The sequence below is a fragment of the Silene latifolia genome, chromosome X, assembly GCF_048544455.1.
Source record: "Silene latifolia isolate original U9 population chromosome X, ASM4854445v1, whole genome shotgun sequence".
Lineage (NCBI taxonomy): Eukaryota > Viridiplantae > Streptophyta > Magnoliopsida > Caryophyllales > Caryophyllaceae > Silene > Silene latifolia.
The window spans coordinates 280,612,598-280,684,686 of NC_133537.1; the positions used below are offsets into that span (position 1 = coordinate 280,612,598).

Sequence of the window (72,089 nt, forward strand, 5' to 3'; positions counted from 1 at the left end):
ATTAATTCAACCACGTATCCTAATACATTTTATCGAGAGAGAAATGAACAATTAAGGTTAGTTTTTGCGCAATATAAATTTAGGGTTTTTCCTACATGGTACCAATTGACGTGACCCTTAGTGCCGACTGTGTCTTTTGACTTTATTGATGTAAAAACTCTTAAATTTACCCTCATCTCATTTGCAATATCTCATATACTTTATAGTCCGTATTTGTTACCCTATATAACTTTTAAGTAGAAAATGTACACGCGATTTTAAGTTGTCATTTAGAATGGAGTATATTCGAACTTCTATATTATACTCCATAATCCCTTTGTAGTACTCCATATGTAATAGTACTTGTATGAACCTCAATTATAACGTATGATATGAGTTTTTTTTAAAGGAGTACAATATCTTTTTTTTTTATCCTTGTCAAATACATTTAGTAAATTTCATGGTGAATTTTGAATTTTTAATTGTGTTTTAAAATATTTGGAGTAATTCGGTAAAAAATGACTCTCTTGTATCACTTGAAACAGTTTCGCATAATAAAGTTGTACTCATAGTATGATATAATGGCGCATACATGAAACTAAACATTCTAATTAATTTGTCTCACAATATTATAACAGGGCTCTTATTAAAAACACTAATCTTTATAAGAGACGGTGTGACGATTAGCTAATCTTGACCCCACCTCTCACAAGTGGTAGAGTGTATGATAATGAGATTTACATCATATTAACGTTAGCTTGTTGACTACATGTAGTGCTCCACTCTCGCGTATATTTCCTTTGTCCCAGTTTACGAAGACACTCGACAATCGTCTATTACCTCCGATCGAGATTAAGCATATGGGTATGATAAGAATTGTTTTGTCAACAAAACGTTTGGTAATAACCAATACATGCGACTTTGAGCTATATATATGGATGTAACTAACCTTAACTAACCTGGATCATAACACAATCTCACATAATTTATCATTTATCGATGTATAGTATTGAGCTTCGAGTAGACTCTCGTGGTAGGCTGGTAGCATGCCCTTATAATTCATATTCATATTAGTTATAATAATTTGGTGGAGACAAAAACATAATCTATTAGTTTTTAGTTTATTTATTGGTTGTCTCTCATTAATCTACCGAAAGACGGTCTCGTAGAAGAACTGTATATATATACACCTAGTAGTGGAAGAGCTTTAATACAAAGTACAACTCTAAGTAGTATCCAGCATAACCATCAAAGAGATAGTAAGACTTAGCCTTAGGGTTAATTCCGGTACAAATAATAATAACAATGATCAAACCGTAAATACCCAACACTGTGAACACTCCCTCTATAACAACGGGTACAATCGACTTCATCATCAGCTTCGACCTTATCACTCCCATTGACGCCCTCCCTACTCCACTCTTCGCTGTCCCGTACGCCGCTCCCATACCTACACACATTCAGATTAATCATTACTGTACCTAATCAATCAAAAGTTTCAATTTCCATTACTTTCGTGTAGAGGCGAGAATATGGAGCGAAAGTGATCAAACGTAAAGGAATGACCAGCAATAATACGTCTACCGCAACCCAGAGATAGAGACAGGACGATGAATGAGAGAGCTAGGAGATAACAATTACTCCATATATGCATGATATCAATCAATGTATATGTAGCAGAGTGCTATACAGTTTTATATATAGCTTGTTGCTAATAGGGTTTATGTGGTTTTAACCGATATTCAGAGATATATCAAAGAATATAACATTTTTTTGCAAAAAAAAAAGGGAATATAACATCTTGGATTTATGTCCCTAAAAAAAGATTTGGATTTATACTAATATTAGAGTAAAAAAAATACGGAATATTATTAATGAATTATAGAGTGCATAACAAAACTTTAAACATGGACTCTTTAATTTAGCTCGAAAGTTTTTCATAGAATGGACTTTCTAATATGAGAGTTTTTCATAAATTTTTTTTAATGAGAGCACTTGATGAGACTACCGCCGAGAGGCAAGTAGAGTGCTTACTCTACAACTCTACATACATTATAGATCCACCCTTGATGCGGAAGTCATATAATCGAACAAAATTATAGATTATACATAGAGTTAATGATAATAAGATTTACATCACATTGAAACAAATAATTGGGTCAAAGGATCAAACTCATAAAAACAAATCATACTATAAACCCAATACGTATGCACGTCTATACAAATCAAACACGTTAATCACTTATCATTTACAAATTTCTCCTTTTTTAAGAAAGGCCATCCAGTCCTTCTCAATGAATTATCTTCGCGCAGTAAAAGAGACTGAACAAACCTTTAATTTGGTTTGATATTTGGTGCATGTTTATTTATCTTTATTACATATAATCCTCCATCAAGCGTACGATTTCCATGCATTGTCATTAGTGGCTTCCTATAAAAACAATGGAAAGATGATTAGCAAGGATCATGTTAGGAATCATGCTCATGAATATCGAATGCTATAAAAACAACAAATGTAATAATAATAATGATAACAATAACATAGAAAAAAAACAACAATAATAATAATGACTATATGCATGCGGAATTTGGGACGGGAACAATATAAGAAAGACTAAAAAAAGTAAATCTTAAGTTTTGAGTAAATTAATTGAACTCCCGTTGTATATATAAGCTAACAAATATATTATTATTATGTTTGTCTCTCAAATCAAATACTCTATCTGATTGCTAGTCAAATACTCTATCTAATTGGGCAGAAAAGATAGATTTTTATCTAAATTAATATATGTTTATTACTATAATAAATAGCTTTAATATTCCGTAAAAGTTGGAGACTCTGTAATCGTTCGAAAAAAGCTTCCTTTATATATATATATATATATATATATATATATATATATATATATATATATATATAGATAGAGAGAGAGAGAGAGAGAGAGAGAGAGAGAGAGAGAGAGAGAGAAGAGATCAACTAAGGCCATTATATCATATTAAGTCCATAAGTCTTAATGTGGGCTGTTGGATCAAGCAAACCAATGGCCAAGATTGCACAGAAAAGGCGCAGTAAAACCCCACTCAACTTATATTTTAGATTTACCTCTCTCCTCTGACCCACTAACCCATGCATGCTATACTGTTATGTCCATCAGTCTGTCATCATTTCCCTCCTCATTTTCCACATAATTCAAAACAACTTGCGGTTTTTTTCCCCTCTATTTCCTGTCATTTCGTCTTCCTTTTCTTTCTTCACATTGCTGATAACTCCATTTTCATCACTACCAATTAATTCCAACTCAACAGACGCCATTTTCATCACTACCAATTAATTCCAACTCAACAGACGCCATTTTCATCACTACCAATTAATTCCAACTCGCCTACAAACTCGCCTGTCTCCATTTTTTAATAAGGTATTTTTTTCATTCCTTATTTAGTGATTTGTACTTTGTTTTTTGTTAATTATTGCCTTTGTTAAACTATCATAAAAAGAGTTCATTTGCTTTTTCAATTTTCAATTATGGGTTTGCTGATGTTGATTTGTTCAATTGTTAATTATGGTTGTGCAGATCAAATACGAGTTCATTTGATAATTAACAATGGTTTTTGCCAAGAAAAATGCCAAGAAAACTTCCAAGAAATCTGAATCAAAGGTAAAAAATCTCGTCTTGTTGGTATAACTCTTATAGAATGATGTATTACTTCAATTAAATATATGCATAATTTTAATCTCAATTGTTTGTCATCTACAGATGGATGTTGTAGAAAGTATTGACAAGGGACTTGATATCCAGGTTAAAAGTTTTGACTTTTATTTATACGTTACTAGATGTATAACTCTGGTTACTAGATGTATAACTTTAGTACTCAATATGTATAACTCTGGTTACTAGATGTATAACTCTGGTTGCTAGATGTATAGCTCTTCTGATTCTGTGACCAACTCTTCTTTCATAATGTAAAACTCTAATTGTTATATGTATAACTCTACTTCTATTTAGTTTCTATGCCTAGAGGTATACAATATATGCCTAGAGTTATACATTTTATACCTGGAGTTATACAATATATACCTAGAGTTATACAGTATATGCCTAGAATTATACAATATATACTTTGGAGTTATACATTAGATGCCTGGAGTTATACCTAGAGTTATACACAGGTTATTCTGGAGTTATACATTATCGTATATGCTTACAGTTATACATTTTATGGCTAGAGTTATACATTCTATGGCTAGAGTTATACATTATATAACTTTAGTTTTCAGAATGTCTAACTTTTGTTATTATATGTATAACTGTACTGTTATTCTGTATAGCTAACTTTCCTGATTATCTCTTCTTTTGAATGGTGAAAAGAATTTTGGATTTTACGAATTTTGGTTGAAAAGAAGAGATGACAAACCATTCAAAATTCTTTTTTATATAACTCTTATTGAATTATGTATAACTTCAACTAAATATATGCATAATCTGAATCCCTATTGTTTGTCACCTACAGATGGATGATGTACCAATCTTGACAAGGAGCTTATTCCAAGGTTAAAAGTTTGACTTTTGTTATAAGCTGAGTCATTTGTTGTATAACTCGATTACATGTTGAATAACTTCTCTTTGTCATAATGTATAACTGGAGTATACAATATATGCCTAGAGTTGTACATTTTATACCTGGAGTTATACAATATATGCTTAGAGTTATACAGTATATGCCTAGAGTTATACAGTATATACTTGGAGTTATACATTTTATTAATAGAGTTATACATTCTATGGCTAGAGTTACACATTATATAACTTTAGTTTCAGATTGTCTAACTTTTGTTATTATATGTATAACTCTCGTTATTCTCGTATAACTCTCCGATTATCTCTTCTTTTGAATGGTGAAAAGAATTTTGGATTTTACGAAATTTGATTTTAGTAATTTTGGTTATACATAATCTGAATCCCTATTGTTTGTCACCTACAGATGGATGATGTACCAAGCGAGAAGGGACCGATTCCAAGGTTCAAAGTTTGACTTTTTTATAAGCTGCAGTCATTTGTTGTATAACTCGATTACATTTTGAATAACCTGTTGTCGGGAATGTATAACTCTTGATATTTTCTGACTAACTCTACTATCAGAATGTATAACTTTACTTATATTTTGTTTAACTCTGACTATTTATTGTATAACTTTAATTCACGGTATGTTTATTTCTTTGTTGCAAATATCTCTAATTGCAACTACAGTATGTCTAATTTTGTGTGTTGTCCTTGTTTTTCCCCAGATGGTTGAGGCCAAGCCAAGGGTAAAGAGGGTGCATGAAATCATGGTTTCGTGTCGACCTCAAAGGCTTGTCTCTCTCATTGAAAAGCTTAATGAGGATCGGTGTCATTTGTTAAGAAAATTGGGTTTGGTGGCCTTTTGGAGCTTAAGATTAGCATCTTCCCACTTGCACACGTTCGCCTATTCTTGGAGTGCTTCTCTGATAGGTCATATGTGTTCAGGGCTTCTCGGAAGAAGGAGTTTATGATCAGTAAGCATGACGTGCATGACTGTTTTTTGATACCTTTTGGACCCAACCGTCTCCTGTTGGTACCTACTGGTTCGCAGAAGGGGTCCAACGATCCCGAAAATAAGGAGCTGAAGGACAAATGGCGGCAAGCTTACGGGGGTGGAGAAATCAAATAGTTCAATAAGTTTAGGGAAAGTTCACAAGGAACTTATGGACTACGAGGAGGCGGACGATCATTTTTGTCGGCTATTTGTTTTGTTCTCTATGTCTTCATTCCTCGCACCTACCCCAAACAACGGGATAGATTTGAAGCTTTTAAGGGCTGTAGAAGACCCTAAAGCCATTCTGCATTTTGACTGGTGCTCTTATATTTTGGAAATTATGGTGAATGCGGAGACAGACTGTAAAAAGGGGTTAACGATGTTGGGTGGCTGTATCCCCTTCCTCATGATAAGCTACTTTCAGCGATATGATTACAAGGGTAGGTCATGCCTCCACGATCTACCTTTGATTAAGCATTGGGATGAAAATTCGCTTGTAGATAGGGTAAAATTTGAGGTGGCTCAAGGGGGATTGGGTACTTTAACTTTGTCTAAGACCAGGTATCCGAGGTGCCTTCAAGATCCCTCTTATATTAGAAGTTTGGACAGTATCAGCCTCAGCGACCCTCGTGAACCCAAACTACTGTTGCTATCAGCCCCCCCACCCCCTCTCTCCTGCTCAACTTCTGAGAAGAAGTTCATTCAGATCGAACTACCGGCGGGTGTCGAGGATGACCGGGGAATTGAAAGCTAGGTTTGTCGATGTAAGTTCAAACTATTATATATTTTGCAGATTGATTCTGTTTCAGCTGAACGTACCCATCTATTATAATATAACTAACTTACTGTACTTCTTCAATGCAGCGTACTCACGAGCTTTATCTACAGATGCAAAGGAACGCTATTGTGTTCTATTCATGGTACGCAGATGTAACCGCAAGGATCAAAGCTGTAACTAGTGATCCGACGGGCCTAAATCCTAGTCAGGCCTCTCAAGAATTCTTTGAGGGTGAAAAGATTCAAAAGTTCGTCGCTGAAGCAGAATAGATTGCAGAAAGGCTGAAGGTTTCTGTCGGTAACGCTCCTGCATTTGGAGAGGTAGTTAGTGAGTCCCCCCAAAAAAATGACGGAATCGATGCATCTACGCGTCAAATAAGTGAAGTTCTGTCTAGTCTCGCCAATGATGGGGGTGGCAGGGGTGGTAACCCTTGTGTTGAGCCGCGTGGAGAGTCGGACAAAGCTGACGCGCCAACGAAATCAGTTGCAGTTTCATGGTCAAAGATTATGGAGGAAGTTGGAGGTGATACAGTAGTTTCTAATCCGTTGTCAGATGCTAGCTCAGGGTTAGAGGATCAAGTTGTGTGCACCTCCGTCCAAACTGTCAGAGAGCTGTTGTTGGAGGCGAAGTATAACGTGGAGGAAATTTACCAAGCTTACGGACTGTCAGAGGATGCTGAAACTCGGCTCGGGGTAGGTGATGAGGTGCATGAGCAAGTTCATGGGGAGGAATTAAAAGAAAATGTTGAAAGATTGTCAGACAATCAACCGTCAGATAAGGAGATGGAAAAAACTACGGTCCCATCATTGCCAATGGATATACAAGAATTGATGGAGTGTATGTTTTCTACTGCTGAAATCAAGGAAGCTTTATGTGGACTTCCAGCGGACAGGAGTGGTCCTGGTGGCGAGGTAAGTTTGTTAATTTGCACTAAATACTTGTTATACATTCGTTTTTTTTTTTAACTGGTCGTGTATAACTCTAAGTAGATAAAGTATAACTTTGTTGAAACTTATGATGAGGCCTTGTAACTGTAGTGCCTCTTTGTATAACTTTATCTTTCAAACTGTACAACTGCGACGGCCGTTTGGTACAACTCTTAACCATATGTGTATAACTCTAACTCAAATATGTATAACTCTTGTAGCATATTTGTAATACTTCACACATGTGTATAACTCTTGCCCTTCTATGTATTACTGTAATTCATTGGTTCTGTAACTCTGTGACCTCTTTGTATCACTTTTAGAGTTATACCTGTAACTTTTTTGATACAAAAGCATGGTGTTTAATTTTATTATTTTTCATTCAGGCCACTGTACTAAAGGATGTAATTGAGAATGTTGAACAACATTCTAACAACGGGGGTGAAAACGTAGTTGTTGTCGATGGTGTGGAGGTCACCCCGGGGGATCCTTCAACGGAATGGAGTGGAAATCAAATCCCTCTGACTTTCATGAGCACGGCAGATGTGAATGAGGAATTTGCCGAGGTTGATGAGCGAACGATTAGTGCGGCCAAAGAAGGTGTGGTAGTTGAAATCGCTGGTGCTAGGGTTGAGACCACCCCCCCCCCTCCCTCCTATTTATGTGCCGCGATATGACATGATCCACCATCCTTTCTTACTGCATTTAACTGCCCCCCTTCCGTGTATGAACATTGTACCTGAGAACCTAGGTTGTTCCGAGGATTGCAGGGCACGCGAACCTGACCAGCACGTATGCTCACAGTTGCTGCAATTTAACAAGGAACGTTTCAGGACGGTGTTCAGGGTGAGGAAGGATGTAATGGATTATGTCTTTGATCAATTCCACGACCATAATAAAGAGTAAGTAAAAGATAAGCTTTACCTATATTTCAATACGACAGTGAAACAGGTCATGAATCTTTTCACTTGCTGCGTGTCTCATTTTGCTAATCCTTTGTAGGGAACAATTGGTCACATATAACACCCCAAATTGCATAACGCGTATTGATCTCCAGACGTTGATGCCCGGGTCTCGGATTATGGCCAATGTCATCATTCTTTGGTCTGTACTACTCAATCACTTACGCGCGAACACGCGGTTTGTTGCAAGTTCACTGTTTCTTTGGCCTAGGTCACGCTGTAAGTGTGCTCAAACTCTACAAGTTATTTTGTGACAAAATGTACGTAACTTGTGATATAAGCTGCCAACCCCCATCTATCATTTTTATAGGACCTAGCAATTGCAATTTGGCAAGGCAAGAAAAAAAAACTTGGTTGTTGATCATTCTGAAGGCTTTTGTGCCTCGTGGGACATGTGGCAAGAGTCGTGTTCTAGTCCATTCCAACTGGACTCTGATATGGTGAGCTCAGATATCAATATAGAGACATTTCCATACTGGAGTTATACATTATTTGCCTAGAGTTATACAGTATATGCTTAGAGTTGTACAATATATACTTTGGAGTTATACATTAGATGCCTGGAATTATACCTAGAGTTATACCTGGAGTTATACACTATACTGTATATGCTTACAGTTATACATTTTATGGCTAGAGTTATACATTATATGGCTAGAGTTATACATTATATAACTTTAGTTTTCAGAATGGCTAGAGTTATACATTCTATGGCTAGAGCTATACATTATTTGCCTAGAGTTATACAGTATATGCTTAGAGTTTTGATGAGTGACTAACTTCACTCCATAACTCTAGGCATAGAATGTATAACTCACTGCACATAATGTGCAACTGTAAGCATATGCCTAGAGTTATACAGTATATGCTTACAGTTGTACATTATGTGCAGTGAGTTATACATTCTATGGTTAGAGTTATACATTCTATGCCTAGAGTTATGGAGTGAAGTTAGCCACTCATCAAAACCCTGAGCATATACTGTACAACTCTAGGCATATAATGTATAACTCTAGAAATAGAATGTACAACTCTAGACATATAATGTATAACTCTAACCATAGAATGTATAATTCCAATTATGCACAATATGTATACCTCTAAGCTTCTAATTATGTTTTATAACTCTTAGACTTTTGGTGCATGTTTGTAGGTTTTCGTCCCGGTAAGCACTGGCGATCAAGATCACTACTCTTGCATTTGCATAAATTTCCTCTCTGAGCAGATCGAGTACCTTGATAATCGTTCTTACGAGGACGATCTTCTGAAATTACCATATGGAGGGATTGCGCGTATTACTGTAAGACTTATAAAACTGGTGACTAGATTAATTTTCAGCTCCATTGTTTTGTTAATTGGTCTTCCCCTTTTAAACGCCTTGCCTAACTTCTGCCAGGCTGATGCGATGGGAAAGTGACATTAACGTGGATAGGGAAGCTGTGTTATCTAGGGTAACAGCTTTTAAGGAGGTTAAAGACCGTAAAATGGAGGAGCTGCGTGAGGCACAGAGGTTAGCCGGCAACACAAGTGGAAGGAAGAGAGGTGTCGGAGTTGCCGGAGAGAACAGTTCTGCTAAACGCCCTTGCTCCAAAGTCAGTTCAACCTATCGGACTCCACCTTCCCAAGTAGCCCCGGGCCGGACGCCGTCTAGTAGGGCCCTCTCAGCGGTCAATAGCCGCTCCCGGGGTAAGGGCGATGGCCTTGGTTGCACCACATATTGCGGGGAACCAGACGCCGACCTTACAGTGGTCGCCAAGATGCTGAAGTTAAACAAGGCATTAATTAGGGATATCCCGGTGTATCGCAAACAAGTGGCTGATTACGTTTTCCTTGATGACTACAAATTTCCAAATGGGTAAGCTGTCTAAAATAAACAGAACCACTTGAGTACTGTTTTATGCTTTGTATAACTTGAACTATGAAATGTATAACTTTACCAACTAAAGTTATACATATCGTTAATGGAGTTACACATTCCTAATCTGCAGTTATATGTTTCATCACTGAAGTTATGAAGTCATTTTAATAACAGTTACCTTCCCATTTAGTAGACGTTATAGCCTAAATAACACCTACTGTCTGAACCACAGTGAACTACTTGTGAACTATTCCCGACACGCAACAATTAATAGGTTGCAAATGTTGTCCATACTCCCTGAGACGCCAATGGATGATTCAGTGATTGAGTGTTGGTCCTTGTTGCTTAATCGTTTAGAGGCAGAGGAGTGCGCGTTTTTTCGTTCGTCTTTCTCCGGTATCCGTCATATGGTATGGTTGTAATCAATCCTTTAATATGCTGATAGGGGTGATGTCGTCGGCTCACATCCAATCAAAACACATTTATAATACTCAACAAACAACTAGTTAGTGGTAAGTCGAGGTCGATCCATGGGACGGTGTGCTTTGGGTTCTAAGTCTATCTATCTCAATTTATGCTAGTGTCACAATTTGTTTGGGTTTGTAGTTATGTCTAGACTAATGCAAGCGATATAGTAAACCAAGCAATAAAAGAAGGACGTAAACAAATGATTAAAAATGCTAGGATATCATGGGGTCATAGGGGATTCATGGTGTTTATCATACAAACATGTTTACAATTATAAGCAAGCAATTAATGTTGTGGGGGAACCGAGTTGGTTTATGTCTTACGGTTCATAGGAAGAGTTGGGTCCCGGAGCCGAATCGATTAGATTGTACAACACCTACAAGTCGACTTACTTTCCTCCTATTCAACTTCTATGCATGGTCTAACAAGACTCGAGTTGGTTTATATCTTACAAGTCAAGTTGAGTAGATAAGAGATGGTTGTAAATGCAATGATTCATAGGCTTAGCATTTCATCAAACATAACATGTGCATAAAGTTGACATCACAACAAGCAAGCAATTTAATCATGTGAACATATTAGATTACGCATGAATCAATCCCATGTTGGTTTCCCTAATTACCCACTAATCCTAGCTAAAATACTACTCACTCATTATCATGGGAAACATGTCATTAATGGTGTCAATCATCACAACAAGTATAAACATGATAATAGAATGAAGATATGAACAATAAAGATTAAAGGATAAAGGAATTATACCAAATTTGAGATGATCCAAATAATGAAGCAAAGAATAGTAGAAGAAACTTGATTGATTGATGAAGGGTTGTCAATCCTCCAATAATAACCCAATAGTCTTCAATTACCCAATAATAAACTTGAATAATAAACTTGAACAATAATTAAGGAGAGATTAATGTGTAATTTGCGGAAAGATTAAAGAGTAATCTATTCTAATCTACTCCTAATCTAATCTAAGAGAACTTGATTTAATCTAAGAAAACTTGATTATAGTCTAATAAAACTTGATTGTTTGATTATTACAAAATGGGGTATATATAGTGGGGATTAGGTACATGAATTAGGGTTAACTAAGGGCTTAAATGACGATTAAGTCCTTATTTGAGGAATCGCCAGTCTCTTTTGGAAGACTCCGGTCTCTAGGGAGACTCCGGTCTCTAGAAAAAGATGTGCATCCTTCCTTGAAGCTTGAAGAAGACGAAATGGGTCTGCCTGGGAATCCGGGCGTCTTTAGCACGGGACGGGCGGATTTGGTGATTTCTGCCCGGGCGTCTTGGGGGTGAAGACGGGCGGATTGTTGGGAAAACGGGCGGGTTGGTCTCGGGACGCTCGGATTCTGGGCTGTGTATTTATCTTTTCTTTCTGTCTAGCAATCCGAGCGTCTTGAGGGGAAGACGGGGGGATTGTTGGGAAGACGGGCGAATTCCTTCAGGGGACGAGCGTCTTCAGTCTCGGGACGAGCGGATTGGCGAACAGCTTCTTTGTTTGAGCTCGGATTGTAAAACGGACGTCATTTTCTCATCCGGACTCCTATTGGAGTGATTCAAAAGCCTAGATCACTTGTTTTTTCGACACCGTTCCATCTAGCATATTTTCAGAGCCAAAGGAGGAACCCTTGGTTCGGTTTTCGAGCGATTTCTTCTTGTAATGCCTTCCCTCTCGTCATTCTTACTTTTAACCCTTTGATCCTTCTATATACACTTTATTCCTACATCTTTGGTCATCATTCTTGCCTCCTCTTCATACTAGTCCATCTAAAATCATCAATAAGCTTCCAAATATGCACGAAAGACGGGAATTTCCGCCTTATTATCTCCTTTTCTACAAAACATATGAAATGCGATAGAAAAGCAAATAGGAAGGTTTTGACGGATAAAATGGCCATAAAATGTTATAATAGTATGCAAAATAGGCTCAATTAGGGGACTAAATGTGCGCAAATAATGTTCACATCAAATATCCCCAAACCGAACCTTTACTCGTCCCGAGTAAAGAGGTGACAAAAACTAGACCTTTATTTAAGCTAACCTACTAATATAACCGATGTGAGACAATTAGCTGGTCTCACTCCGCCCCTTCAACTCACAACAAGACAATCATGAGGTAGGATCCCTTTTTGCAAGGCAAGGTGGGTCTTGCCAAAATGGCGACACATCCAAACATTAAAGCACACAAAACAAGTAATGGATGCATCTACAAAAGAATAGCCACTTTCCTCATCTAAGTGACGAAAATTATCTACAAGGGAAGCAATTCAAGGGTACACACTCCTTCATAGATGCAATTTCTTCAAACTATTATGCCTAGAAGGATACCAATAAATCACTTCCAAGTTGTGTCAAGCTAAGGTACTTTTGTCCTCAATCGTTAAATGCTTTTGTCGAGAATAGACTCCTTATGGTGTTAGAAACACTGGAGGATCGCGGAATTCCCCCTCTTGCCTAGACAAGAAGAAGGGTCGTCCCCTCTCTACCATGCACAAAAATGGATACGATGGATAAAGGGATCGATAGATATTTGAGTTTCACTTTGGGAGTTTGCTTTTATTTTTGTTTTTCCCCCCAATTTCTTGTGGCATATAACATTTGAGAACACTTTCTTTTGCCATTTCTTTTGATATTTGGCAATTCAATACTTGACAACTTTTCAACTTTTTGCATTTTCTTTTTGAACATTTTCAAAGTCACCCCATATGTAGTGAGGGTGGCTTATATTTGAAGCTTTAGGAGTTCTATTTTTGCTCCTCTTTTCATTTGATACATTTTTGCAAACTTTCTTTCACTTTTCATTTCATTGAACTCAAATCAATTTCTTTTTGTGCCTATTCCCTTTGATGACAAAATATGGTAGAACATGGATGAATGGTGGTTGCATGGTTTCAAGGGTCACCTTGGAATAAACGGTAGCAAAGAAGTTATCACACCACAAGGTACTCTTGACTAGGCCTTAATCCATGGGTCAAAGGATACTAGCATGACACATCCTAGGGTTTTTTACAAGTATTCTAACAAGCAAAGTCTTAAGAAGAAAAAGCATCTACTAGGGCCTATATACACTTGTCAAGTTTCCCAAGTAGACGGTTTCACAAAATTTTCTAACATGCAACTACATGCCATGATGCAACTAACATATAAACATCCTAATGCATATGATTCTACCAACTAGTATGCCGTATAAACTAAATGCAAGTCCTAAGTTCACATTGTTATACCGCATCAATCAAAATAAAGTCACATAGTCATTAACATAAAAAGGAAAAAGGAGATTGGAAAGATCATACCATGCGGTCTTCAATATCCTCATGTCTCGGATGTGGCGTAGTCGATCAATGTGAACAAGAATGAACAAACACTATATATACAAAACAATATATACAAGACTACACTAAAAAGGAAATGAACATGTTTTTGGATTTTTAGATTTTTCAAATTTTTATGATTTTTGATTTTATGAAATTAAAGAACATATTTTTGGGCTTTTTATGAAATTTTTCAATTTTTATGTATTTTGGAATATAAATTCCCATCCCCCACTTTATTTTGGACATTGTCCTCAATGTACATGTAGGATTAGGAATAAAAAGGAAATACATGTTTTTGGATTTTTGATTTTTTGAAATAAAGTACAAATGCAATGATATGGTATGAATGAATGCATGTTCTAACTAAATGCAATTCTTATATGACATATATAACAAATGAATGCAATTTAAACTATACTATATGATGCATGATTTCTAGTAAACTATGGTCACCTATGATCAAACCTCCCCAAATCGATTTAAACACTATCTCTAGTGTAGAAAAGAATAGGATTGGTCATTAGTGACTATGCATGAATTCTAGTCTATGTGCAACTATCTACATGAATCATGTGAGATATAATACAATGCAAACTATACTATATGAACTAACTAATGTAAATGCAATATAATACAAATGCAAACTAAATGTAAATGTATATAACTAAATGCAAGTGTAAACGTAATGCAAAGTTAAAGGAAAGGATATCTTACAAATGGCGGTTTGAGGGAGGACTCCACCAAACTCATTCATGTTCCATTATCCATGGAGCTCAATGCTCTCAATAGTTGATCAAAGGTTTGTGAATGGTCCTCAAGTAAGCATGAATAAGTCTTGAACCATTGCAAAATAGAGTAGGGCCAATCCATGAGGGACCTCCCTTTGAACTCATTCCCCTTCTCTTTTACTTTGTGATGATGGCCTTCCCGGCTCTTAAAACTAGCAAACTTGAGATTCTTGTCATGGGGGCTTTTTCGGTTGCTCCTATTTCTTACAAAGTTGATGACGCAAATGCTTGGACTAGTCAATTCTCCAAGGGTAGAAGGCGAACTTTCATGGCATTGATGATGGGATGTCTTAGGAGTTGGGATAGTGGATGCCAAATTTCCACATATAGACTCCTTCTTAACCTTTTCTTTGAGCTTCCCCACTAAATAATTCTTGTATGACGATTTTACTTTCGTGAGAAGGTCCATAATGTCATCTCCAACTATCATGGGCTCCATAGTGGGTGCGAAAAGGTTCTCATGAAGGCATTCCTCCTCTTCATCGAAGCAATCTTCAAACTTCTCAAGGATGGGTTCCTCAAGAAAGCTAATCCCATAACTCCATTCATCATTTGAGTCCATATCTCCCTCATCATCTTCTTCCATAGATGCATCATCATCGCTTTCTCCATATGAATAAATAGGGGCTTCACTCCTCCTCAATAATTCTTTCTCCAACACCTCAATGTTCACATCAAATGTCACACCCTCATACTCACAAAGGCTAAGAGTATTTGGCTTACTCAACCTCATGTCTTCATCATCAAATACCACACTTTCATACTCACAAGAGCTCAAGGAGATTGGCTCTTCCTACTTCACATCTTCTTCATCAAAGGTCATTGCCTCAAATTCACATTCATGTTCAATGCTCAAGTATTGGTGGGGAGTGTTTGTTTGGGTTGCTTTCATTTGGACAATTCGAATTGCCAACTCCTCACCATGGGTAACAATGCTTTGGAGAACATTGTTCCTATTTTGGCTCTCCTCTAGAATTTGTGTGAAGAAATTTTGTTGGTCTCTCATCATTTGGAGAACCATATCTTGCATGTCAAAGTTGGGCTCATCTTTTTGTTGTCGGTGGGTGTGAAAGTGCTCATATTGTGGCATTTGGAATTGGTTGTAAAGTGAGTTTTGGGTGGTTGGTTGTTGTGGGTATTGGATGTGGTGATTTTGGTGGGGAAAGTTGGGGTAGTAGTTAGGATTTTCATTGTATGAATTGTAAGGTAGGTTTGTGTTGACTTGCTCCTCAAACTCCCCATACACATAGTCATACTCAAAAGTTCTACCACATACTCCATGTACCAAGTCTTGGGTCATCATAGCTAAGACAAGGAAACAACTATATGCATGGAAACTACACAAAAATGGTAAGAACAATCCTTGAGGAATAAGTTCCTCAAGATGAAAGCAAAATCAAAATAGAGAAACAAGTAAGAAATTAATCACATAGCACCATCCCCGGCAACGGCGCCATTTTGATAGGGGTGATGTCGTCGGGTCACATCCAATCAAAACACATTTATAATACTCAACAAACAACTAGTTAGTGGTAAGTCGAGGTCGATCCATGGGACGGTGTGCTTTGGGTTCTAAGTCTATCTATCTCAATTTATGCTAGTGTCATAATTTGTTTGGGTTTGTAGTTGTGTCTAGACTAATGCAAGCGATATAGTAAACCAAGCAATAAAAGAAGGACGTAAACAAATGATTAAAAATGCTAGGATATCATGGGGTCATAGGGGATTCATGGTGTTGATCATACAAACATGTTTACAATTATAAGCAAGCAATTAATGTTGTGGGGGAACCGAGTTGGTTTATGTCTTACGGTTCATAGGAAGAGTTGGATCCCGGAGCCGAATCGATTAGATTGTACAACACCTACAAGTCGACTTACTTTCCTCCTATTCAACTTCTATGCATGGTCTAACAAGACTCGAGTTGGTTTATATCTTACAAGTCAAGTTGAGTAGATAAGAGATGGTTGTAAATGCAAGGATTCATAGGCTTAGCATTTCATCAAACATAACATGTGCATAAAGTTGACATCACAACAAGCAAGCAATTTAATCATGTGAACATATTAGATTAAGCATGAATCAATCCCATGTTGGTTTCCCCTAATTACCCACTAATCCTAGCTAAAAGACTACTCACTCATTATCATGGGAAACATGTCATTAATGGTGTCAATCATCACAACAAGTATAAACATGATAATAGAATGAAGATATGAACAATAAAGATTAAAGGGTAAAGGAATTATACCAAACTTGAGATGATCCAAATAATGAAGCAAAGAATAGTAGAAGAAACTTGATTGATTGATGAAGGGTTGTCAATCCTCCAATAATAACCCAATAGTCTTCAATTACCCAATAATAAACTTGAATAATAAACTTGAACAATAATTAAGGAGAGATTAATGTGTAATTTGCGGAAAGATTAAAAAGTAATCTATTCTAATCTACTCCTAATCTAATCTAAGAGAACTTGATTTAATCTAAAGAAACTTGATTATAGTCTAATAAAACTTGATTGTTTGATTATTACAAAATGGGGTATATATAGTGGGGATTAGGTACATGAATTAGGGTTAACTAAGGGCTTAAATGACGATTAAGTCCCTATTTGAGGAATCGCCGGTCTCTTTTGGAAGACTCCGGTCTCTAGGGAGACTCTGGTCTCTAGAAAAAGAGGTGCATCCTTCCTTGAAGCTTGAAGAAGACGAAATGGGTCTGCCTGGGAATCCGGGCGTCTTTAGCATGGGACGGGCGGATTTGGTGATTTCTGCCCGGGCGTCTTGGGGGTGAAGACGGGCGGATTGTTGGGAAGACGGGCGGGTTGGTTCCGGGACGCTCGGATTCTGGGCTGTGTATTTATCTTTTCTTTCTGTCTAGCAATCCGAGCGTCTTGAGGGGAAGACGGGCGGATTGTTGGGAAGACGGGTGGATTCCTTCAGGGGACGAGCGTCTTCAGTCTCGGGACGAGCGGATTGGCGAACAGCTTCTTTGTTTGAGCTCGGATTGTAAAACGGACGTCATTTTCTCATCCGGACTCCTATTGGAGTGATTCAAAAGCCTAGATCACTTGTTTTTTCGACGCCGTTCCATCTAGCATATTTTCAGAGCCAAAGGAGCAACCTTTGGTTCGGTTTTCGAGCGATTTCTTCTTGTAATGCCTTCCCTCTCGTCATTCTTACTTTTAACCCTTTGATCCTTCTATATACACTTTATTCCTACATCTTTGGTCATCATTCTTGCTTCCTCTTCATACTAGTCCATCTAAAATCATCAATAAGCTTCCAAATATGCACGAAAGACGGGAATTTCCGCCTTATTATCTCCTTTTCTACAAAACATATGAAATGCGATAGAAAAGCAAATAGGAAGGTTTTGACGGATAAAATGGCCATAAAATGTTATAATAGTATGCAAAATAGGCTCAATTAGGGGACTAAATGTGCGCAAATAATGTTCACATCATATGCTATAAGAGTTTCACATACCCTCTTTAGAGTTATACTTTGAGGGTATGATATTTAAAACTTTCACAGTGGAAAATAAGACTAAAGTTATACATACCCTCTATGGAGTTACACATTTTGTTTTGAGAAGTTATTAACAGCCAGTATGAACTTAGGCATACTTCAATATGCTATAAGAGTTACTGTGCAACTCCATTGCACAACCCCTATAACTCCTCTGGTATTCTCACACATATACTTCTACTTGAGCAGGAAATAATCTTGAACTTTGTACGAAACCCTGTCCAACAAACACAGAACACCGAAAGGTTGTACAATGTGTGGGACGTCTTCAGAATCGACAGTGGAAAAGATTTCAGCTTGAAGGCTGATTTAATCTTCGTACCCATTAAGATTGAAGCCCATTATGCATGTGCGTGTATCAACTTTAATTCAACGTACGATTGATCTTCTTGACAATAAGTACTACTCAAGTCCGGGCCAGTCGGAGATATGCAAAGCGTGTCACGTAATTGTAAATGGAATTAAATTGTAATTACGTTCAACTCAAAAGTGTTGTCACCGCTTTACAATTTCACTTTTTGACGTTTCCTGTTTGTGCCAGGCGAGCCTCATGAGCGACTATCTAAAGTCTAGGGACGAGGACAAGGACAGAGGGAAAGACCTACCGGAATTCCAGTTTCGTCAGATCCAGTTTGCTTGGCATAAGCAAACGATTAACGACACCGAGTCTGGCTTGTTCACCATGATGCACATGTTAATGTACGAGGGTGATAGTTTTGGTCACGTTGATCTTGAGAGGAAGGTGAACCGTCGATATTTGGTAATCCAGCTGGCAGCGACGCTTGTCTTAGCTGACATGAACATCATCGGGCAAGGAGTTCTGACCAAGGTCAACGGTTTCATTGGCGAGAAAGACCAGATCCTGAAGCAACTAGAATCCAGGCGAAAAATGGCGCGGAAAGCAGATAAAAAACCTGGGAAAAAATAGAATGTATTTCCATTCATTTTATAGTCTCTGTTTTTGCAACTCTAGTATGTTGTCAAGAAACTCCTTAACAACTTAGACAACTTTTTTGGAATAGATTGTTATTATATCATCTTGGTCTGTCATAATTAAAATCCAAGTTATACAGATAAGAATTAGAGTTATACACTCTGTGAAGTAAAGTTATACAAATTGTGTACAGGAGTTATACAACACATGACTGCAGTTATAAAAAAGGCAAAATTTATTAGACAGTTATGAGTTATACAAAAAATAACAAGAGTTATACAAATTGTGTACAAGAGTTATACAACACATGACTGCAGTTATGAAAAAGGCAAAATTTATTAGACAGTTATGAGTTATACAAAAAATAACAAGAGTTATACAAATTGTGTACAAGAGTCATACAACACATGACTTTAGTCAAGTATATCAACAATTATAGAAACAAGGGCAAAAGATACACATAATTAGAAGAGTTATACACTCTGTGAAGTACAGTTATCCATATATGGGTAAGAGTTTTACTTAAACCCATTGAAGTTGTAATTCGTTCTTTATCAAACTTTTAAATATTGGATTTTTTGCCATGAACAAAAGTCATCCAAATTGTGTAAAAGAGTTATACAACATTAGCTTGAAATTTCACACTCATATTACTGAAGTTATACGATCTGGAAGGTGAAGTTACCAAATTACATCATTTAAGTGCAAACCCCATTCAAAACAGACAAAAGCTAGCTACTGAATACCCCTTCCGTCTCACCAGATTTTTTACCTTTTAAAGAAAAAAAGATTGTAAATAATTTGTTGAGACGGAGGTATTTTTCTACTGCCTACTACTACAGCATGTTAAGTTTCTCTATTCTTCTTCGTCGTCTTCTTCTTCTTCCTCTTCTTCTTCTTCTACTCCTTCAGATGCTGGTGAAGACGGTGGATGCTCAGAAAATGGGTTAGGGCAGTTCCGTTTATCGTGGTGTGCCATTTGTTTACAGTTATTACACATGCGCTTTGGCTTACAAGCCAAGGCAATGGCTTTAGCCTTAGCTGACATCATTCTTTTTTTGCCTTTGTTTTTGGATTGTTTTGGTGGAAGTATTGTTACCTCGTCACTAGCGGGGCAACCAAGAATTTGCTCGAATTCCTGCTGCTTAGTTAAATCTTTCTTGTACGGTAAAAGTTTCTCCTTCAACTCTCTAATTAAGGAGCTTAAGTTCACAACTTCAGTCACACTCATGCCACGAAGTAAACCAATGGTCGCATGAACTTCTGACCACAACTTCACCATCTCAACTTCTTTTCCATCAGCGCTACTATTTGAATCCGTTTGTTCACCATCACATTCTGATAATCTAAATTGCAATGCATCTTTTCTCCATCTTGTAGAAACGTAATCATCTGGAATTGTCTTCTTGCCGTTAGCCGACAAAATCCATACTATATGTCGGCACAGAATTCCCATCCTTTCAAACATCATACAGTTGCACCGTGTAGCCAGTGTCCCTGTAATCAAATTAAATTATGAATTTACTGTCATCTAAATAACGTCTCCATCCATATAGTAGTCTTATACATATAATAATAAGAGTTAAACATTATCAAGGTAGAGTTATACATATGGCAACAAGAGTTATACATTCTGCAAGTAGAGTTATACATATAATAACAAGAGTTATACATTCAGAAAACTTAAGTTATTCAAAATGTAGTCAGATTTATACAGCAGATAACTGCAGTTCAGTGAACAATTGTATAACTTCTATGTTCAGACAATGTAACTTTGGCACTATATCTAGCAACTTCAGTCAACTACCACATCAAGATTATGCCAAAATGCTGTTACCTGGGTTGTACTCTACGTTGAAACTTTTCTCTCTGATTGAATCCTTAACGACAGTCACTTCAACTCCATCGACTTCAGCATAGCCCCCGGTCTTACATGTATCGATTGAGCAAATGACCTCTAGTTGGAATTCCTTGAAAACCTCACGGGTATAAACATTTGACGCATATTCCTCTATGGGTAAATGTGTCCCCCTTGCTGGTGTTGAGTGTCGGTTTTCATGGTCAAGTCTCTTCTGCGTATGCCGTTGATGGTCCATAGCGCTTTCAAAACGCATCCAAAACTCCACTAACGTACCTGACTTCTGCTCAAACTTCTTAAAAAAACTATTAATGCTCTCTGATCTCTGGGTTGTCCTCATTACACCACCCATGTTCAAGTCCCTGCAATGCGCCATCACCCATTGGCTCCTTTTATCGTACGCTTCTGTAAACCACTCTTCGTTCACAAGACCATGCGCTTCCATTATTTCTGCCCACCTAGAGTCAAAGTCGTCTGCTTCTAGGTTGTCGTCCCATATAATGTTGTTCAATTTCTGAAGGAACTCCTTATAATCCTCCCTTGTCACCCCGAACTTCGATGGCACCTTGTTCATTATATGCCACATGCAAAATCGGTGGCGTGCAGTCTTGAAGGCAAGGGGTACGGCCTTAATAATGCCCGCATCCTGATCTGTGATAATGTACTTGGGTTCCTTTCCACCCATAGCATTCAAAAACTTGTTGAAAACCCAATGGAAGGATTCATGGTATTCATGGGCAATCAATGCCCCACAGAATGTTACTGATCGCTTATGGTGATCTATGCCAGTGAATGGCGTGAAAATCATATCTTATTTGTTTGTTGAGTATGTTGGGTCGTACGACACTGCATCTCCAAAAACGGAGTAGTTCCTTCTAGCGGTTCTGTCAGCCCATATTGCCCTTCGAAGGCTATTATCCTTGTCAACTTCATAATCAAAATAAAACTCCTGCCTATTTTGTGCCATATTCTTGAACCGGTCTATGAACAATTGACCGTCCCATTTATGGATGAAGCATTTCACATCTCGGTGGAAGTTCTTAAAATCAGGTAAGGATGCACCAATGTTCTCGAACCCGTTTACGAGTTCCTTACACATGTTGTACGTCCTAGTTGCTCCTGTCCTCAACTGCAGTGGACAACAAATCATGATCAGTGCTGAGTAATAATCAAGGATTCCTCAACTATAACTCTTACACCTTTTCATATAACTTCATGAAACATATGCATAACTCCATTGATTGATTGTGCAACTTCTTATTATTTATAACTCTTACATCTGAAAGTATAACCTTCACTGCGAATATGTATAACTCTAACAACTTTCTATATAACTCTAAGGCTGTTATAAATTATTCTAGAATTTTAAAAAATATTTAGAAGTTTCACAATCAGTTACTCGAGGTTTACATAACTCTAAGATCTCGGTGTATAACTTTAGAAGTTTGCCATCAATTAGTGGAGGTTTGATTAATAGTAAACTAACCCTTGAGTTGTACATTATCAAGGACTTGTGAAAATCTTCTATGTTCCGCGACATCTTTTGAAACTGACGATCCTCACTAGATACAAGCTCATGATTATGCCCCATATGGAATCGGTCAATTACTAATACTCCATTCTTCATAAATAGCCTGACATGTGCTTTACACCCTACCCTCTTGACTGTATATTTCCTCTGTTTCGCAGTTGTTAATCCCCATTGCATTTCTTCTTCCCTAATCCCGGTCTCATTTTTTTTAATTACTGCCTCGCCTTTTGGGACATATGTGAATCCCTCTCTGTTGCAAACCAGCAACTTTGACTTGATTTCACCGTCGCGCCATTTTTTCGTCGAGTACTTCCGAACATCAAACCCGGACGCCAATGCATAAATTTTATAGAATGTCACTGCCTCGTCGATTTCAAAAAATTGTTGTCCTACACAAGGTGTAAACTCCGCTGCCAAATGCTTACAATACTCAGTTGCCGCTTCCTTACGACCATCTGAGTAGAATCAAACATCCATGAAATGATTAAGAAATATATAACTCCAAGCTACTTAGCATTTACCATGTAACTCCAAGCATAGAATGTATAACTCTAGGCACAGACTTTATAACTCTAGGCATATACTGTATAACTCTAGACGCAGACTGTATAACTCTAGGCATATACTGTATAACTCTAAACACAGACTGTATAACTCTAGGCATATAATGTATAACTCTGTGTCTAGAGTTATACATTTGTTTATATATTTTCATGATATGCTAAAAGTTATACATTATATGCCTAGAGTTATACATTGTAGACTGTATTACTTTAGTTTTCAGAATGTATAATTCTAGTCATACAATGTATAACTCTAGGCATAGACTGTATAAATCTAGGCATATAATGTATAACTCTTAGCATATAATGTATAACTCTAGACACAGTCTGTATAACTCTAGTCATATAATATATAAATCTAGACACAGACTGTATAACTCTAGGCATATAATGTATAGCTCTTAGCATATAATGTATAACTCTAGACATAGTCTGTATATGCTAAGAGTTATACATTATATGCCTAGAATTATACATTGTAGACTGTATTACTTTAGTTTTCAGAATGTATAACTCTAGGCACAGACTGTATAACTCTAGGCATATAATGTATAACTCTTAGCATATAATGTATAACTCTAGACCACAGTCTGTATAACTCTAGTCATACAATGTATAACTCTAGGCACAGACTGTATAACTCTAGGCATATAATGTATAACTCTTAGCATATAATGTATAACTCTAGACACAGTCTGTATAACTCTAGGCACAGACTGTATAACTCTAGGCATATAATGTATACCTCTGTCTAGAGTTATACATTATATGCTTATATATATTCATTATATGCTAAGAGTTATACATTGTATGCCTAGAGTTATACATTGTAGCCTGTATTACTTTAGTTTTCAGAATGTATAACTCCAGTCATACAATGTATAACTCTTAGCATATAATGAAAACTCTACAAAATATAATGTACAACTCTATACACAGACTGTATAACTCTAATCATATAATGTACAACTCTAAGTAGAGAATGTATAACCCTCCACATCCTATAACTTCACTTAATGAATGTATAACTTAAGCTATAACATGAATAACTATATCAAAATTGGTTGTTTAGTAATATGTTTTATGCAAAATTTAGGGTTAGAATTACTCTGTTACCTGAAGCTGCAGGAAATTGTCAAAGAGTTATACAAAAAACCAGTGGAGTTATACCACGATGAATATAAGAACTCCATGAGTACACAAACTGTATTATTGAAGTTATACATATACGGATAAGAGTTTTACTTAAACCCACTGAAGTTATAATTCGTTCTTTATCAAGCTTTTAAATTTCCATCATTTTTTGCCATGAACAATAAGCTACCAAAATGAAAGAACAAATCTGATGAACACCATGAAAGTACAACACCATTAAGAATAATGAACACAAATGAAATAACAACAAGCTACAACAAGCTACAATAATGAACATCAATCCAAAATTACATATAGCACTTTATTCTTGAACATCAAGCTACAACAATAACCAAGACACAAATAAGAAAGCAAATAACTCACCATCGACGGCAACTTCAATCTGCATATGATCCATTTCACAAACACTGACTGTCATTTTGAGCGTCTTTCTCTGATGAACAATGACAATTTATTTATCTTCAACAAAGCGAATGAAATTTAACGGCAACATGAAGTAGTTTTACAGTTGGAATGAAATTTCTCTTATTTTTTTGATGATTTATATTGGATTTTACAGGATTTAGGATCGTTTGTATGGTGATTTTTATGGGTTTTGCTTGTTGAGAGGTTTTGAATGGTGAATGAAGAGGGAAAGCATGCAAAATGAATTATTTGTGTTTGTTTAATCCTTTTGTCCGCGGGATTGTACTGGAAGAAGTACACAAAAAGTGACATGTGGACCCTCTCTCATACAACAAGCATTTCCTTTTTTTTTTTTGCTCTAAAAAAGGCCCCCTCTCTCCTTATCTCATCCATTCAATCACTTCATCCAAGGGTTCTTATAAAGGCTTAGGGCCTTATATGATATAATGGCCTTATAAGAACCCTCTCTCTCTCTCTCTCTCTCTCTCTCTCTCTCTCTCTCTCTCTCTCTCTCTCTCTCTCTCTCTCTCTCTCTATATATATATATATATATATATTGATCCGTTGTCTTTCTTCAGTGCAAAGTCGCCATAGTGAATTACGACTTTAACACTTTAGAATCTTTAAAGTGACAGCAACTTTAACTCTTTTAACCTCGTCAAATTACAGTTTTACAGGGACCAAGAATAATAAATATTTCAAATCATAACCCAATTTGACAATAAATATCATAACCCAATTTGACAATAAATATTTCGGAACGTAACCTCCCACGTTTGAAACCCTCCACCCTCGATATTGTATTACCCTTATGTAGAAGTGGCAATCGGATCACTCGGGTCGGGTCAAAGTGGGTCGGGTCGTTTCGGATTCGGGTTGTGTTAGGTCAACCTGTTCTTCGGATCGAGTTGGATCGCTATCGGGTCGGGTCAACAGTAAGCTTGGATCAGGTCGGGTCGGGTCGGGTCGAGTTGTGTCGGGTCATTATACGGGTCAGGTCATGCCGGGTCAAAGTATTTAATCGGGTCGAGATCGGTTCGATTTGGGTTTTTGTGGGTCGGGTCGTGTCGGGTCAAAGTATTTAATCGGGTCGAGTTATGTTCAGTTCGGGTTTTTTTGCGGGTTAGGCAAAAAATTTAATCGGGTCGATTTTGGGTTGGTCGTGTGTCGCCGTGTCTGGTCAGAACGCCTGATTCAGTTGTGAGTCGGATCGGTAGTGACTTTTGACTTTGAGAGTTAGGCCGGGTTGTTAGTCTTTGTAAGACTTAAATTTATACAAATAACTTACCTGAGATATACATTTGATATAATTTTGTGTAATACTTTTTAGTAAATATGTCATGTGTGTTAAAAATAACAATTACGTAAATCATATGTTCGTTTGAATAACTAAATCAATCACCGATCGGTGGCACCAGACTTGGTTTATTAACTTTAACTAGCACCACAAGTCCACAATATTACACTTAAAGTTGACAAAAGCTGACCAGACCCGAGAAACCCCACCCGGACCTTAAAGTCATTTTAGATAAGACAAATTGAAATGAAGGTGGTCTAATACTCTAATTTACCACCTTAAGTCATATTATTACTAAATGTACCATCATAAGTCAAATAAGACGACATAATTGAAATGAAGATGGTCTAATATAAAGTGTACAATATTTCTCGAGATTATGAGTACGTGGGCTAAACCCAAATATAATCTTGACAAATCTCGTACACTTTAAATTAGACCACCTTCACTTCAATTATGCCGTCTTATTTGACTTAAGGTGAACGATTTTGACAAATCATGTATAGTGATAATATAACGCCACTAACCTTTAAGAAGGGTTTAACTAAAATGAAACAATGAGATATTTAATTATAGGATCTAGATTGACCATGATTAAGCCAAACCTCGAGTATTAGTATGATGAAATATCAGGACTACAATAATCATTACCATACAAGTTATAATACGAGTATTAGATAAATCTTATGATTTTTTGATACATATTACATTTGATATTAACATTTAAACAGTATTAATGTATATGATAACACAATCAAGCAAATATAACGAGTCACTGATGAGTAAACATTACTATGGAAATGTAACATATGTTAATGTGGCCAGTGTTTATCTCATATACCGATTTATAAAAGGTAAAGTAATAACTCTATTAATTAGTTCCCACTATAGACTAATATAGTGTAAGACAATTTAAACAATATCTCAAATGACTAATGTCCAAAAAGCAAATGTATAGAATTCATTGGAATTGAGGAAGTATATGATATAGAAACAAAAGCAAAAATGTTACTCTTTATCATATTTAAATAAATTTGGTGTAAAACTGTATTACACAAGCAAAAGTTGTTTATTTGATTATTTTTATACATGTGTAACCGTTTTATAAGTAAAATTAGTGAGAAATACGAGTTTATTTTATATCATAATTGAGAACTAAGTAATAGGGTTTTTTTTTTTTTTTTTTGTTTTTTGACAGCAAAGTAATAGAGTTTTGAAACAAAAAAAATTGAAGCACATATGATATGACATACTTATATTTCAATTTTTCATGTTAGGCGCAAATTGAAAATGAAAAACAAAAATTGAAAAATCGAAATGGGAATGTGAAAGGCAAGAATCCAAACCTAATTCATCTAAAATCTAAAACGCATAAAAGCGCCGCACTGCTCTTTTGTTGTGACTAGCCACAAATTAAAATAAAGGAAACAAAGTTAGGAAACCTTGCCATGTGGTGAGTGGTTGTGTGACGCTGGTAAACTGGCTTTGTGAGTGGCACACGAGCGGACCATGGCGTGCTCGAGTCTGGCGGACGATACAATCCTGGATTTGTCGTGTAAGGCACACGAAGTGGTCATGTGTGGCGCACAAACTACCGGTGATGTAGTTGAGGACGCACTGGTTTAACATATGAATTTGATGGTGCGAGTTTGTCGATTTAGCCTAACTAGTTTTAACCCGTGTAAAATTGCACGAGATTGTTTATTAAACTTGTTTTAAATACTATTTGGCTAAATTACAAAATATTAAAAACGGAATTCCATAAAATTATATTCTAAATAGTGTGTTACATAATTTGACGCCCGCACAGATGCATCTGGCTTTGTGCATTCTTCGCGGCATTTGCCGGCTCACCTGATCCAGAAGACAAAAAGGCAGCTGAGCCCGGGCCTGAACCCGGGACCGGTTCCATATACACAAATTCTCATTGAAAACGGGCACTATCTGTTACAAGCTGAAATCGGATAGTATACCCTCTCACAATATGCAAGTGACAATATCCATGGGGTGCTCCATTTACCCCTCACTTGCCCTCCCACGTGCCATATTGTGAGAGGGGCACTATCCGTCTTCAACTTGTGACGAATACTGATGCGTGTCTTAAATTTGATGTTTTACACCCCATTTTTCACGCATTTCAGAGCTCATTTGTGTAGTTTATGCTACTATTCTCCCTATTTCCGTCTACTTTCGTATTTTTGTACATTATTGCAGAAATGTGAAGAATCGAGCGGAAATCGAGCCGAATCCATCCCCGAGTACCTTGCATTGCATTTGACGTGAAGTATTTACTCAAGGAACGAGCTTGGTGCGCATTTCGAGGCCTGAAAGATAATTTTATGAAGAATTAGAAGCGGACTATCAGCCTAACGATCGATCGATCGCCTTCATGGTCGATCGACCAACGACGACTTTCTGTGAGCTACTCTTGTTCAAAGCATAGTTCAGTCGATCGGCCGCTGCTATGGTCGATCGACCATACCGTTAATTCTGACGTGAATTAATAGAACGAGATTTCCAAAGCCCATTGTATATTAGGTTTAGGAATAAGTGTTACGCGATATTCTATATAACGTAACTTAGGTTATTCAGAATAATCATCAAGCTTTAATTCAGTTTTATCATCAAGTTCTACACATACATTAGTTTAGATTCTTTCATTAATAAAGTTCTTTTTGCAATCGGTTTTGATCTTTCTTCTGCGATTCCCTTCACGGTACTCTTCTGTTCTTATATTCAGTTTCATTGCTTTAATTTACTGATAGTTTAGGGTTGCTAGGTTAGATCTCCCGAAGCCAAATTATTGTTTTATGTTAATTGTTCGTTTAATTAATTTAAGCATGAATTCAAATGTTTTAATTGTTAAGTCTATTGCTGTCATTATTTCTAGTATGAGTAGCTAAGCACCCTGTGCTAGGATGTAGGGAATCTATAGGTTAGGCGGCATTAGAATAGGAAGACCTAGACGCGTCATGGTCGATCGACTGGCCTATCCGGTCGATCGACTGGGCCCGTGAGATATGCTTCGTTTTAATTAATTTAATTTCCATATTTGACGAATCGAGTGCACGCGACTAGTTGAATGTTTAGGATGTGACCGACCCAATAAAGATCGAAAGATAGGGAAGGGAAATAGCCTGCCTAATTAAGACGACTAGATTAATGAGATCGAAAGATGAGTTATTTTAGCCTTTTTAGTCACTTTTCAGGACGAAAGTTAGTATTAGTGATATTAGGGACCTGTAGCGAGATCGAAAGATGCTACCTGTAAGAATGGACCGAAAGGACTTCTTATTTTCCCGTCTCACGTGTTTGTTTTAGACCTACCTAGTATACTGCCGCCGAAACTATAGTGAACTGACCATCTTAGCACCCTTTTAATATTTGATTTCATCCGTTTATTTAGTTTACTGTCTTTTATTGCCTTTAGCTATAGACAAAATCAAATCAAACCCCCACACTTGTTACTTTAAAGACTAAAATCAGACAACTATTGATTGCATCGCCTCTCTGTGGTTCGACCCTGACTGCCACTAGCTATAGTAGTAGTTTGGACTATAAATATTATTTTTGGTGCACACAACGACGGGCATCAAATTTTGGCGCCGTTGCCGGGGAGGCAATTGTTTAAAATTTTTAGTTGTTTCTATTTTTAGTCTTTCTCTTAGTTTAAGGGGCATCTGTTCCTTAAACTATTCTCATATTCTATTTGTAGTTTCTTCTTATGCGCAGGTCACAAGGTGGTGAACTACTACCGTTCAATCCCGAGATTGAGAAGACTTTGCGTGAATTGAGACGATCATCTAGAGTATTGCCGACAGGGGAAGAGCTGAGTACTCTGTCTAATTACTACGAGAACGAGCTTTTGAGAAGGATCCACCTTCGTCACCTATTTCTACTTCTTCAGCTGAGACTGTCACATCTCCAGACATGGCTGAAGAAGCGAGTATAGCCAGTCACTCTGAGCCGACAGCTGAGAATCTCTATAAGGGATTCGCATTACTAGGGACGGACAGAAAATTCGAGCCGAAACCGTCCTATATCAACTTGGTTGAGAGAAACCAATTCGGGGGAGCTGCAAATGAAGATGCAGGTAAGCACATGGAGACATTCATTGATTACTGTTGTTCCATACCCCCACCAACCGGTGTGACCCAGGACCAGGTGAAGGAAACTATGTTTATATTCTCTCTTCGTGATGCTGCAAGGGAGTGGTACCGAGACCTGGATCGAGCTGCTAACGGGATCACTGATTGGAATTCGCTGGCCCTGGCATTTTACAAGAAATATTTCTCTGCCTCGAAGACAAATGTCATTAGAGCTCAGATCACGAGCTTTAAACAGGGTCCTGATGAGAATTTTCATGAGGCATGGGTCCGTTTTAAGAAGCTAGTGCGAACTATTCCGCACCATGGGTTTGAGAAATGGAGCCTATGCAATCAATTTTATAATGGGCTCTATGACGATCAGAGGGCTATCCTGGATGCGGCAGCAAATGGTAGATTCCAGGAGAATGTTGGAGAGACTAAAGGGTGGAAAATTATTGATGATTTGGCCACCCATAAAGTTGAGTATGGGAATTCCAGGGGAAATTAACGGAGAAGTGCTGAATCCCCTTCTGTAGCTGCATTAGAGGCTCTTACGGCGAGATTCGGTAAGTACGAGTTGGGAGGAGCTTCGAAAGGAGGGATCTATCAAGTGAATGCTGTGTCAGACGGTCCTTTCGTCTGTAAAAGATGTGGAGCTGAGGGACATGTTTCAGACCATTGTCCTATTCCCTATGAGTCTTGTGCTGCCTTTCAACATTATAGGCAGACAAACACTTACTTTGAGCCGAATGTCCATCTGAACTTGAGGTGGAGTAGCCAAAATGTCCTAAATCCGACTCCACCTCCACAGCAGCAGCATCAGCAGTTATGTGCCCCCTCATAAGCAGCAGCAACCATATCAAAAGCCTTTGTATGTCCCTCAGCAGCAGCAGCAGCAGCAGTCCCAGGGTTCCGAATTTGCCGAATTGAAAAATTTGTTGCTGAAAGAGTCTCAAGCTAGAGAGGCCGAGATGAAGATGCTGGAGAGCCAGATTGCTCAATTGGCAAGCAAGAATACAACTCGAGCTCCGGGACATTTACCGACGCAGACGGATCAAAAGGAGACCCTTAATGCTATTACCTTAAGGAGTGGGTCTACCCTTGATGGGCCCACTATGGTCGAGGACGTCACTGAAAAAGATGAGACGGAACCAAGTAAGAAGAAGGCTCTGACGAACAATGGCAAAGGCGCTAGTTACTGGTGATTTAGGTTTTTATATTATATTTGCTCAAATATAATTATCTTTTTTCATAATTGTTATTTTAAAAAGTCCAGATTTAAAATTTTTGTAAGTATATTTCTACTCTTAAATGTACCTCATACAAATTTTCTTGTTCAGCAAATCTTTTACTTTTTTAAAAAAAAAAATTATATGGTGTATTAATTTATGTGGTGTGTGAATTATTAATTTAAAAGAATAATTTGATGAATGAGTTTGATTAAATTATTATTCTCTTTAATTGTGCGATTTCTTTTTCCAGCATATGATATTGCTCGGACAGAATTCATCATAGTTGTTTATTAAATATTAAATTTTTTAATTGTTTCACATTATGTAATTAAATTGAAATTTTGTGTGATTAATTGGATAAGTCAGATTATTTTTCTGATTAATTTATCGGATTAATTCTTTAACACTAATATTAGTCCGCGTTTTTGTTGCATTAACAGATCTGGGCACTTGCGGTATAATTCATTATAAAAAAATTTATTGTACTTTATTATTATTGTTGTTATTGTAATTTATTATTGTGTAAAAATTTAGACTGAACTATTCTTGATTTAAATTATTTATTAATATTTACGTATAAAACCTAAGCGTAAATATTTACGTACAAAATGGCTTTTTTAGAAATTAAATCCAGATTCTTTGCGGCGAGTCCCACTTTTACTGTTTTTTTTTAAAACGGATTATTCAGGTTTTCTTCCCCTTTCTATTTTTGGTAACTTTTACCCTTATTTTATTCATACCTCTCTCATATCACCACACCCCACCCAAGTCTTTTAATCCTATTTTATTCCTTACTTTAATATTTGTGGCCCACAATTCATTATTTAACTCTTAATTATTCATCTCTATCTCCTATCACCAAACCCCACCCAACTCTTTATCAATATAATATTCTATTCCTTAATCCTTGTGCCCAATCTAAAGAGGAAGAAAATAGAGGATTGGAGGGGGTATTTATTTATTATTATATTATTATGTTTAATGGCAATATTAGTAGTATAAAGTATTATTATTTATTATTATTATTATTATTATTATTATATTATTATTATTATTATTGTTTTTACTTTTTTTTTACTATTATTATTATTATTATTATTATTATTACATATATTATTATTATTATTTTATTATTATTATTATTATTATTTATATTAATTGTTAAAATTATTTATAATATTATATTATACTTATCGTATTTATTTTTTTAGTTATTATAATTAATATATTGTATTATTTAATATTATATTATTATTAATAATGTTATTATTTATATTACTAATATATTATTATTACTATATTTATTATTATATTACTATTTTTATATATATATTATTAGATTCTTATTATATTATATTAATATATTAATAATAATGAATAATGAATAATATTGTTATAATATTTTTATTATTATTGGTATTAATTTTATTATTATTATAATCTTTTATTTTTATTTCAGTTCAGTTCAGATCAGTTCAGTTCAGTTCAATTCAGCTATTATTATTATTATTATATTATTATTATTATTATTATTGTTTTTTTTATTATTATTATTATTATTATTATTATTATTATTATTATTATTATTTATTAATCTATTCATTTTGATTAATATTATTAATAACATATTTATTATTATTATTATTATTATTATTATTATTATTATTATTATTATTATTATATTTCATATATTATTATTATTTTATTATTATTATTATTATTATTTATATTAATTGTTAAAATTATTTATAATATTATATTATACTTATCGTATTTATTTTTTTAGTTATTATAATTAATATATTGTATTATTTAATATTATATTATTATTAATAATGTTATTATTTATATTACTAATATATTATTATTACTATATTTATTATTATATTACTATTTTTTTATATATATTATTAGATTCTTATTATATTATATTAATATATTAATAATAATGAATAATAAATAATATTGTTATAATATTTATTATTATTATTGGTATTAATTTTATTATTATTATTATCTTTTATTTTTATTTGATTGATTGGATCGATTCGATTCATTCAATTCAAATTTCATTTCACTACTCCATTAAGTTGATTGATTCGGCTCCATTAAGTTCTGACAATTTCAGTCCAAAAGAATAGGGCCTAAATGTTCTATTTATTAAGATAAGATTTTCCAACTTCCGTAAACCCATATTTCGTTCAATTTCAAGAATTTGTACGTGATTTCTCGATTTCCTTGTCTTGTCAAATTTCCAGAAATAATGCCCATGACCAATTGAATTTGCTAAAACTAATTGTGAAATTCAATTTCCAGGTTTTCAATTGCAAAATTTAGATTAGTTATACTACATGAATCTGAAATTACCGAATCAGCAATTATTTAATTTTAAGGCCTCTGAATAATGTTGTTGAAGATGCAAATTATTTTAAATTGGAGGTGCAAGTTAGGATGAATGTAAGAAGGGGAGGTGCAGATGTGCACATGTATTTCAAAAATTGAGGAGTATGCTTGTTGGGGAAATGTTTTTTTTTTAAAAAGGGTAGTTTCGTCATTTAAACGGGCAATTTTAGCAATTTTAAGGCGATAAAAAAAGTTTAATTATAACATTTAAGTGTATAATATAAAATTGTTCAATTATGGGAAAACAAAATTATTCACTTATTTGACTAGTCGTTTTGGAGTTCGAAAATTTCGAAAAGTATTTTTTTTTTTTTACATACATAAATCGGGTCAAGTCGGGTTGGGTTGTAAATTGAGTTACGGGTCATGTCGGGTTGTGGGATGAATCAGGTTACGGGTCGGGTCAAGTCGGATTGTGGGATGAATCGGGTTACGGGTTGAGTAACGGTTCGGTTCGGTTCATACAATTTCGGGTTGTATCGGTTTTCAGTTTAACCTCGGGTCGGGTCAAGTCGAGTCGGTTTCGGTTCACCCAACTTTCGGGTTCTATCAAGTGGGGTTTCGGGCGGGTCGGGTCTGGTTAGCTTTTGCCAGCTCTACCCTTATGGCTCATTTGACAATTGACATACACAAAAAAAAAAGAAATTCAACAATTTCTCCGTTTCAATTGGAAGGAGTTAAACTCCCGCATTTCTGATACTTCTCCGTCCCAAATCAGGCTAACCACAGCGCACCATGACAATGCTACTCCCCTCCACAGTGCTACACCACATTATCACAAACACTACTACCAAATCACGCATTTTAAGGATCAAGCCGCCTTTGATACCTTATGTGTGAGAATATAAAACCGATCATTAGACTCCAACCATCAATTTAAACTTTTAATTGAACTGGTTTCTTGACATTTTGTTAAATCCCCCAGCACAAATAACCAAGAGCAGCATAGTATCTACATGGCAACTGGCAAGCTTGTTTCATCCCATCTTTACTACCCCGCAATCTCAATTACTAATTTTTTTTTTCGTTGGATTAAAATATTCTTCAGAAGAATAAAAAAAAAAGTAAACAAATTATTAAAATGGAGGGAGAATTAATAAATTAGTTTACTGCTCACAAAATTATGTATGCCTCATATATGACACGCTGAAAGTGAACACGCCGTGTTCTAAATGATTTGTTAATCTGCCATGCAAAAAAATTATGGGTCCTCCCTGTACTCAATGTTTCAAAAAAAAATGTTAATACAAAATTAAAATTGATTTTGAGTCTATATGGTTGGAACTCCCTTTATAACACAGCGTTAAGAACCCAAACGGGGGAATGATACAAAAGCATACACTCGAGAGTCTAGACGCCAACCCGGCGTATACAATATATGTGAAACTCCGATGAGAATAGCAATCATAGTTATTCTCTGATTGGAACTGAACTAATCTACATAGTATAAAAGCTAAGTTTTTTCTTGACTTCTGATTGATTGCTGAGTTTTTATATATGGGTCCCTCCATGTTTTCTTATTCTATTTAATTACCTTCTCTCCTCAGCACACTTCCTATTCTTATTTAACTAGTTTGGATGCCCGTGCGTTGCAACGGGGGTAATTAACTTAGTAAACAAAAATTGGTTATAAGGTCTTAATATTTACATCTTATGTCTTACTCCCTCCGTCCCGGTCATTTGTTGTCCTTTTCCATTTTGGGGTGTCTCAGTCATTTGTTGTCCTTTCTATTTTAAGAATGAACTTGATGAGTAATTTTATCATTCTCATTCAATTTGTTCCACTTGTCATTTAGTCATTGGCCTTTTCCTCATTCCTTGGTCTTTGTGCCAAAACGAAAAGACAACAATTGACCGGGACGGAGGGAGTATAATTTATATAGATAGATAGATAAAAAGTCAAAACATCTTATTTAAGAGACGCAAAAGATGTTAGGTTGATAACTAAGTTCCAAGCATGCCTCATATTTATAATCATAAGACCAGTACATCTTATGTTAATCTTTCAATGTGGGACAAATCTATTATTTTTATATATTCCTACATTATTTTTCAATGTGGGACATATAAAATACTAAGAAATACACAATTTTATATATATACAAATTATATGAAATTTATACGCTAATGATATCATTTTTACCACAAATCAAATTATGTTATTTTTATAATTTTCCTAACTATATTTTTTTGACAAATGAAATGTAAAATTTTTTATAAAAAAATTAGAAACATCACTTGAATATAATATAGAAAATATATATTATAATAATTAAAAGATTCTCTACTTTATTTTTACATAAAAAAATATTATTTATGATATTTTCCTAAATTAATTTTTAAGATCACCCCACCTTATGATAATTTTATGATGTGGGACAATTCAAATATTTATATGTAGTATATTTACCACACCTGCATTATTTTTCAATGTGGGACAAATAACACACGAAAAAGTACACCATCTTTTTTGCACCTATTTCGATATCCAACCCGATTTAATAATGAGAAAATACTATACTATTTATTTATATTCATACGTCTTTTCCATTTTTTGTCACAATTAAAATATGTACAAATGATATGATTTAAATTACATTTTTTTTATCCTAACACGACTTTGAAGATGTAATTGAGGGAGCAATAAAATGTATAAATAAATGCAAAATATTTTCTTTTTCTGGTGTGATTTTTATTAATGGCTAAAAATTATGATGTGTTATAGTTACTCAAATGTAATGAGGCATAATATTACCTATAATTGAAAGTTAAACAGATTTAATTATACTATTTATCAAAGTAAAAAAGCTCATTGTTGATTTGTTTGTGGATTCAAGATCTTTTTATGCAGCACTTGATTGTATTATAATTCTTAAATTTTCTATTTTAGTGCAGAGATTATCATTATATGACACATTAATAACCAATTTATGTATATTTAGCACCCATTTTTTTTTTATTATTATGATTTTATCTTAAATAAAGTTATTATACTATCGATTGTCTTAAAATAAACATTATAATATCACTAATATAGTAATATATAATCGCTTTTATAAATATTTATGTGATTAATATTTGTATGGTATTGTTGTAACTAAGGTTTGTCATTAATACAAACTTCTATAAGAACTCTCTAAGATAATTTTTAAGCGATTTAAAAGATTTTGGGTTGATACCCCTAAGTTTCAAATATGACTCATATTTATAATCATGTGATATCTCACCTCATGATAATCTTCTAATGTGGGACAATTCAACTATTTATATGTAGTATATTTACCACATCTACATTATTTTTCAACGTGGGACAAACAAATAAGTGCATATAATATGATACTATATTCTAATCCTAGCATTTATTTACCACGAATCTAATTATATAATTTTTCAAAAAAAAAATTATGTTACTTTTTTGCTAAATGAGATGTATAAGTTTTTATACAAAAATTATAAACATCACTTTGACATAATATAAAACATATATATCATATCGTGGAGATAATGATATAAACTTTTAAGAGCTCTCCAAGACAATGCTTAAGAGACTCAGAAGGTTTTGGGTTGGTATTTAGGTTCTAAGGATGCCTTCGATTTAGAATCATATGATCACCCACCTTATGCTAAACTTTCGATGTGGGACAATTCTATTATTTATACGTAATATATTCACCACACCAACATATTTTTCAATGTGGGACAAATAACATACTTAGAAATACACCATCTGTTTTGCACATAATTCAACATCTAACCCGGGTTAATAATAATGAGCAAATACTATACTCCCTCGATTCAAGACCAAATACAACATTCCTTTTTTACACTATTCATGAACGAATAGAATCTTTACGATTTTTTGCAATATGTAAGACAAAATATGGTCATGTGGGATCTTATTTGATTCACCTATAAAGTACAATGAGAATATGAATTTTTTAAATTTTTTATAATGTAAACTTAAAGATATTTACGTTGTAATTCGTACATTTTTTTTTTATAATACTTTTTTGGCAAATGAGATGTATAAGTTTTTATATATAGATTATAAACATCACTTGAATATAATCCATAATATAGAAAGAATATGTATATATCATACTGTGAAGATAATGATATAAACTCTTAAGAGCTCTCCAAAACAATACTTAAGAGACTCAAAAGGTTTTTGGTTGGTATATAGGTTCCAATGATGACTCCTATTTATAATCATAGGATCAATCACCTTATGTTAATTTTTCGATGTGGGACAATTTTATAATTTATACTTATTATAATCCACACTAACATTGTTTTTCGATGTGGGACATACAACATATTAAAAGAAGTACACCATCTTTAATACTCGTATGTGCAAATCATATGAAATCTATACTCTAATGAAAGCATTTTTTACCACGAATCTAATTACATTATCTTCATAATTTTTATAACAACATTTTTTTGCCAAATGAAATGTCAAAGTTTTTATATAAAAATTAGAAACTTCTCATGAATATAAAATAGGAAATATAGATATTATAATAATTAAAAGATTCTCCACTTTATTTTTTATGTGGAAAATATTATTTATGAAACTTTCCTAAATTAATTTTTGATGATGTGGACGCTCTAGAATCGCTCGAAAAAACTCTCTTTTATATAGATATATAGATTTAATGCCCGTGCGATGCACGGGCCTACTTGTAGTATTCTATCCGGTATAAAACTGAAAATGTTAAAGAGGGAGTATATCTAAAAGTTGAATCTGACTTAAAAGATAGAGAAAAAAGTATGGAGTAAGAGGTTGGATGAGACTGTTGCTTTAGTTTTTACGTAACATTAATAATATATATACATTAACTCAAAACACGATCCGTAAATTTAAAAAAATGTAAAACGATGTCATTATTGAGCATATAACTTTTTCAGTACAATAGGTTTTTTCGTTAAGAACTCAATGACTAATTGACTATCTTATACGAAGTACACTTAACCTTATACTGTGTTCTTGAAATAGACGACCATATTATACACTCAACTTTCGTTAAGAAGTCAACGACTATCTTATACGAAGTACACTTAAGTGACTTAACCTTATACTATGTTCTTGAAATAGACGACCCTATTATACACAATTAGTAGACTATACCATCAGTTGTATAGTGTAAAATCCGCGCTCTTTACTAAAGTTTTCGAATTTTATTTTAAAGAATTTGAACTTTACTATAAAGTATCTGAACTCACCCCTTAAACATAAAAGATTAAACTTTAAGAAGCTCAGAAAAATTACACATAAATTCGGATAAAAATATAGTGATTATACAATGCTTAGTATACAACTGGAAGTATAGTATTATTTACCTATTACACACTCATCTTCAACCTCATATTGTTCCCTATATTTCAAACCAATCAAGTTGCACTATTAGTGCGTTTGACAGACTGTATAGTTTAGATATGAAAATATGATAAGGCAGAAGCAATAATCGATCACATTAAGCAAAACAAATACTCCTAAATATATCTCATTCGAAAGAATGATATAAATTGGTCCTACTCTAAAGGATCAATCTAGTTTTCTTAACTTAAAAAAAAAAAAAATCAATATCACAAAAACGTTCATCCTATGCCAAAAAAAAAGTCTAAAGTAGTTTTACTTCTTTGTTAGTTGGATATAGCGACTTTTTTATACAATAATGCTAAAAATATGTTGAAGTCGTTGGGGCTGTATAAAACAAAAACTTTTATTATTATTATTATTATTATTATTATTATTATTATTATTATTATTATTATTATTATTATTATTATTATTATTTGAAGTTGTAAGGCGTATAAATATAACTATGAGGAAATATTATTAATCAATATTTTTACTCGATAGGTGATAGATATGTCTAAAGTAAAATTCTACATCTTTAAAGTTCCTAACTTATCTCTTCTCTTATCTACTTTAAGTACCAATGTAAACTCTAAAGACTAAATAGGCAAGGATTAATAATCACTAGTTTTGAACCCGTGAATTTCACGGGTTGTTTTATAGTCAGATGAATAGAATCAGCTAATATATATTACCACTAAAAAGAGAATTATAATCGCTAAAATAATTCTTATAAATATAAAATGGAACAAATTAGAATGGTTACGTGTACAATCTTAATACCATATGTCCATATGCATCTAAAATTCTAAAAGTAGGCCCGTGAAATTCATTGAATTATAATTTAATTTGTTTATATAAAACATGTTTGTATAAATTTCAAAAATTAGTATGTAATTATCATTTATATAAACAATCATTGGAGATGTAAGAGTTACGAATTAAATTTGTTGGATATATGTAATGTAGTACTTGTTATTTAAATCAGATGGATAGTTATAACTTTATGAAAAAACTCCGTATTCAATATTATTTACAACCGCACAATTTATTTATTTTAAATATAATAATTGTCATGAATGGTATGAGCTTATTTGAGACTGCTCATCGCATTATTATGTCCATTTAAACCTGTTAAAGCTTGACCTGACCCGTAAACCCGACCCTACCCCGTATCTAATGGTCAAGCCCGTCAAGGACCCGTAAATTTTGGCCCGTGACCCGAAATAAGCCGTTATTTCAGGGTCAAAATCGGACCAGACCCGTCCAATGGGTCAAAGATAAATCAATAATATTATTAAAATATTGACATTTTTATATTTTATTTGAAATAAAAAAAATCTTTTTAATATTTTAAATAAAAAACAAATTTTAAAATTAGTTTTATATAACTTTTATACTCCATCATTTAATAATAAAATAATTTTATTTTTATAATCATTTAATATAGTTACGACGTGTAATTAATATAATTAGGAGTATATTATTAATATTAAATATGTTTAATTTTAAAAAGTACGTTTTTCGGCTAAAAAATGGTAAAATAAAAAACGTTATTAACTTTTTTTTTACCTTTATTCTGAACCTAATCCAACCCTAGATCCAAGACGTATTTGACCTGGCCCGTATGACCCAGCCCGTTTGACAGGTCTATCGGCTATGGTGGATGTCATAAAGGTGATTTTTAAAGCTATGGATCAGATGAGGGTGTTTTTTTGAGCCATTCTTCTGCTTAAATATTAGTTACGTATGATTTGCTTGGTAGTGTGTAGAAATGTATTGTGTATTGACATGTATTTATATTATATGTTTTTCTAGTAAATTTTTTCACCATAATATTAGAGATGATAATATAGGAATAGGAAAACGAATGTAAAATTGTACATTTTTATTTTATAAATGGTAGAGATAATACATGAATAATATAAATATTTCATATTTACAGGAATAATATAGATATTCCGTTTACCCTTTGATCTATTATTATGACTATTTTTTATTATTATATATTTCATATTTTATATTTTGTTTCCTTGTTTATGTTGGAGCACACAATACATGGCAAATATGTAAATGATACTATCCACAAATAACGGAAGCATTTAAAGCAAAAATGATGGAAATGGAAGGAAATTTTCTACATAATAATATGGATAAACATAGTCAATGATATTAGTTTATCAATCATGTAGATATTTACTGTGTTTGATTTTTATTACGCAATATACTATGATATGTACATAGCTGACATGTCATTTTAAGGGTTCTCATATCATGCCATGTCAGTAAGAATATTAGAGGATTAATATATATAATGATAATGATTCTTGTGTTCACTCCAATACAAACACCATTAAATTTATGCTACTTCATCTTTGATACTGTCACGTATACAACTAAGCTTTTTGGGAATTATCAGTTGTTCTACGTTTGCAAGGGCAAAAAAATTACATTATTACTTTCACTAAAAACCGAGTCTGACAAATCAAATAGTCTGAACTTCATTATTTGAATTATACTTGCATTCTACTCTTAAATCTAGCGCATATCATGTAGAAATTATAGTAACTTCGCATCTTCGAGTTAATTTTAAATCTGGTGCAATCCAATTAGAAAAAAAAATTAATAAAAAGAACTAATAACTTCAACGTATAACTTACTGGTTAAGAGTAGTTACAATGGCTAATAGGTTACGGGTTCGAATTCCCTCAATTTTCTGAACTTTGATATTGTACTGTTCTTGTAACTCGTTTGATACTAAAAATAAAAATAAAAATAAAGCTAATAATTTCTACATGTATATGGAAAGTAGTAACTATTATCCTCGAGTTTACAAACCATACAATGTCTTCATGTCAGTATGCTTTGTCTTTGAAAATACTCCGTACTTTGTAGTTCCTCATAGACTATAGATACATCCTTCAAAAACGATAAAACAAAAACAAAACAAACTAATTAGAAAATATAAATCAATGATAATCAAGAACGTAACAATGCTATAATAAATCATACAAAATAAAATAAATCAATCAATTTACATATAATATACAAAAGTTGGAACAAAGATTGGTTTGAATTTGGGTGTATGCGTGCAACAATGATCAATGAGTATTTATAATCGATAGAGTTAGCTCTTGGTAATCGATATCAATTAGAACTCATACACAATCTTCTACGTAAAATACTATTGAGAAACCTATCCATCCTATACTCTACCACCGCAAATCACATCACAAAGTATATATTATATTAATGTAATTTCCTAATTTAGGCCTAGGTAGTTCAGAAAAAGTTGACTCTCGTAATCGAAAAAAACTTCCTTTATTAATATAGATAGATTCTTAATATATACTCAACTCGATCGTATTAAACTATTCGTATAAACTTACTCTAAATCTGACTCGTTTTGGCTTCTAATGCATGTTAAGATCAACTTCTTCATTTGACTCAAAATTCAAAATCTATGCTTAAAAATTTGATGTTCCATCCGTTTAATCTATATTTTTTTCGAGCATAAGTTTTCTTAATTTAAAATTCTCATCTTCTCATATTCGTATTAAAAAAACGTGTACTTATCACTCAATACATATTGTTCGTTCTCGAGCACAAGTGATTTTAACAACTAATATACAACTTGGCGTTATTAATCAAATCAAATTTAAAACAATGTATACTCTGTAAACTAAAACAAACCAACATTGAAAAAAAGACAATATATAGCATAGGTAAAAATATGTGTGAAAGAAATATTTTTTGCAAGTCTTTATCACAATAGTGTAGAATTGATGTGGAGATAAGGTAAAGAAATATATATTTATATTATTTGTTAAAATTTAAGCTTATAAGTTTAGGTAGTTTATAATAAGTGGACTTTCTAATATCGCTTGAAATCTCAACTTTCAATAAGAGCACTCAAAGTAGCTCGTGACGGTTGGACTCCATATAATTGTCCGAAATAATCATCGTTTGTATATATAATAATAATGATTTTCTTGAATATTACCTCACATGTATTAATCTATGACCATTTATGAATATTTATTATCCTTCACAAATATTAAAGGATAGGGAGTATATAGTATTCTGTATTCATTGGAGTGGAGTGTGATAAAAGTCCTGATCGTAGCTAATAATTCCGATGTAAGCTAGCTTATCTCTGTCTCAATTATTTTTTGGCCTTTAATTAAAACATCTCTCACAGAGAATATAAAGACAAATAAATAATTAGGGCAAATAAAATAATAAGATAGCTAGTAAGATCAATCGGTAATAATTCTTATCTTACTACAAAATTACATGCACTATAAAACGTTATCTTATAGATAAAGAAGTCTTATTTAATTTTAAGTGTACTGTTTTGTAAAAGTTAGATTTTTCTAATATCGTTCAAAACCCCAACTTTTAATGTAAAAATCTCAAGTTGGTTTATGCCGGACGGTAAAAGTCTCGCTTCTCCACACATGCAGATTTAATAGTCAGAAACTAAGTAGGATCATCACGAGTCTTCTAAACTTATACTCCGTAAAAAGGTTTTCAATGGAGACTCTCCCCACATGTACCACCAACACCAAGTAATAAAAAGTTTAAAATTGAAACATTATAGAATTCCAAATCCACCAACGGCAAGAAGCTAGTTACCCAACTTCATAACATATTTTGGAATTAATTATTACATATTTTGGAATTAATTACTATGAAAGAGACGTTTAAGGAAAAGAAAATGAAGTCCACAGTCTTATTAAGGCCACCACAAAATTAAGCCTGACAAAACAAATATGAGGTCGAATTTAAAAAATCATCAGTTAATTGATATTATTAACGCTATGTTTAAAAATACCAGTTTATACCACTAAACATAAATGAAATAACATAACAGGATCATCATGTTATTAGATGTTCAAGTGACAAAAATTGTCACGTAGTTCTCCCATATATCTATAAAAAACGCACCTCTGAGATCGTTCTCGCAACTAATAATCACCAACCTAGATATGATTACCTGAATTCGTTAGTTTTCAAGTCTACTATTGTATGCGAGCTTTCAAAGTAGAATCATGCATGAATTCACATAGTATTAGTCCTCTGTACCTACAAAACAAAACCAGATGGTACTTAATTAGAGAACGAAAATATAATTAAGAAGAAAAAGAACCAAAAACATACAACTAATTATATGTTTTGATAAACGATGAGGCATGAAGATTTATATAGGCACATGGAGGTTTTGTTTGCTTACGGTTGTTAATCTCATGATAGAATTTTAGTTTGTAAACAACTCAAATACGTATTTGTAATCAATTTCATATGGAACGTATGATACTAATAATACATTAAGAAGATGATGTATTAAATTATATCTTAATTAAAATTTAAATAATTTTAGGTAGTTCGTAAGAGTTGGACTCTCTGTAATCGCTCGAAAAAAGCTTCCTTTATTAATATAGATAGATATAGATTAGTTATGTTAAAATATAAATTAAAATGTCACGCTTTACATAAAATATTGCAATTTACATACATTCAACGGGTCTAACATGTCAAATACCTTTAAAATAAGTCTAATAAAATACGGTTATATATTATCTAATATTGAAATCTAATATTTATCAAATATTCGAATATCCAAATATGGATTATATATATTGCCACGGTATTGAACACTTAATCACGCTCACTTATATGTTCATGTATCTAATGATAGCGTCTGCTATTACGACCCGTACATTTTTTGCACGGGTATAAAACTAGTTAGATGGAGATATAACTCTCAACTAGTCTCAAGTGACACTGTAATGTTGAGTTCGGTATAAATACTCCGTATAAATTTATCTCCTGAAAAGTCCTTATACCGGGAAGAACAGCAAAAAAAAAAAAAAAAAAAAAAAAAAAAAAAAAGTTGGATCCATATGCATCTTCCAGTAGAGCCATACCTCTTTGAAAACCGGATGCAGATGAAGCAGCTTTCACTGCGTCTCACCAGAAGGCTTCTTGGTAGGATTATAAACACTGAATTCACCAAAGTCCCTCCTACCACTGGAAAATCGCGCCAAAACCCAATAATTTTTCTCAGCAAATATGGAGTATTAATGAAGAAAAACACTAGGAATGGCGGGAGAGGGTACAGAGAAGGAAACAAAACGAGAATAACAAAGAATAAAATAACACGAGTTTTTTTGTGTGTGAATGAAGTAAGAACAGGTTGATGATCCCACATTAAAAAGTACTCCTCAAGGATAACTAATCAAGTTTGCATTACTGCTAGACTTTAATAGTCTTATAGTAGCATCAACAAAAATGGATTACACGAAATTCAGGACTCCGACATTCAGGAGCACCATGACATTCGCCAATGCTCCTCTCATAAAAGAACAAGAAAAGACAGAAAAAAGGAACAAAATATTTGTTCTAATAAAGACTAAAATACATGATTAGGTATAGAAAACATCATCAAAGTGCAGAAGGGAGAATATAGAAGCAGCGACATTTGTTCAGAAACATAATGATAAAACATCCTACCTGTGTTTTACATCCCATCCAGCGGGGAGATAACGAGGATGCAGAGCATCAACAAAAACTCGCCTCCACCTTTGGCAAAATTGTTGAACCCCATCATCTCCATACTTTTTGAGCAAATAATCTACAACTTCTTTCCCGTGAGGACCATGTCCCAATAAGGACGCCTTTGATCTACCCTTTTTACTATAAAGGTTCAGAGGACCTATATTAGATCCTCGTTCATCAGTCTCAAGAGTATTTCCAGCATCTGAAAGGGTCACATCTTCAATCTCCAACGATTCACTACCGGCTACAGCCACAGGTGTGGCACCAACAGCAGACACATTTTCACTATTCTCCAACTCGGAAGATTGAGAGAGTGAACTCACATCAGCCTCAGACTTGTCGCTTAAATGGCGATATGATGCTTCATCTTCAATATTCAGTGATTTATTGAGTCTATTGCTTTCTTCAAGATCAATGTTGATGGATGCAGCTGTATCTTCTTTGGTATCCTCTTGTACCTGGTCTAAGAAAATAGCTACAGGAGACTTCTTACGGGCTGCCCCCTTCTTTTTCTGAAATTTCCTCCTCCCGCGAGCGCTCATGCCAACCAATAAAGCATTTTCAAGATCTTCGGATGTTATTTCCCTCCCTCCGTAATAGGTTTTGAGAATCTTCACAAAAAAAACGCATGAATATATATGAGATAATTCTATCGGGGTACACAAAAAACAAATAGGAAAGGTCGAGCAGTAAAACATGTCCAGCGTTCACAATGCATGTACCAACAGAGATTTCTATGCTTTCACAGTCACGACCTACAAGGCTACAAGCAGTAAAACATCCCAGCGTTCACATTTCATGTACACATGATAATCAGCACAGTAGACGTTTAGTAGATAGCCATGGGCAGCGGGAATATGAAATAATCCAAAGTTAGTAAACTTAGGCCCTACATTCAAACGAGTATGTCCTCCTACCATAAGAGGAAAGGTCAATCCTTGGTCAGTCTTTCAGCTTGGCACTTGGCAGAATACGCAGGCTCTTAATTGGCCAACCGAATCAAAACCCCCAGATCAATACCCCCATAAATTCTCTCCTCAAGAAGGAACTTTGATTTCCATTTAGATTATAGAACAAAATTCTCAAGACCAGAAAGGCAGGCGAAGGTCGATTGGATGACTAGTGGCCGCTACCTAAAAAGCAAACTTGTCTACTGGAATTCTAATCTTCCCTAACAACTTGGGTAACCACCATCACACGCCAAAATCTAACAAGTCAGATATAGTTAACTACTCCCTCCATTCAACATTTATCACCCCATTTCAATATAATACCTCTCATATATAATGGAGAAATGGGGTGATAAATATTGAATGGAGGGAGTATAAAAGAGTGTCATGTATCAGCATTTACACAATCATCTCATCAGCACCCTTGATATCCAGCTAGTAATAGCCTAATGCTATGCTGCCATTCATGTGCATAAAGAAGGCCAACCTTACCAAATCTGCTAATGTTGAGGAATCTTGTGACTCCCAAGACTATAGGTCACACTCAGCAAACCTCACCTTCAAAGGTTAAGACTTAAGAGTAAGCCCATGAAATAGACTTGCTGAGAGTCCACATAATTGAGTATTTATATCCAAGACCGAGATGACGAAGGGTGAAACTAAGTGATAGTTTGGTTCACTTTGCAAATTGAAATGCCCATAAATTTGAAAATGGAAGTAGCCAAAAAGTCTTCAGTATACAAGGTAAAGTTGAAATTTCCAAAATTTATCTAAAGGTGCGCCTGCCGCCGTCTAAGGCCTTCAATTTAAGAGAGTAGGGCAACAGTCACCAGCAAAGGCCTTCATTTTGAAGGTTGTTGAACTTCTAATAACTAAGTTGTTTGCTTCATAAGGATTACAATGTCCCCATATATTTCATTGTCGACCAAAAAACTACTACATGGAGGTCTAAGCTCCAAACTCGCTAATACTTGAAGAAACAGTTGAGTTATTTGAGTATATATGGCGAGGTGCAAGCTTATAACTTCAAAGCAAGCGCCTCACGCACACAAGGCAGACAGGGTTAACGGATTCGCAATTCGTTCAATTCGCTTTCTTAATTCTAATTCGCGATTCGCTCAATTTAGCGAATTCAATTCGCTGGCGAATTACATTATTTTAAAATTCGGTAATTCGTCGAATCCAATTCGCAAAAGGATTATCCTTTTATATCAACAAAGCTAAAAAAAAATCATCTTCCCGTCAGAAATCAAAATCAAATTAAAGCTAAATCTACAAATCTACAATAGTGAATCAAATCATTGTGCTTGGCTTCAAAGTTCAAACTTCAAAATAACTAGGTATCTTGTCTATACTTCAATTTTTCCTGATTTTTTTTTGGTTTTTAGCATAATCATATAATTCGCTCATCTCAGCGAATAATTCGACGAATTAAGATGAAAATGAATTGCGAATTAATTCGTTCGAATTATTTCGCAATTCGGAGGGGGGACGAGCGAATTAGGTAACCCCGCACACTTTTGCCCATTGTGCAACGAGGGCTCAATGTCCCATGGCGTAAAACGAAAGCATGTCCCTCATGCACAAAAGGCACACTTTCGTAAACAAATTTGTATTTTTAAAATAGGGTGAACATGCGGTGGGAGATTAAGATATACTCCCTCCGTATTTTTTTATTTTCTCTATTCATTTGGAGTACATTTTTACAAAAGTATGGAAATGACAAGAGTGCCCCTCCCTTGCCCTAATTCCAATCCAACCCAACATCAAGCCCTCCTCCCTACAAGTCACACATGATAGCCATATGATGCAGCAAATGTAAATTTCCGAGTAAAATATTGTCATCTAGCTCACAAAAAAAATATGCAGTATCACATCAAATAGTAATGCTGGTGCTTTTAATATATGACTTGCATACCTCCATCAATTCGTCACGGCGATTGAACGGCATTCGTGGTCCATGCCGCAGAAGTGCCATAGCTGCTATTCGGAGTTGCAGGGGTGAAACTCCTGCTTCATCATGTTCACCCATTTCAGGTCTTTCAACAAGTTGTTGGCCGGAATCCACCATTTTCCTCACATAAAGTGGTATTCCAAATTCAGCAGCAATGTGTCTTTTATATTTCTCGGCTGCAGCGTGAGCAACTTCATGACAATCAACACACAGCAGGACTATATCATGCGAACGGTGGCTTTTAAGGTGCTCAGGAAAATGCATTCTGTAGCAAGAAGGTATAATCCGGTACCGTAAATAATGCTTTGTCTCACCACAACCAACACATAAGTTTCTTTTACTTTGGATATAGAAGTCATTGCCTTCATCTTCTGGACGTCCCTTCGGTTCAAACAGAAGAGTAATAGCAGGGGGGTCATCATCTATAAGTTCTGCCAACTGGCGATTTAGGTACCTGAAAAGGTTATGCTAGAGTAAGTGGCAGACCTGGCAGTTACATATGCAAGTAGCATAAATATTTTATTCAGAAAATAACAAACCATTCAAGCTTTCTGCGGTCACAATAGCAGAGTAGACGGCCGTCGTTGGCGTATATCCGACAGTTATGATAAACTGGAGCTTTGCAGGAGAACTTTTGAACAAAGAGGTCACGAGAAGATTTACGGGGAGTGAACTTCCCATTTTTTACCCGGCTTTGCAAAGCGAATGTCCCATTTGCAAATTTAAGGTTAGACTTAGATAACAAACTATAGTTGAAGATAGAAAGTGAACAAGTTCCACAAGGACCGAGATGCTTTTGAAGAAGTCCCTGTAAGAAGTTATCACGGTTGATATGAACATCTTTCAATAAACATTGGACATCATCCCAGTGACTACAGATGATAGGAGAGGGAGACATTAAGGAAGAAGATGAATCATTCTCTTGATCAGCTTTAAATATGGTATTGTATACATCTCTTTCCGATGATGGAATCTTATCTGCAAGAGCAATAATAGCTTGGTCCGATAATACATATCTCAAGCTCTCATCATGTACACGAGCCTGAAACGGAGACACCAAATGATCCAAAAATCAGGTTGTATTCATTGGTAGCTAAAGGAATCAAAAGCTTCCTATGTGACAGAATTACAAATCAGAAATTCTCTCAGCATGAGACAGAGACCGCAAAAGAACTCAAAGCTATCCGAACTATTGTTAATTCCTCAACAGAAGTAAAGGAAAAAGCCTCACTCGAGAATTAACGAATCACAAAGCTGGTCGCGCCTCCTTTTATTGATAAGATGTGAAGTACAAGTCATTTAATGCAATTCTCAACGCAATTTTATTATGGGTCATCCAGAAATATCCAAGCACATAATACTATTTGTAACACGTGATCGGATATACACCCATTCAAGGAACATTCTGCTTTCATCAAGACAAATGGACAATTAATATTATAGTGATTTCTCAGTACGATCGGATCATTTTTTACAATTATCTCTTTATGCAGTGAAAATAATTAATTTTGACATCCCCCAACACTTAATTGAACCTATATTGGATGGGTGAGTCCAGGATCACAGATCAGCAACATCTTGTTTTTGTTTATTAAATATGACAAAAGGGTAGATGCACAAAAAGTTACATCACATTGTAAGCTCAAAAAGTTCCATTCAGACCAACAAAGACATGAAAGGAAATAGAGCAATAAAAAAAACCAGAAACAACTCCATAACACTAATCTAATGAAATAGACATCCTGCATTGATACTTCGCTTTGTCTACATGTCCCTACGCCTTCCAGCGTTGGAACTTCAATAAAAACATACTCTTAAATCCGATGATTATCAACCATCTCCAAGTTAGCTGTTACCCACTGTAATACTATATCCTAAAGAAGACTTTCCAGATCACTATTTTCTTTTACAAGAGACCTATACAATTTTTTAAGAGTTTGGCCATGGACTTTATAACTGAGGCATTGGGAGAAGTCTGGGTTCAAGCACTCTCACACTATAGCCTATAGAGTTATCCAACCCTCCTGGCCTTCAATCTTTGAACAAATTACAAACCTATAGAGTTATACAAGTTGTACTGTACCATAATCCATAATTGCTCAACATGAATTTATAATGGAGAGCGAAAATTTTCTCAAGTACACAAACAGCAACAAAAAAACTTAAAGCTATGCCTTTCTTTGGACTTATCTTTTCTGAAGATGCTTAAATTGACTTTAAATATCTTAAAAGGTTGTTCACCTCGATGACAAATGACCGATAGACAGCGTGGTCCTCCATCTGTTCTTTTAATATATATTTCGTCTAGCGTTTTTGAAAAGAAATGTAGAATAATGTTAAGAAATGGAAGAAATACTAATTACTATGTACCTCATTATTATTCCTTGAGAGTTGTAAACAAAACAAATACTCTCAGTTTACCCAATCACCAACATCTCCTCCTATTAGTAAAGGTTGCATCATTTTAAGCTACTGACAAAGATGGAGTGAAAATTGCTCAACATTTAAAGAGGTGATGGAAGCAGATGAGAAAAAGGATAAACGACTTGAAGAGAAACTAAAGAAAAAGGCTCAAACAAATTATGGGTAACCAAATTTTGAGGCAATGGCGGCTGCATTTTTGGCGCACGGGCCGCAATCATGCTGCAATGACTGATTCCATGATCAAGGATGAAACCGAGGTTTAATACAGTACTACCTTAATAATAGATATTGACATGTAACTTCAGAATGCAATAAGTCATGACTTGTCAAGCTAAGAGGTGGATAGAAAATGAGAGAATTGTCCATAACCACTGGAGCATTGTTTTTTATTTTTTTGGATGACGAGGGAACCCGCAGCCGCTACCTTTGTTGCGCACTGAGTAAACCCCCGAGAGCGTCATAGCCACAGGCCATAAATAACTTCCACGAGATTGGTCTCGGAAAGGCTTGAATCCGAGACCCTAGGGAATTTCACCCAAGTTTTAACCACTAGACTCCACCCACGCAACCACTAGAGCATTTATTAAATAGAAGATTATTTCATCAGCGTCACTGGTAAGGCACTCATTTCATTTCCACCCTAGGCTGCTACACATCTTAATAAAAATGAAATTCCACACATTGATTTTTGAAGCAGTAGCAGAAGTCCCATATAAATATGGAAGCTTGAAAACATACTCATTATAGTCATTAATTGCAAACCACTAATAATAAACACACTTGGACGCACACACAAACAATGTGAGGATGATATAGAGCTCAAAAATTCGTACATAGAAGTAAAGCATGCAAAAGATGATAGTGGGACAGATGAGCAATGCACAAGGCAGAAAGTTACCACAAGTTTGAGAACTTAATCACTGACCATTAAATCTCGCCACGCGCAGAGTTTTCTTATGTGATTCTGAAACTGTTTACATTCAGCAAAATACAGTGTTAGTATCAAAGACATACTACCAGCTATATGAAAAACATACAAGTGAACTAATGCACCTGCTCTTCACATGATTTTGGGGACGACACTCCTCCGCAAGCCGAATTTCGGGCAAGTATAGATGATGCTACATTTTCTCCAGGAAAAGACTCGTCCTCTTTCCAATACAACTGCAAACAAGTAGTATTTGATCGACGACTAGCCTCAAGAAGAAGTTGATTTTTGTCATCCTGATGAGCGAATATTTTTGGTTCATCGGTGCCTGCAGACTTCTTAAATTATCAAGGGTAGATATAGAGTCTTCAACACCAACAATGTCATGAATAACTAATCATGCTACGAGAACTTGTGCAACTGTTTCCTTCTTAGCAGTGCCACGTATCAAATTTACAAAGCGACTGATTTTTTACATAAAAGTACGATGTACTTCAACTCTTGCTCAAATATAAGGCGTAGGAATAAGCCAATAACATACAAGACATGACAATTGAATATAACTTCTTTACTAGATACCACAGGAAAAAAAATATTGATTAAAATGTTTGCAGATACTCTCCATTTCCACAGTGATTTTAAGATTAAAAGTTCTTTTGGCTTCAGAAAAAACTTTCTCCCTTCCGCTAGGTTCTTTACACATCTAAGGTTCTTCTCTTAAATTTGAAAAGTGTTAACAACCTATTGTAATGGAGGAGTATCATATAGTGAACCAAATCAAGCGGCTCTTGAAATCTTTTGCGGTTTTTGCCCTTCATGAAGTCATGGATGTCTGGTTTTTGGCAAACGGGTCAGAAGTCAGAACAGTCTCTTTGAACTGAGTGCTTGGGAAAGGTTGTGTACATCTGACACCCCTGCACTTCCTGATTTGGCGAAAGAGACTCTTAAGAGGCAAAGGGGTAATGACAATGAAACAATATGAATAAGTGTACCACAGAGAGATGATAAAGCATGAGGAAAGTACATTAAACGAATAAATTTAAAGAAGGGCCATAAAATTAAACATATTAATGTTTTAACGAATCCTTTCATTTCACAATATCCATGAAATACATAGCCCTAAAAAGACCTCCAAGAAACTCTTACAGTCACTCCAGTTTGCTTACCTATAATAAGTAAATATAGTACTGGCAATCTGCATTCCTAAAACATACGTCAGCCTAATTTAATGCACTCCCACAATCTCAAGCTAGTTCAAAAAGAGAGTATCAGACTCATATTTATAAGCCATAGATAGAATAGTAGCACCATAGCACTAAGAGACTGCAAACAACTCAAACTTAGAATACAAGCAGAGAGGTGGAAGCATACTGTTGTCTTTTGCTGTGAGCTCCTCAATCAAGCATTTTGCAATATAGAGAAGATAATGAGCATCTGATTGAGCATAGTCAACCATCTCTTCAGGCAGTGGGCGCTGTCTCCAGTCTTCACGCTGTGAAAATGGCAGATATCAGATGTAATTTCATTCAGGTATACTTACAAAGAGGACAGATATGTCAAAAAAAAACGAGAAGACACCGACATGCAAAAAAATAAATGATAGATATAGCCATATTCTTCAATAGCAAGTAAATATGAATAGTAAGAGATGAATCCAGTAGCTGCGTTTGAGAGCTCAACACACAAGCTTTTCTATGATAGTCTGCTTTACATTTGCCTACTCTATCACCTATAATCAACAAGCTCATAAACTGTTTACTTGAAACAGTATTGCTCGAAAGCTTAAACTGTATCTTCCACAAAAGTCAATTGCAACGCACCTGACAACATTCCACGAGTGAGTGTAATCCCATGCATAGTTTAATTTATGGTTTTAATATGTTGTAGTACTTAATTCTGATGGTCAAGGAACAACTATATTAGTGTCCCTCTCTTACAACTGCCAAAAAAATTTCCTTTTGTGTGCCAACAACAGATGAGTTCATTGTTGATCAAAACAAGATCTAGTTCCCAGGCACATTACCAACTTCAACGTTATCTTCCATACCAAAATCCAAGATTACTATGTAATTCACGAAATCTTAGATTTAATTCGCTCAAAATAATGGAAGTGTTTTGTTAGAGAAAATACATATAAAAATAAAAAGAAGAAAGAAAGAAACACCAAGTCAAGTGTGCAAGGGTATCTTAACAGATCTTCCTTGCAAACATGATTTTTGAAATACTCGTTCCCCTCAATAACGTAAAAATTAAAACGACGGGACAGTTGAACAACTGTGAAAGAATGCAAGCCACGAAAGACAAAAATGCAACTAAAAAAAAGGTCGTACCTGGAATAACTTGTTTGTACTAACACCACAATAGCTCTCAAGTAGGTAAGCTAGGGATTTTTGCGGTTTTGATAATAGTTCACATGCCTGCAACAAGAGAATAAATCTATATAACATGGAAAAGAAGTGTAAAGTTGCCTTTGTGATTCAGTCATGCACTACGCCACACAACATAAGCTCGAACTATGGATCAGTAAGCACTGGATAAAACGAGGCTAGACAAAAACAAAATTAACCTTAGCAGTATCGAATAAGTTAACCAGGTATATGTGGAAGTCTCTCTGCAACCAAAGCACATCATTATCTGCACCATGGAAAACCTGCACAAGTAGGCATAATAACTGAGCAATTACACACTATTATTTATACTCTCCCGAAGAAAAAAAAAAATTCAATAAAGATAATAATCTTGAGATGTCTTATCTTTACAAGCACCTACCTTGAGAATACTTGGGTTAGCAAATACAGAACGCAGTATATCCATGACATCATGCAAAGCAATCGTGTCCACCAGATAATCTTCCTTCTCAGTAGAAATCTGTTTGATATTACTTTCATTAAAATGCAGCATTTAACATTCTTCCAATGTTTTACAACATGCATTTGGGAGAATAGGAGAGGAGAATTAATACCTGTACCAATGCAGTGAACCCTAAAAATGATCGTAGGCTATGCTGCTCAGTATCAACAGCAAATACCTTTTGATGACTCAATACATCAACAAGTTGCCGTAACTGTGACTCTGATTCTACCCAGACATGTGAACTATTCATTCTCGTCATTACAATCTTGTCAAAAATGTCAGCTTTGACTTCCGGATTCTGCAACAGTGTCTTTATCTCTTGCTCGTAGGGATGTGAGTTGGACGATATATCTGCAGAGTTAAAAGACAAACAGAAAATGTAATCCACATTTTGCACCATCACTAATCTACTCTAATACTGCCTTAGCTACTAAATGATACAAGAATGTTTATTTGTCATAAAAAAAGTCCTCAAACAAACTCATTCTTCAGCATTCTGAAAATTAACATGGAAAATCGAAATATTGGCATAAAACAGCATCCTACCGAAGTCGAAATAAACAAGTGAAAGAACAGCACTTAAGTGCCCTTCACGAGCACTCTCAAAAACTCGAGTAGCTAAAAACATCCCACGCACGAAACGAACCAATGCATGATTCCATAACATCAACACAGGCAGCTAAACAAGCTCGTTCACGAGCACTCTCACTCAAATACTTTGGCAAACTATTTGGTTTGGAGGTAACCTATGTTACTACACTTCACTTTGGTTGCAGGTCGCGCGTCTTACACAACATGACACTTGGGCACCTAATTTTAGACCAAAAGTTGAAAACTTGGCGGAAAATAACCGTATCCAACACTAATGGTTTTATATGTAAAAGCGGATCCAACCACCAACAAATAGTTATCAAACGAATCCGTTTTAATAACAAATCGAAAACAACATTCCAAAAAAAATAATTACATCTCCAAAAAAACAATTGGACAAAAAATACCATTAATAGAGAGATGTTTGAAAGAAGAATAGGAATTATCTGCCAAAACTCGCTTGAAATGAGATTGTGGCTTCACTTGATCAACCAAATAACACGATTTTTTCGAAACTTTACTCTTTCGCCGTCTTCTTCCGTATTCAACAATGACTACTGCGATGATACAAGAAGCAACGATGGATAATGTAAACCCCATTCTAGTTAACTTGTGTTGCTCCATTTTTTATTACTTTTGAAGCTTAGTTTACTCGTTAATGGAGTTTTGTCAATCAATTTTCCAAGTTTTACAGCGCTTGTTCTCAAATTTTTAAATAGAGATGGGATGGGTTTGGGTCGGAGTGACAGATAAATGCGGTGGGACGAAGTGGGGAGATACATTTTACTTTCCATCGGTCGGCCAAGGAAAATGATACAGTACTCGTTTTAGATGTGGACCATCTCGAATCGGATCAGATCGGATCGAAGACCAAGAATATAAATTTAGTGGACTGAAGACTCGATCTATAAGTTTTCGTGTTGGACCTAAATAGTGCTTATAATTGATTTTATAATGACATTTTAATATTGCACTAAAAAAATTGACATTTTAATAAATAAACGTGAAAGTCATATATTTCTATCTATTCGATTCAGACCTAAAATAATCGGTCTGGACTGGATTGGATCAAAGACCTAAACTTCAAAATATATGGACCGAGGATCGGATCCGGTCCGGGTTCGATACAGAACAAATGGTCCGGTCCAGTCCCTTTTACCAGTCCGAGCCTAAACTTACACAACCCTAATTTTAATCATGTCAAATTGTGTTCGGGTCATATATTGGATGATAAGGCCAGCGACTATTAATTTGTGTTTTTAAACTCACAATACAAATAATTTTATTTCACCCAATTTATGGTTTGAACTAATAAAATATCTTACTTTATGTAAATGTGGATATATTAATGATAGGTTCAATAGAGTTGCGTCTCACCATTAACTACTTGTCATTTGCTTCACCTATCATTTCTTTATCTTTTATTTTATGGTGTTTTTATCCATGTATTTGATTGAGTGTAAAGACAACAAATAAATACAGGGAAGTATCCAAGGCACTAAATGGATTTGTCCTAGTGGTTATTTGACGAAAAAGCTACATGTACACTGCGCAAGGCCCCTGGTACACAGACCAATAAGCACGCGCCACGTGGATTTTTGTAGGGACCATATGGAAATTTTTTCAAATCAGTTTTTAGAGGGTTAAATTTGAAAATTTTGAATTTCAATTTCAAAATCAGACAACTTCGTAATTGCTCCACTTTTCAAAGGTCATTAGCAATATTAATCTATTTTTTATATTAATCTTTATACTAATTATTTTTTCTCTCTTACATTTATTTTTGATCTTATTTATTTTATCCATCTATTATTTCCTTTCTCTGACTAAAAAATTCGTTTCTCTGACTAAAAAAAATCAGTATTTTTTTTTTCCAAATCTAATAATCCATATTTCTTTATTAAAATCTCATACTATATTTTAATTTTATCGACACCGCCATCATCTTTCAAATATGAGTTATAGTCAATCGTGTTCTTGCGATTCACATTGTTCTCATGACTTGGTTCCAATCCGTCAACTCGTGAAGAAAAATGGACCTAACAAAGGGAGGTGTTTTTTATCGTTGTCCCTTATGGAAGGTATATATTTATGTTTATGCTCTAATTGATTTAATTAGTAGAATATCTATGTTTATAGCTCTAATTAATTTTGAATGCATCATTAGACCGAAGATTTTGGTTACTTCGTATGGGATGAAAGTGTGGAGGTTGATCGTAACATGAACAAGTTGATTGATCTAAACAACTCTCTGGAGGATAGGTTACGCCAACTGAAGTCGGAAAATATTAAATTGAAATCTCAGAAGTTACGTGCTACTAAATCAGAAAAGTTTGCTCTTCGGTTATTGTATTATTCATGGGTTGTATTTGTACTATTACTATCAATTTGTATTGTGATAATACTACATAAATAAGAGAAGAAGCTTTAATTTCGTATTCATTGTTGATCTAAATTTGTATTGTGACAATACTTCTCTAATCTACTATTTTCGTATTCGTTGTTGATCTTTTTAATTTCGGTCTCATTTTGTTATGCTTGATTATTTTGGTGTTAAAAACTTAAAATCAATCAATTGCAAAAAGGAATAAATTTAATTTGTAATGTGTTAACATAACTTTGCAAATGACATCAAGAATCGGAATTAGAACAATATTGAGTAAGTTAATTAATCGACGAAAATGGCTCAATTGAAATATGTGGCCCATTTGAAATCTCATACGTTACACAATTTTTCAATTGAGTAATAATGGGCCTAGTGTCTGACGGCCCAAGTTACTTAGTTGATAAATAGAATGAATACAAATTATTCTATAAGACCTATATTTTGGTAAGACTAACCCAATAGCATAAGGTCAAACAAAATTACTTAATAAAAATATGAAATAATTTTTTTTAATAATCTAATATTTTAATTAAATAACTTACATATTTAAATATGTTGGTTTTCATTATAAAGTGTAATTTTATTTAAATAAAATCGAAAGCTTAATATATTAATGTTTTTGATTGGGCTTTTCCCATATTGGGGCCAGTTCTAATGCTCGGCTTTTTAACATAGAAACACACTTAATGAATAATAAGGGCCTAAGTGACTAATGGGCCAAATGACTAATGGCCAAGTCAATCAATCGATAATCATAATGAATAACCGACTTTATAACATACAATCATTCGAAATTACATGAATTAACATTAGGCCTACGAACTTAAATCACATCATGAATTTGTAGATACCTCATTTCTGCACCTCCCGCCAACCACCCAGTGATGATTGGGCCGTATGTTTGATACGCGGAACGATTTTATGACAGTTCGTAAGTCCATCGACAAGTGATAGCTCAAACACTCGAGTCAACCTCATGGTCGTCATCTACGCGCCGATACGGTCGTTTTGACAGAAATTAGAGTTCATTTGGAGTTCGGGTAAAAAACCGCTTCATTTTCTAAAAGTCGTTTAAATGCTGAATCGGAATGTTCCAGAGTGTTCTAGAATTCTCTGGATATTTATTCCTAATTAAATTTAATATTTTTTAAGGAAATATCTTCCGTATATTGTATTTCACGGAATAAGGAAGTGCATATCTACCGAAATTCCATAAAAAACGCGGAAATCTTTCTTGCTGAGGAGGAAACCTCTGGGGAAATGACGCAACAGGTGATGCGCCTCTTCCAAGGGTCGCAGTGGCTGCTGCGTCTGTTCCCCAGCCCTCTTTCCACGCTTTCCAGAATATTTCCGTGATTTATTTCTGTATCCGTGTCATTCCTAAATTTCTCCATGTGTTTAGTATAAATAGAGATCTTCGGTCTCCATATTTGGCACGCGAGTGTTCCGCCCCTTCTTTCTCTCTCTTTGCATTCTAGACTACGCTTTTGCTTTCGACGCCTACGTGCTTGATCAATCGACCACGTAAGCTCAGATCATTCTGAGTCTCAGTCACGTTGCATAGACTATAGACCGACCAATTTGACCAACTCCACCTCAATCAATCTAATCAATCTTTTAAATCCTTTAACAATGGCATTTTCCACATATTCGAGTCGAGCAATCACTAAACGATAACTTTAGTCAATCTCCTTTCGTCAAAAATGTAAGTCTGAGGGTGTAAATCCCATTTATTTATTTTACTTCTTATTTGTATAATCTAATGTAAGGTCTATATCAAAAGCACGCTCAAACTCGTCTTAAAATTCCATCTTTTAAAACCGTTTTAATAAAACAGCAAAGGTCTGACGCCGAGAAGAAATGCAGCAGCAGCTACGCCTCTTCGAAGAGTCGCAGCATCTGCTGCGCCTCTTCCAGATACTGCCGCTGCTCCTGCTCTTCTTCTTCTTCCTCGACCTTCTGCAATTTTCTATTTCTCTTATTTCTTTCGTTTCTTTTGTTAAGTTTCAGTGTATAAGCATGTTTTTTATATTCCTTTCTAAACTATAACGCATAATTCGACATAAATCCCTTATAATTCAATATTTGCGGGTTTTCGTCGTCTATTCAAACCCGGATTTTAAAGGGTCGATTTTTTCATATCGATTCTCTGGAATTCGTCTTTTGTACATAGTTTTCTTTATTTGATTTCAGATTTACAAATTCAATTACGCTTTCAAGTTCAAAGTTTTGTTCTTTTGTATTTCCGACACGAATTCATCGTAATCATGTAAATCGCTGTAAATTCTCATCTTTAATTCGTTTTATGACGGTTCCAGATGTATATAACCTGTTAAATCACTTTTACTCGAGTATGATATCAATAATCGATCTTAAAATTACCAATGAACGATAACAATCCGCGGTTCTGACTTCACAGCCAGAGCCCAGCTCTAGAACGGACGCAGGAAGAGCTGCGCCTCTTCCAAGGGACGCAGCAGATGATGCGCCTGTTCTGGGTTGGTTTTTGTCCCTGAACTCTTTCTCGCTTTGACGTAGCTCCTAATTACGTATTAAATCGACTATTAATAGTATTATCACTTCTAATCTGTCCTATTTTCATATTTTAAATTCCAATTTTATTTGTCTCTTTGAAATCCCGTTTCAAGCTTGCTTTTGACGTAGATCAAACAAACTTTGTAATTCTTGTAATTTTAACTATTGTCATTCATTTATCATTTATTATGTATGATTTATTTGCTTGGCATTCACATGTAATTAATCTAACATCTACTTCGACCCAATTGTTTGCTAAATTACGTGTTAACCGACTTAGTCTAATTTCACATGCTAGGATTAATCTATGTTTGTTGCATTGCATGCATTACATCGACGACATATCAAATATGAATAATTTCTCTAATCATTAGTAGAGGCCACTATCGAGGCGGGCAGAATTAGGTATTCGATTAAAGAGCTTCCTAATACATACCCTCACCCCTTACTCCAGTTATCTCTGGACATCCGTGTCCATTGGCATCTTCGAGAGTCATTCTAGACATAGAATGCTAAGGGTAACGAGTTCTTAGTGTTCATGTCACTACTTTGTGTCTTGACATGGCACGAGGTATTCGAACGATTCCAATTTTCCATAAAAATTGGTGGCGACTCCACAAATGCAGGCTTATTCAACCTTTCACCGGTTTCAATGCCTCACAAATCAGTAACGGCCCATGACGTGCTTTGGCAAACCAAGGTTCCGTGGGAGAAGTGCCGCCGCCTCAAAACCAACGCGCGGGTGCGCGCGGCGCGTGTGGCCCATGTGCACAGTTTGGCGACTCCGCTGGGGATGATACACTTACGTGTTACCCAGGGTGAAACTTGAACGAGGTTAGGGAATAGTTTATACGAGATAGTTATCGGTTTTCATTACTCGACCTTCTTAGGTCGTTTCATTCGGCCTTCCTAGGCTTAACCCAACCCATTCGACCAATCGTCCCAACTGGACGGTCCAAATTCCTATATGGGCTAAAGATGGATAGCGATTGACGTCAACCATACTACGATGCATACTCATGTTTGTATCAAGAGCTTTCACTACTCGAGGAAATGGACTAGGAACCGACCTTACTCATGTTTGGCACGGACCTCTCCACATACCAGGGTTTGATGGCTTGGTATGGCAACCCACCTTTTAAGCCAAAACCCTCTAAATACACTCAACATACCGTTATAATGCCCATATATATGTTTGTATCATATACGTGATCACCATTTTGTAAACAAAACCATGGCGAAATTTTGTAAATTAAAACCCTTTTCAAAATGTAAATATCTTCAAAAATGACCTAAAATTAGCGCAAAATAAGCCGAAACTCTGTCCAAATGTCGGGTCAAAATTCGGGCCTCAAACCCATTTCAAACCGCACTTCGAGTCAGTACTCCTACAACTACACTACAGTTGTCTAGGACAAACATTTCAAAATTTGTCATTTTCAAACATCACTTGACACAGTGGCACACGCCCACTTCACGAGTCAAGTCTCTTTTTGAGTAAGTGGGCTAAAGGTCGATCGTGTTTTGATTCGTCGTTGATCTCTTATCCTCAGTTCCAAAATGGTGGGAACTAGTCACGGAAGCGTTAATGGTCAACCCCAACCGTCCGTAAATGGTAATGATCAAATCCTAGTTGCGCTCATTCGTCACCAGACAAGCCAAGACCAAGCTTATGCTCGCCTCAACGCCAATGAAGGCCGCATTGTCGCTGTAGAAGCTAGACTTCCTTCTGTAGAGGATGTCATTCCCGACATGGTCATACACGATAATCTTCCACCCTTTGTTGGACAACCAGAAGTCAATCTTCCACCAGGTCCTACTGAAGCTGAAAAACGACTCCAATATTTGGAGGAACAACTAATGTACCTCAAGGGAGATGACATCTACAGGGAAAGCAGCCGCAAATATGAGGCAGTAAACGCTCAACTACCAACTAACTTCAACATGACTGACATCCCGAAGTTTAAGGGGCACGAAAACCCGTTGAACCATATTCGTGCCTTCAAAGATTATATGTCTATCAAAGGCATCAAGCCAAAGATGTTCCTAAGGATCTTTCCTTCATCTCTCGATACTATTCCTAAGCAATGGTTCTACTCCTTGGATCACAAGAAAATTGTTACTTGGGATGATGCTGCAATTGAGTTCACCAAACAAAGATATCGATAATAATCTTTGAAATTCAAGTCAATATGCGCACTCTAGAGGTTCTTACCCAAAATGAGAAAGAAGGATTCACTGACTTCCTAAGTAGGTGGAGAAAGACTAGTACGTAACTCGTCGAACGCCCAGACGAGGCTACTCTTGTTGAAAAGTTCGTGGACAACTTAAGGCTAATCTATGCGAACCACCTAAGATACCAAAACATAAAGTCTTTCAAAGATTTAACCTTATTAGGAACAAGAATTGAAGACTACATTCGTAAAGGACTCTTGTCCAAAACGATAGGTCGCGGGTATCAAGGCACAATGAGTCGTTCTTATGGCTCCACTAGCAAGACCGACGAGGTCAACCTTGTCGAATCTTCTACTAAGAAGAATAACCCGCAGAGGAAGTTCACCAACGTTGGTGACTCGTACTCCAATGCTCTAAAAAGATTGATGAAACAAGGCAAGCTTCAACCTATAGGACCTAAACCTGACCTAGAAAAGAAGTCTAGGTTCTGGGATGAGAATGCCTACTGTGAGTACCATAGAGACAAAGGGTATGATACAGAGAAATGTTTCAAATTAAAACATGTCATTCAGGATATGATTGAGGATGGACACCTATCTATACCTCCTGCAAGCAAGCCTAACAATACTCAGAATCCTCTTGGAATTCTGATGATCACAGACGAGGAATCCACCTTGGATTGTTCACACCTCATTTCTCCAGCTGAAGATGAGGTCAATGCACTAGAAAATGAGGAGAGTTATTCCACCATCTCCCCTACTATCGCTGATTTTATCGCATGGGCAAAGAGTGTAAGTAGACAAGTTTCAGAGCTAGAAGCTGTAATGGCATCCCTATGCAATCCAAGCATTATACCTAGGGAAAACAGGTCAGTGGTTCTAATCTTATCTCAAGAATCCACAATGAAAGAAGTGATCGCAGTGACCGATGATCTAGTCAAGCAAATAATCAGCCTAGAACCTGAAATCATAAGCTTAAGAGAGCTCAGTATCGTCAGTGGAGTTTGGGAGGATGACGATGAATATGTTTACCTCACAGAACACCCTCTAGTCAAGGCTAATGAAGATCAAGATGTGGACCACTTTACTCGCTTAGGACGTCCATATCAAAATGTCACTCAAATGAATGGTCCAGTTACTACTAACACCAATGTCATCACACCAAACGATGGCGAAGATACTTCTCCTGAACATTTATTGAAGCAACTTCAAAAGACAAAGGCTGATCTTTCAGTCTGGCAACTAGTTGCAAGTTTATTTCCTCATCGCCAGGCTTTACTGCAAGCATTGGCTAAATTGAACGTAGCACATGACTCTACACCTGACGACGTCGTCAACCTAGTCTTCCAAGACTCAGTCAAGCTAAGTAACCCAGTTACTTTCTCAGATGAGGACTTGCCTCCCTTTGGCGTCACTCATAACCTTGCTCTATACATCACAGTCACATCCTTGAAGAAGAACGTACCAATGACTTTGGTGGATGATGGCTCCGTAGTCAATGTCATACCACTAAAAACAGCATACAAGTTAGGCATGAAAGAATCGGGCTGGACTCCTAATAACCAAGGCATTCGGACATACGACGGAACGCGACGTAACGTAGTGGGGCTAGTTAACCTTACTATGGCCACTGGGCCAATCGAGCGAAAGGTTAATTTTCAGATAGTGGACATCGAGGCATCTTTCAATATACTTTTGGGTAGGCCCTGGATTCACGCTTCCAAAGCAGTAACATCCACCTTATACCAAAAGATCAAGATCCCTCTAGATGGTAAGGTAGTGACGATCACTTCGTCACCTATCAAGGCCGTGATAGAGAAAATGTCAAGCAACCAAGTAATTGCAGATCCAGTGTACGAACTTGGAGGATTTCAAATCATAAACCTTACAGAGAGCGAACTGGCTCCCTTGAACTTCAACCCATACTCCAACTTAGTGGTCAACCACATACTCAAATCTCAGGGATACTTCCCAGGAATGCCATTCAACCCTATCAGAAAAAATACCTTTGCACCTTTCAAGGAAGTTGACTCCCAAAGGATACCACTAGGCTTGGGGTACAAGCCCACAATGGCCGAAACCCTCGAAATGCTTGCTCAAGTTCAAAATCGCAAAAGTCAGGGAATCCAAATGCAACCCAATCTCCCTACATTAAATGGTTACTTCGTCAGAGAAGGGGAATGTGAACATCTTTATGCATTTCTCGAACCTTGGAGGTACAAAGGCGTTCAACTAGTTGGAATCGAGGTCTTCCACGATTGCTACTTTATTCCTCCAGAAACGGTTCCTACCGTCAAAACTCGCCAGACACCTTGTCTCAACGAATAGGCTGTTAGCCTTCTGTTTGGAGAGGATCGATTCGTCAGGGCAGCGCAGGATGAGATCATTACCATGATACTTCAAGACGACCATTTTAACCTTACAGCACTGATACCAACCTAAATCAGCAGAAAGGATGGAGAAAGTCGATCAAATGGAGCAACAATCAAGGAAAGCTCTTCAAGGTCACTACTAGAGAAGGAGAGATGTTCAAAGGAGAACCCGAAAATGATGAATTCGAGTCAGAGTCGGAGTCGGAACCTAAGTCTAGAGAAGTCGCTAGAGAGTCTCCGCCTGTCATCACTCCCCACCCCTCTGTTTCGCCTAACATAGTATCGCCTAGTAATGTGATAGCTTGGGGCATATCCCAAAGAATCGTCCCTTTACCGCCGCGACTCACTCTCGCGAGATGGCTTCTTTGTTTCAGCTGTTTTCAAACTTTAATATGAATAAATTCGATTCTGCTTACTCCTTGTGTTATTCTGAATGCAATTCTGTTTACGATGATAATGAAGATGATCCTGATCCAGACTCAATCGAATTACCTCCCTATATAATCAAAGAAATATTAGAAGAGGGGGAAGGGGCACCAGTCATAAAAAACACCGAACCTATAAATGTAGGAACGGAATTAGAACCCCAAGAACTTAGGATAGGGACGACCCTAGACCCAACTGAAAGGGCCAATTTCATCGACATCCTACACGAGTTCAAAGACGTCTTCGCTTGGTCTTACAAGGACATGTCAGGGATCGACAGGGATATTGCAGAGCATCGCATTCCAATCAAGCCAGGTTTCAAGCCTATGAAACAGAAGCTTCGTCGGATGAGGACAGAGTGGGCTCTTAAGATTAAAGAAAAAGTCGATAAGCAATTCAAAGCCGGATTCATCAAAGTTTTCGAGTATTCAGACTGGGTGGCTAACATAGTCCCCGTACCCAAAAAGGATGGGCGAATCCGGGTTTGTATTGATTTCAGAGACTTGAACAAGGCGAGTCCTAAGGACGACTTCCCTCTACCACACATCGATATATTGGTAGATAACACAGCCGATCACGCGTTGTTATCCTTCATGGACGGGTATGCAAGGTATAACCAAATCAAAGTGGTCGTGGAAGATATGCACAAGACAGCCTTCGTCACTCACTAGGGCACATACTGTTATACTATTATGCCATTCGGGCTAATCAATGTTGGGGCTACATACCAACGCACTGCGACTACTTTGTTACATGATATGATGCATAAAGAAGTGGAGGTGTATGTGGATGATATGATTGTCAAATCTAAGGATAGGAAAGGGCACATCGATAACCTTCGCAAATTCTTTCTCAGATTGCGCAAGTACAACATGAGGCTCAATCCTCAAAAATTTGCATTCGGAGTAACGTCAGGCAAGCTTCTGGGATATGTCGTCAGCCAGAGGGGGATAGAAATTGATCCATCCAAGATCAAGGCCTTAATCGAGATGCCACAACCCCAGACAGAAAAGGAGGTCAGGGGATTCTTAGGCAAAGTGCAATACATAAGTCGATTCCTATCGAAACTCACTATGATCTGCAAACCTATCTTCAAAAAGCTCAAGAAAACGGACCATACCATATGGGACGAAGACTGTCAAAAGGCATTTGACAGGATAAAGGAAATACTGGCTAAGCCACCCGTGCTAATGCCTCCCCAACAAGATCAACCTCTTGGTTTATATCTCACAGTCACCGAAACAGCCATGGGGGCTATGCTCGCGCAGACTATTGGAAAGGAAGAAAGAGCTATCTACTACCTTAGTAAGAAGTTCTTAGAGTATGAGAGTAAGTATACACCTCTCGAGAAGACATGCCTCGCTCTCGTGTGGGCAACAAAGAAGCAACGCTATTACATGCTTAGCTACTCTGTCAAGGTGTATTCTAAAATGGATCCCGTCAAATACCTCTTCGAGAAACCCGTTCTCAACGGACGCTTAGCAAGCTGGACCTTAATGCTCTTAGAGTTTGATCTCAAATATGTACCCTTGAAAGTCATAAAGGGACGTGCCGTGGCTGAATTCTTCGCAGATAATCCATTCAAAGATACGCAAGTCATAGACATGTGGTCATTTCCGGATGAGGACATTTTACAAACCAGTATGGATTCTTGGGATCTTTACTTTGATGGGGTATCCAATTTGAGAGGAGTCGGAATATGAGTGTTGCTCATTTCTCCTGAAGGCGAGCATACACCGCTTTCTGTCAAACTCGACTTTGAGGTGACAAATAATGCAGCAGAGTATGAGGCATGTCTCATTGGTCTACAAGCGGCAGTGAGTTTGGGGATTAAGCACCTTCGAGTTCACGGGGACTCGTCTTTAATCATCAATCAAATCACTGGATCCTGGAAAATCCGAAGTGAAAGTCTAGCACCCTATCAGGCTAGGATACATCAAGTCGCTCAATTTTTCGAACAGGTTACTTATCTACACCTGCCTCGAGAAGAAAATCAATTTACAGACGCTTTTGTAAAACTTGCATCCTTGATTAATATGCCAGACGACATGGTTGAAATGCCCTTGTGCATCTAACGGCGATCAGAGCCAGCCTATGTACACTTCCTCACAGATGAAGAAGAAAACCCAGAGGAACCTTGGTTCGAGGCCATTCTCAATTTCAAGCTCAATGGTACATATCCACCAGATATGGATAAGAGGGAACAACGCGCCATACGCCTACTTGCCTCTCAATACCTCCTCATACAGAGAGAGTTATACAAAAGAACACCTCTTGGTGTTGTCTTGCGTTGCCTTGATCATTCACAGGCACGGAAAATAATGGAAGAAGTTCATGATGGAGAATGCGGTCCTCACATGAGTGGACCTATGATGGCAAAGAGGATTACGCGTCTAGGGTATTATTGGACGACAATGGAGTCAGATTGCATCAAATACGTCAGACATTGCCATAACTGCCAGATCTTTGGGAATGTGCAACATGTTCCTCCCTCGATGCTATATACCATTTGATTGGGAATCTTTTGGTATATGCGAATCTTGTATTCAAAGCAAGTTAAAACATGACTTTCTCTGGAAATGGATTATGAATAGAGCAATATATTCGCCCTATTTACACTTTGAAGTGTATGATCGAATACAATTTCAATCAGAGAAGGTTATTACTTCTTCATCTCTTTTTCCAACGAATTAGGCAGATACTTGATATCCACTTAATGAGGTAAGAAGAGAAATTATTTGAATAAGTTCAATGAATGTTTAAAAAGTATCAAAACCTACAGATTATAAAACCAAAGTATTAGTACTTTGTTAAAATGGGGAACAATAAAGTGATGACTTTTATCTGCACCAAAAGAGTGTGATATGGTATCACAAGTTCACTTTCATTACGATATGATTGAATCTTTACATTGTAGTTGGAGGTAGTTTCTATTATAAAATTTGTCTGGCATTTAAATTTTCCACTAATATAAAACATGGTTAAAGCAATCATCTACTTTTCATATGAGATATGGTTAGGCATGGTACCTAAATTGTAGCTTGTTTTGATAGTAAACATGTGCTCTCTCTTCCTACATGATCACGAGAACAAAGGGTTTGTGGCTCGTGATGCTGTCTATTAAAGAAAACGGGATTATTTCTTAAAAACAGAGTGGGAAAAAATGTTCAAGAGCCACAAACTGAAAATAAGACGTAGGAAGATGTTCCTTCTTGGTCAAAACCAGTAATTATTTCCTCGAAACCTAAAGTGGACAGGAGTCATGTTATTTTTGAAAGTAACAAACCTGTAACTTATTAAGATGCTTTATCTAGTTTCAACTTCGCAAAAGTCCGAACTGAACATAAACATTAAGATGTTTCCATAACTTGGTTGATTGGTGGTAAGAGGTTTACACCAATTGCAACGCTTCGTTAAATTCAGATTTAATAATATTATTTGACTGTTGGATTTTAAAATCATCTTGCATGAGTTTTGTAAATCGCAAATATCCTAAGGTAGGATACGAACTTAAGAAGAAATATTAAGTAGAAGTTAAGGAGTTGAATTGTATGTTTTGATCATGTGATAAACTTTTCTCGAATTGTCGAGTAGTTCTATTTATACATGGAGTTTAGTGGGAGTAAAGTTGTGTTACTAGTCTTATATATGAACGACATATTGATCATTGTGAATGATGAAAGACTTAGGAGAAGAATAATACATCTCTAAGGTATCCAGACCTATAAAGATATATCTAAGAGGATATTAGCGTTAAATGAATATTCTTATATTGATAACAGTCTAGACAAGTTCAAAGGTGTTGAACATATAGAAATTGAATCCACATGCTTCCGCTGCGGGATTAATTCATTACGCTAAGATGTATTACCATTCTCAAACCTCGTATACTTGGACTATGACGAGATGTTACAAATCGAATCTTTGAGAGAAGTCTCTATATAGCCACATAGTTCATTAGTTAGTACTCAGGAAGTACTAAAGATATGAAGCTAAGCATTTAGAAATGAGATGGATTTATGTGCAAGGGGTTACACAAAAACCATATTATAAACACATAAGACATAAGGATGGTTAGAGAACCATATTGGCTATATTATTTAAGGAGGATATCTGCTAGAAATGTCCTAGGCAGTTGAACAATGAGATATACACAACAGAAATTGAGTACACTTGCAATAATGAGATATGCAAGCAGGAGGGGATTATGTTAGGATTCGATTTTATGAATTGGAGGAACTAGGGTAGTTCGTTCCAATAACCAAAGGTTCTATCCCTACACACTGTGAGGACAGTAGAAGCTATTCTAAGGCAAGAGAGCCTATGTCTAGATTGGATCTAGACACATACTCAAAAGTTTTATAATAAAGATTATACATAACAAAGAGAAAACGTATATAGTAAGGTAGGAAAAGTGCAAAGTGTTGCTAAGACTTACTAACCAAAGCCTTCTCATAGGCTTAGCATGATAAGTCATGCCATTTCAATTGAATTGAGATGATCAACTATGTACAAGATTAAAAATGATTTATAGATTATGTAGTAATTGATATTTTATCAATTTTACATATGTGATAATACATTCATCGTTTGAGTTTTATGCAAAACTCTTTTCTTTAATACTTTATTTTTCCAAATAGGTTATCGAGACAATGTGGAACCCTATTTAAGTGAACTGGATTAACATAGTATTGGCCCCTAGTTGCTTATATGAGGTGACGTCTCCAAGTGACTAGAGTGTGATGCGATTGATGGCAAGTTCAAGTGCTATAGAGTCATAAGAGATGACTAATCGATCACATAGGCAGACTGTATGGGACACTCTGTCGGGCAGTGACCGCTTATAGAGTTCTGGCAATTTTATATAGCCTGGTCGTGGCGAGAGCTACTATAGTATTCTTTTGAGTCGATTCTTTGACTAGAGACTGTTCGCCCAAGTCGGCACAGTTTCTGATTGACTTTGATTTTTGCCCCAAGCCATTCTGTCAAAAGGGGTGAGTGTGCATCTTTTAGGTCATGATGAACTATGGGTGTACGAAAGGAATAGTGCGATAAGAATTGTCCACCCCTTGTCAGGGTTATTTGAAATCTCAAGGCCACTCGAGGAGTAGTGAACTGGAAATGCGTGGCCATGCTCGGAAAGTATCTACGGTAGATAATTCCGGTCAAACAGTTACTCTCCAGATCGAGGAAACCACTCTTGATATGATCATATGCATGTATGACCTGCAAGACACCTTGCATTGAGTGGGACATTGTAATAGGACAAGAGAATTGGTGATGCACACTTGTCTCGGACAAGTGGGAGATTGTTGGAATATGTGTCCTCAACAAAAGTGCAATCACATTATTGAAACTCATGATAAGAATACGTAAAGGGATGATTCATTTATATATGTCAACTGATAAACATTAATATGTAATGATTGGCTGACTAGAGTTTGACATTACTATCGTTTGACGGTGGTGATCAGTTGATCCCTTAAGGTCACACCTAAAGGACGATTCCCTCAATTGTAAAGTTAATCGATTGTATGCCGATATAGATTGATTAAATCCTTAAATTGAACAAATTGATATATAAGAGAGAATATTATATCTTATTGTAATATGATTAAATAAGATTCAATTTAATAATTAAAATGTTATATTAATAAAATTGATTATTGTTTATGAAACATTTGAGAAAAGAATTAATAGTTAGTTATAATTACAAAATGTTGTAGATTATATTAACTAGGTTAAAGATGACCCATTCTACATACATATAATTATGAATTACAATGTAAATTGTCATATATAATTTATTTAATGAATAATGATATTTAATTTGTTAAATATGCATTAAAATTACTTTTGACATGTTATGTGTCACATGTCACACATTACAAATGACAAAAGATATTTTGTAAAATGGATATCCATTTTATCCCATCAAAACCGGTTTTATGGGTTGTAAATGGGCTTTGATGGTTTTGTTTGTTTTTAAAATGTTAAAAATAGACATCATGATGACCATCTTACATACCTATTCACTAGCTATTGTCTTGATAAGAGAAAAAGCAATGCATGCCTCTTTTATATGAGGAAAACCGTGCACCCCATGGATACTAGTGGTGGTGTTCTCATTTTGTAGAGATCATTCTTATGCTTATGCATGTTTATTCTTTTCTCTATATTCTCTCCAAAATACATAAAAATAGTTTATGTCCATTTTTGTTCTTAGCATCTAATAAATAAATATAGGGTGTTGATTTTCGCAGTACGCATTTTACTCATTATAGTACACATTTGACAATTTTACCCCTCTCATTTCTTCCCTCATTTCTCAAATGCACTGTGTACTACATCTTAAAAAAAAAACTCAATAGAAAGCCACACCACCAACACCACCCTTCGCCGCCGTTGACCACCCCCACCACCGCTCTTGACCACCCTTAGGCGCCGACGACCATCCCTTCCCCTTCTCACTGCCGGCAACCGACGACGACTACAAGCGTCCCTTTCCCCTCCCTCATTCTTCTCCTCCAACCATCTTTTCATAACCCACATCCACGACCCTCCTTTTCCCGCCTCAAAATCCACGCCTCCCTAGGTCATTGGCACCCTCCGCCTACACCACTTTTCTTGTACCGTCTGCTACCCACGCCACCACCCCACCAAGACCACCACCATCAAACGACCCATGTGCAATAATTTTAATTATGATAAGCCCTAAATCAAAGAAAAGTCCAACAAAGTGAAAGAAAATAATAAATTTGATTCATAGTTATGCAATTAACGAATTACAAACTCGTTGTACATACAAATTATTATCGATCATCGAAGAAATTTGTTTAAATTGAGAGTTTAAAGAGTTACTAAGGGGAGATAATTGGTAAAGGAGAGAATAGGGTTGATTTTTAGTCAAGAGTATGCAAATGGAAAAAAGTGGGTA

General features: G+C 35.7%; 1 protein-coding gene and 1 non-coding gene across 4 annotated transcripts; both read right to left on the reverse strand.

Annotated features, from left to right (window-relative positions):
* Positions 1-28,218: 28,218 nt before the first annotated feature.
* Positions 28,219-56,039, reverse strand: LOC141616806 (protein RRP6-like 3). 3 transcript variants are annotated; one of them, XR_012531049.1, is made up of 14 exons: positions 55,667-56,014; positions 54,778-55,019; positions 54,585-54,683; positions 54,382-54,465; positions 54,146-54,232; positions 53,187-53,307; positions 51,941-52,143; positions 51,813-51,857; positions 49,003-49,505; positions 48,428-48,917; positions 45,515-46,170; positions 44,929-45,031; positions 43,998-44,086; positions 41,623-41,917 (listed from the first exon to the last, which is right to left on the reverse strand). XR_012531049.1 is itself a non-coding variant. In XM_074433956.1 (13 exons), the coding sequence occupies exons 1-12, from the start codon at positions 55,881-55,883 to the stop codon at positions 44,962-44,964; spliced, it is 2,817 nt and encodes a 938-aa protein (XP_074290057.1). In that variant the 5' UTR covers positions 55,884-56,001; the 3' UTR covers positions 28,219-28,237; positions 44,929-44,961. The 3 variants fall into 3 exon arrangements, 2 of the variants coding, with proteins under 2 accessions (XP_074290057.1, XP_074290056.1); XM_074433956.1 differs by lacking the exons at positions 41,623-41,917; positions 43,998-44,086 and adding an exon at positions 28,219-28,237 and having other exon boundaries at positions 55,667-56,001; XM_074433955.1 differs by lacking the exon at positions 41,623-41,917 and having other exon boundaries at positions 43,801-44,086; positions 55,667-56,039.
* Positions 30,225-30,331, reverse strand: LOC141625580 (small nucleolar RNA R71). The gene has a single exon (XR_012535351.1). It is a non-coding gene; the product is annotated as a small nucleolar RNA R71 (small nucleolar RNA).
* Positions 56,040-72,089: the final 16,050 nt, after the last annotated feature.

Excerpts from the sequence above, each read along its gene's own strand:
- LOC141616806 (XM_074433956.1), bottom strand. The coding sequence starts at position 55,883 with ATGGAGCAACACAAGTTAACTAGAATGGGGTTTACATTATCCATCGTT. Across the intron at positions 52,144-53,186 it reads GCTCACAGCAAAAGACAACA|GCACCGATGAACCAAAAATA; the intron begins GTATGCTTCCAC and ends AGAAGTCTGCAG. Across the intron at positions 45,032-45,514 it reads GGATGGGATGTAAAACACAG|TGGTAGGAGGGACTTTGGTG; the intron begins GTAGGATGTTTT and ends GCGATTTTCCAG.